Source organism: Miscanthus floridulus, chromosome 12 (assembly GCF_019320115.1).
Source record: "Miscanthus floridulus cultivar M001 chromosome 12, ASM1932011v1, whole genome shotgun sequence".
NCBI classification, from domain to species: domain Eukaryota; kingdom Viridiplantae; phylum Streptophyta; class Magnoliopsida; order Poales; family Poaceae; genus Miscanthus; species Miscanthus floridulus.
The window spans coordinates 29127723-29199656 of NC_089591.1; the positions used below are offsets into that span (position 1 = coordinate 29127723).

Here is a 71934-nt window from a genome sequence, read left to right on the forward strand (position 1 = left end):
GAGAGCAATCTGGATGTACTTTGTTGGCACGGAGTGGAGGTACTTGGAGACCGCCTCCTCTTCGTCGATGGTGATGCCATGACTCTTCAGCTTGCTGATGAGCGTCTGTAGACGGAGGGAGAAATCCTCCACCGTTTCACCATCCTTGAACTTGAGGTTGGCGTACTCCTGCTTCAGAAGCTGGGCCGTCGTCTTCTTTACGAGGTCGGAACCGGCGCGTATCGTCGCAATAGCCTCCCACGCCTCTTTAGCAGAGCTCTTCGCCCCAATGGCTCCCTGTACTCTATCGGTACAGCAGCGAGGATAGCCTGCAACACTGATATGTCATCTTCCTCATTGTCAGTGCCCTTGTCAATAGCATTTTAGAGCCGTCAAGCTCTGAGCTTGACCTTTATGGTTACCGACCACTCTCCATAGTTGGTGCGAGTCAGCGTCGGCCAACTGGTGTCGCTGACCTCCCGCACCGTGCGAACAACGACCTTCGGTCGTGGCTGGGCAGCCATAGCAGTGCCACTGCTGTCGTCCATTTCTAAATCGTTCATCATCGCCAGCGGTTAGTCCGGCGACGGCGATTGTATTGCTCCGATACCACTTGTTAGTCCACAGGATCACCGGTTCAGGTGAGTCGGCCACTCACCAATCTTGCTGACCACGGCCGAGCACGACCGAGGCTGTCCTACCACACACACTATGGCTCGAGGTAGAAGAAGAGGGAGAACAGAGCATACACACACAGTATAAGACACTAGCGTTGACCGGAGCCCTGTATAGAAGATATCAAATCTGAACTCTCTTTGTTGAGTTGCAGTGGTAAGCTATTTATACAACTCTATCCATCTAGCCCTAGTACAGCTACCCTGCTGTAACAGTGACTAGATAACACATCAGGACTGATTTCTGCGCCTGTCCCTACATGTGGCTACAGTCCGGCAGGTGAGCCGCTAGACGCCTACCTCTACAGCGGCTACAGTACCACAGCAGGGGCCTTTTCGACGTCATCTTCCCTTGCTGTGTGTTCACACAAGGAAACAATAGATTATCTAACGCGCGCATATATATATACATATATATATATATATATATATATATATATATATATATATATATATATATATATATATATATATAGAACTACTATCCTGTAGCTGGCTGCAGAATAACTTATTCTGTAGCCACTTTGAGTTACGATAATTACTATGTTAATTTATGAGATTATAGTAACTCCTTACTAAGTGGTTTAATATAACGTTATTGTAAATATCCTCATGTGTTATAGTAAGTCAACTATCGTAAATATGTATTGGCATTATCGTAAATCGTAAATTAGTATATAAAATTATAGTAAATAGAGGTGGCTACATAATAACTTATATTTATATATATATATATATATATATATATATATATATATATATATATATATATATATATATATATATATAGGGAGAGGCTATTCAGTAGCCGGCTACAAAATAAGTTATTCTGTAGCCACCTCCATTTACTATAATTTTATATACTAATTTACCATAATGTCAATACATATTTACGATAGTTGGGTTACTATAACACATGGGGATATTTACCATAACGTTATATTAAACCACTTAGTATGGAGTTACTATAATCTCGTAAAATAACATAGTAATTATCGTAACTCAAAGTGGCTATAGAATAAGTTATTCTGTAGCCAGCTATAGGATAGTAGTTCTATATATATATATATATATATATATATATATATATATATATATATATATATATATATATAACACTCTCTCTCTCTACCGGTCATAACTAATCGAAGAACCATGGTCATCATTTGGTCTCATCAGTAACTCGCACCTGGGAAGAAACCAATCGAATCTTATTTGACCTCTACACGACTTGCAACCAAAATCCTAGTCAGGCTATAAAGCTGGATTTCAAGCAACGACCAAAGCAACACACTGCAGCGAAAGCCTGTCGAAATCTGTCAAAGTTGTTGTAAGTCCGAAGCAACAAGCATGGAGGCCCTCAACTTGAACGACCACAACAATCACAAAACCTGAAAAATCTACCACTGCAACACCCAATCAAATCATACCATCTGCTGTTATTTACCAAACCTGAAATTGCTCAACTACTGATGAACTGAGTATACTGAACATCACATCATCTCAGCAACGCAGAATTAACTTTGGAGTTTGGCCAAATAATTTCCGTCCATCAAAACTGAATAACACTGGTGACCGAATTCGAATCCAAAAAATTCATTAGTTTGACATTCAGAAGAAGTTCAGGATCACTATTCACCTTCAGCTGAGCTACAGCCATGTACACATTCTGTCAGAGTCAAGAAACAGCTACTTCCAGTCACTCACAATCCTATTGGTTCTCTTCTATCTAGAGTTACTACACCATTGAGGCAATGGTCAATCCCTCCTGTACCTGTATGTCCTGGGGAAGGAGCACCTCTTCTGCAGCCATGAGACGATGGTCTTGACATCTTCCTTGTTCTGCTTTCTCAATGCACGCTGATCTGCAGACCCCTCGGAGGACGTAGAAGACTTGTCAGCGTCTGATGATGTAGAAGACCTCTCACCCCAAGCTGTCTTCGAGGCCGTCATGGAAGAACCGACGTCGTGCTTGTCTTCTCGTTTCATTAAAACGAAGGTTCTCCAAAGGAACTCACTCATCTTCTGGCACATCTCGTCGTCCTTGATTGACACGAGCTTGAAGAAGGCCTCCGTCAAGGTGTCAGAAGAGTCTGCAATCCGCAGCAGGATGTCCTGGGCCTCCTCCGCTAGCCCGTCGTTCCGCAGCACGGATATGGTAGCGTCCACCACTCCCTCCTTCTGGAACTTGGTCTGGTTCTCCCGGGCCTCGCAGAGTCTCGCAATCACCCTCGCCGCCGTCTTCTTGGCGCCTTTGTCTCCGACGTAGAGCAGCTCGACCAGTGGGGCGAAGCCTCCGAGCTCGCCGATCTTGATCTTGTTGTAGTGGTCGTCGGCCAGCAGACCGAGGATGTGAGCACACCTAGCTCGCATCGGCACTGGCCCCAGCAATGTCCTTGCGATCAGCACAGGCACGGCGTACTGGTCGTCTCCGAACACCGCTTTGTTGGGCCCGTAGGAAGCCGCCTTCTCCAAGATTCTGATGATGATGTCGTCCAGTTCAGGGTCATCAGGGTCCAGGCAGGTCTCCGGCAGGACGCTGAGGAGCTTCGCGATCGTCCCGGGGCGGCAGCCGATCAGGTGTACGACTGCGCGCACGTTGGCGACGAGGATCTCGTGGAGGAGGAAAAGCGAGTTCCGGACTTCTTTGGAGCTTCTTGGGGAGTGAGGCATTAGGGTGGCTTGCCCGATCAGGACTTCCAAATCGTGGGAAATGTCAGGTGGATCGGTGGCTGTCATCACGCCTGCAATCTTATTTGCTGCACGCCAATGCTCGATGCAGAGCTTGATGAGCACGTTGGGGATGCACATGATGTACGCGAGAACCTCGCCGGTGACGGGACAGACGCGTCGGTTCTCCTTCTGCCATTCCTCCAGAGCTAAACGATGAACTGTCTGCAGCCACGGAACAGTCGCTATCAGAATCTAGCACGAAAGTACGAAACCAATGCAAGAAGAGCGACACAAAGTAATGCAGGTCTGGAAGTTACTGTTCAGTAAGTGAAATTGAACAAATAAGAGTAACAGTGATCAGCATTTTTCATAATCTAAAAATAAATGGTCGCAAGTTCAAAGAAAAAAGTTCTGCCATCGGACACAAAGAATCAAGCATATATAAGTTCTTTCAACACAGCAGATCTTCCAAGACTTCAGTACTGCCATCAGAGTTATTACCCTTTCTCTAACTAATTAACACATAACCTAAATGTCGTTGTTCTGTGGATCAACTAGAGTAGATCTAGGCCGGTGAACTCATAGAACCATGAAACATATGCACATTTAGACCTAGAACACTACACCGAGAGGGAGATAAGGGAGAGAGGGGCTGGTGATGAACCTGAGCCTCCAGATGATGTCGCGGTCGTGCCGGCCATCGCGGGTTCGGTGATGAAGGCAGCACACGGGCAGCGACGGGTGAAGTAGAGGTTGCACGGACGTCGATGCAGTGCAGTCGGGTGTAGCAGTGACGACGGCGAGGATCAGCGGAGCTTCCCGTCGCTGGCTGCGCGCCCTCGTAGATCGGTCTAGGGTTTTGTCGGTGGGTTTGCGGCTCACGGCGAACCTCGTACTTTGAGCCGCCAGCCCCCACCTCTTTATATAGCGCAGTGCGACGGGGGCCCACCAACCATGTAGGGTTGGGCGCCCCCGATCAAGGCGCGAGACCAAGGCCCAATAGGCCGTTGGGCCTATTGGTCAGGAGATCAATCTAACATTCTCCCCCTTGATCTCACTATTACTTTTATCTTTAAACTTTAAACTTCAATCCTTTAAACCTTACTCATTTCTTCACAGATGATGCATAGAGCATGTTTCATCGTCTCGGTCAATCGTCGATAGATTTGACAGCTACAATGCACGTCTCTGATCTGAAACAGTTACTTTAACTTTTGGGCCCTTTATAGTCCAAGAATCATAGGCTTTCCCTTAAACCCATGCCGGCTACATGTTCTCTGAACACGTTGGGTGGTAAGCCTTTTGTAAGCGGATCCGCGAGCATCTTTTCGGTACTTATATGCTCAAGACTTATCATTTGATCCCGGACTTTATCCTTCACAACATAATACTTTATGTCAATGTGTTTGGCAGCACCACTTGACCTATTGTTGTGAGCATACTGTACTGCTGGATTATTATCGCAGTATAACCTCAGTGGTCTATTGATGTCGTCAACCACCTTCAAACCGGGTATGAACTTCTTTAGCCAGTTCACCTGCCCCGTTGCCTCATAACATGCGACAAACTCGGCATACATTGTGGACGATGTAGTGACGGTTTGTTTTGAACTTTTCCATGAAATAGCTCCCCCTGCGAGAGTAAACACATATCCAGACGTGGATTTTCTATTATCTCCCGCATAAACAGAATCTGAATATCCCACTATATGGAGTGAATCAGATCTTCTATACGTCATCATGAGGCCTTTCGTTCCTTGCAAATAACGCAAGACTTTCTTTACCAATTTCCAGTGTTCTATTCTAGGATTGCTCTGGAATCTGCCAAGTAACCCGGTAACAAATGCCAAGTCAGGGCGCGTACATACTTGAGCATATTGCAAGCTTCCGACAACTGAAGCATATGGAACCACTTTCATTTGATCGATCTCATATTGGTTCCTAGGGCATTGAAAATCTCCATATCTGTCGCCCTTGACTATAGGAGCAGGTGAGGGACTACATTTGTGCATACTGAATTTCTTTAAGACTTTTTCTATGTATGCCTTTTGTGACAGTCCTAATACCCCTTTACTTCTATCTCGGTGAATCTCGATCCCTAGAACGAACGAAGCTTCACCAAGATCTTTCATATCAAACTTTGAGGACAAAAACTTCTTTGTTTCCAGTAGTAGATTGACATCACTACTAGCAAGTAAGATATCATCCACATACAGGACAAGGAAGATAAACTTCCCATTCTTAAACTTTGCGTAGACACAATTGTCCTCAACATTATCTTTAAACCCAAAATTCTTTATTGTCTGATCAAACTTCAAGTACCACTGTCTTAAAGCTTGTTTTAATCCATAAATAGATTTCTTTAGGTGGCATCCCAAACGTTCTTTTCCTTCCATGACAAAACCTTTCGGTTGTGCCATGTAAACATTTTCATCTAAGTCTCCGTTGAGAAATGCCGTTTTTACATCCATCTGATGTAATTCCAAATCGTAATGTGCCACTAATGCCATTATGATTCTGAAGGAATCTTTACATGAGACTGGAGAAAAGGTCTCATTGTAATCAATCCCTTCTCTTTGTGTAAAGCCTTTTGCCACAAGTCGGGCTTTATATCTTTCTATATTCCCTTGAGAGTCAAGTTTTGTTTTGTAGACCCATTTACAGCCTACTGTTTTGGCTCCTTTAGGAATTATCTCCAAATCCCAAACTTTATTCGCATTCATTGATCTCATCTCATCTTCCATGGCCTCAAGCCACTTTGATGAATGATCACTTTTCATGGCTTCTTCAAATGAGGTGGGATCATCCTCCATTTGAAATTCTTCAGTGTTGTACACCTCATAATCAGCAGGAATAGCTGATTTTCTAACTCTTTGAGACCTTCTAGGGGCCTCCTCAATTGGCACATTTTCTGTTTGAGGCTGTTGTTGCTCCCCCTCATGTGTGACAATAGGTTCTATAGGATCCTGAGGCACAGGTTCCTCATCATCATTCATTGTTGCCACAGGCGGGATAACAACAGGTGCTGGCACCACAGTGTCTTGTCCTGTTGGTGCAGCAACAGCAGGTAGTGAGAAAAATGGCTCATGAATGATCGGAGTGGGTGCAAACACCCGCTTCTCTTCAAGGTCAATTTCTCGAGCTACCATGCTCCCCTTTATCATTTCATCCTCTAGGAAGACAGCGTGTCTCGTTTCCACAAACTTTGTATGTCTGTTAGGACAGTAGAAACGAAAACCTTTTGACTTTTCTAGGTAGCCAATGAAATGGCAACTCACTGTTTTGGGATCTAGCTTCCCAATGTTTGGGTTAAAAACTTTAGCCTCAGCAGGGCTCCCCCACACACGCAAGTGGTTAAGCGAGGGTACTCTTCCTGTCCACAACTCATACGGTGTTTTGGGCACCGACTTACTTGGTACTCTATTGAGAATATGAATGGCGGTTTTTAACGCCTCCATCCACAGACTCGTAGGTAAAGTGGAGTAACTTATCATACTACGCACCATATCCATCAGGGTACGGTTACACCTTTCAGCTACTCCATTCTGCTGAGGTTCGCCCGGTGTTGAATACTGGGCGACTATACCATTCTCCTGTAAGAACCTTGCAAAAGGTCCAGGAACTTGTCCATATGGGGTATGCCGACCGTAGTACTCTCCTCCACGGTCAGACCTGACTATCTTAATCTTTAAATCATGCTGATTTTCAACTTCTGCTTTAAATATTTTAAATTTATCCAACGCTTCTGTTCTCTCTTTAATTGGATAAATGTAGCCAAACCGAGAGTAATCGTCTGTGAATGTTATGAATGAATCATAACCATCCACACTTTTCACAGGAAAAGGACCACATATGTCTGTGTGAATAATCTGTAGGATTCATGTGCTTCGTTTGACATCTTTCTTAATTTTCTTTACATACTTTCCTTTTATGCAATCTCTACATTGTTCTAACTCTGAGAGCTCTAATGGAGGAAGAATATCATTCTTAACTAGTCTTTCTATTCTCCCCCTCGAAATATGGCCTAAACGACAGTGCCATAATTTCGACAACGCATCTTGAGCTCTCTTTCGTTTTCTGTTTCCATTGTTCGATGAGGATACATTTTCATTCACATCACATACGGAATTAACATTTTCACGAAGTGATAACAAATAAAGCTCGTCTTGTCGGAAGGCAAGACCAATACATTTATTATTAAACATTATCTGACATTTGCCATTTCCAAAATGGCAATCATAACCATCATGGTCCAACTTTGAAACACTAATCAAATTTCTTTGCAAAGAAGGTACACAAAGAACATCTCTAAGAATAATTATGAAGCCATCAGCAAGCTCTAGCGGAAGATCACCAACAGCTTCGACATCTGCTTGTTCTCCATTTGCTACTTTAATGAAACTTTCGCTTCTTTGCAAAGTTCTCATCGAACGGAATCCCTGTAATAAATTAGCAACATGAATAGTTGCACCTGAATCAATCCACCAAGTAGATTTTGAAAACTTTACATACAAGGATTCATTTACGAACGTAATAATGTTCTCACCTTTATTCTTCATAATCATCTTTAAGAAATCAGGACAATTCTTTTTATAATGTCCTGTCTTCTTGCAGTGGAGACACTGGTCTTTAGCCACTGGGAATTGCTGGTTCTAAGACTGTTGCATGGGACCTTTTCCAGATGATTTGGAGGAAGAACTGTTATTATAGTTCTTTTTCTTATCTTTTAGGTAGTTGACAGAACCACCTTGTGAAACTTTTATTCTTTCCTCCTCCTGCACACACATGGCAATGAGCTTTTCTAAATCCCATTTTTCAGGCTGTATGTTGTAATTAACAACAAATGTGTCAAATTCTTTGGGCAAAGAAGCAAAAATCAAATGAATAAGGAACTCATCCTTGAGTGCCAAATCCATTGGTTTGAGCTTAGATGCCAGATTGCTCATTCTCAGTATGTGCTCTCTAATGCCACTGCCGCCACCAGAGTACCTTTCTGTAACCAGCTGCTTGATCAGCTGGGTTGCATATGTCTTTGAAGAGCCAGTGAACTGACTCTTTATTCTGTCTAGGTACTCTGTGACCGTGTCACAGTTTGGAATTGAGCCCACAATAGCAGGCTCAATTGTGTTCTTTATCACTGCCAGACACTTCTTGTTGGCAGTGATCCATTTCCTATGCTCAAGGTCATAGGACATCTTTACGGGAGCAAAATCCCGCTCTCTGTTCTGCCATGCAGCATCAGTCTCATCTGTCTCCCTCACCGGTGCCACAGGTTCTTTGGGGCACGATGTGGTGACAACCCAGTCCACCTCAGCGAGGATAAAGGCCAGGTCTATCTTTTTCTTCCACTCAATATAGTTATCACATTTTAGAGTGGGGATTTCTTTGATACAACTCATCAGGTTGTATCCTCCTGAAAACATAATTCAAATAGGGTGAGAACAGAAATAACAACAATAATTGCATGCCTTTGTTTAACGTTGGTCAAAATTAAAACATACAATTATTTTCTACACTAATTCTATATCACCGTTGGGCAGAAATAGAATTAATGTATAACAAAAACATTATAATATTGCCATTAATCAACGTTGGTCAGAATAACAACAATATTATAATCTATTTAAAACATATCCATTTTCAAAATTAAATTCTCCCGTTGGTTCGAATTTAATAACGAAAATTTCAACTTTAAATACGCAGCGGAAACTTTAGCATTTAATAATCTTTTTCCTATTTTCCAGAAGCAAATTTACTATTTACTGAACAAAAAATATCGTTGGATAAGTTTTGTACAGAAAATTATCATAAAAATCAATTCAAATCGATCAAACTGTTTTCTGGAAAATAAGAAAAACAAAACTGTTACTTTACTGTTTACTTGGCCATTTCGGCCCAGCCAGCACACGCGCGGCCCACCAAAATTCGGCCCATGGCCTTTTCTCGCACGCGCGCGCCAGCCAGCACACCCGGCCCAGCGGCTTGCGGCCCAGCCGCGCGCTCCAGCGCTCCCCCGCGCCCAGGCCGCAACCTGGGCCTGGGCCAGGAATTCGGCCGCGCATCCATTCCCGCCTGGGCCTAAAGCCGGCCCGATGGATCGCCACCGTTCGTCGCGATCCGACGGTCGTCCGTCGATTTCGCAGGGATAAAACCCCGTCGGTCGGCGCCTACCCGAAAACCCCTAACCTCATTTCTTTGCCTCCCCTTCTCTCTCATTCAACCAGCGCAGCTCGGAGAAATCCGCAGCAGCGGCCGTCCACCGTGGCCGAGGGAGAAGAAGGGCGGCACCGTCCAGCGCCCTCTCGCCGGCGTGCGTGCTCGCCCGAGGCTGAGCACGTCGCCGTCGAGGGGCCGCAGGGTGGTGCCCTGTTGCCGTGACCGCTTGGCGAGGTGCCGTGCGGATCTCGGCCCTGTCCCGCGCGTCGTTCGGGAGCGACGCCGCGGTTTCCTATCCGCGCGGTGGCGATGCTGCCGGCGGTGGGTAGAAGCCCAGGTAGGCTTCCTTTTTAGGGTTAGGGTTCCTTTTTAGGGTTAGGGTTTGGTTTTCCGATTTGAAATCGGTTCCTTTTCTTTTCCCCCGCGCGCCGGCGTGCTCGACGGCGAGGTGACCGAGCCACCCTCTTCCCCTTTCTTTGATTCATTTGTTCGGATTTTTGCCCGATTTGACGATTAGGGTTAGGGTTAGGGTGGAGACGGCACTGTTTTCTTTTCCCCGAATCACCTTTGGGTTTTAGGGTTCGTTCTTTGCATGAAAATCGAGCCCTTCTTCTTTTCTCGGATCCGACGGATCGAGTTAGGGTTCAACCGAAAATCGGGTGACCCCTTTTTCTGCTTAGATCCACACTGGATCTAATCAACTTTTCTTTTTCTAATCGGTACCCGTTCTAGATCTACGTGCTAGTATGGCTCTGGTACCATTGTCGTTGTTCTGTGGATCAACTAGAGTAGATCTAGGCCGGTGAACTCATAGAACCATGAAACATATGCACATTTAGACCCAGAACACTACACCGAGAGGGAGATAAGGGAGAGAGGGGCTGGTGATGAACCTGAGCCTCCAGATGATGTCGCGGTCGTGCCGGCCATCGCGGGTTCGGTGATGAAGGCAGCACACGGGCAGCGACGGGTGAAGTAGAGGTTGCACGGACGTCGATGCAGTGCAGTCGGGCGTAGCAGTGACGACGGCGAGGATCAGCGGAGCTTCCCGTCGCTGGCTGCGCGCCCTCGTAGATCGGTCTAGGGTTTTGTCGGTGGGTTTGCGGCTCACGGCGAACCTCGTACTTTGAGCCGCCAGCCCCCACCTCTTTATATAGCGCAGTGCGACGGGGGCCCACCAACCATGTAGGGTTGGGCGCCCCCGATCAGGGCGCGAGACCAAGGCCCAATAGGCCTGGTCAGGAGATCAATCTAACACTAAACAGTTTCAGACAGCAGATTTTTCAGATTGGCACATTGCAAGAATCCAACATGTTTGCAGATTGGCACATTTCTGTCATCCGACACTAAGCAACATGTTTGCAGAAATAATTCAAGAATAACAATGAAAATATTCACTGCATCATCAGATGATCCAGAACAAGCGTACCAGGACACGTGAAATCGCATCACAGAGAGAACAGAGCCGATGAAAGATTCCTCGCACCTTTCCGGAGGCGATGACCACGGGGTTCTCCATGACCTTGATGGAGATGGGGCAGATGAAGAACTGCCGCACGCCCACCGGGCCGATCCAGCGCTTCCTGGCGTCGGCGCCGCGGTGGAGCTCGACGGCCGACGCGTTGTCCAGGGCCCGGAACGCGCACTCGAAGAGGTCGATCTGCGGTGGCGGGTTGTTCTCGTCGCAGCACAGGCCCGTGAACCACTCGAGCTCGGAGACCGCCTCCGCCGTCCGCATCCACCGCTCCAGCCCCGCGAGGTCGAGCGGCCGCCGGTTGACGACGAGTTCAGTCCTGGGCCCGGTGTTGGCGCCCATGGTGGCCTCCAGAAGCTCGGCCGCATTGCCCGCCCTCGCCTCATCGGAGCCGACGAAGGCGTCAAGAATCTCCTCCCCGTCGACGACAAGCGGACCCACGAGCTCCTGGAACGAGAAAGTGACGAAGCCCTCATCCTCCTCCACCTGCGGCTCCTCCTCGTCCGCCCCACCTCCTCTCCTCCTCCGCGACCAGAGTCGCTCGTGCCGGCGCCATCCCACGGCGCGGGAGTGGGAAGCCCCTCCCTCATCTTGGCGATGATCTCCTTGACGCCGGTGTCCTCCCCACCGTCGCCCGCAGGGAGCATCGGCGTCGGACCTTATGGGCGGTGGCGACCTCCGGGTCGTCCGCACCGAGCTGCCGATCCTCGTCGCCATCATTGTGATGCGGCGCGGCGAGGGCGACCTCGACCCTGAGAAGTCCGCCAGACCGCCGCGGCGAGGAGACGGCGACCTCGATCCTGGAGGAGGGCGCGGGAGAGGAAAGGGTCGACCGCCTGGAGGAGAACGTGGCCTCGCCGTCCGCCTGCGCAGCGTGGGCTCCTCCTCCTCGTTGATCCCCTCCTCCGACCAGTCCATGGGCGGCGCCGCTGCTTCTTGCGTTCTTGGCCTCTTCTTGGCAGGGGTTGAGGAGTTTTGGGAATTGGTTGTTACGGCTTTTGGCGGCAAGGTGGGCGGAGGCGAATTTGGTTGTTAGAGCAAGTATAATAACGAGCTGTAAGTCGACTAAATGCTGAGGTGGAGGAGAGAGGGGAGGAGAGAGAGAAGAAGCGGGCTGTAAGCTTACAGCCGGCTTGGGCACAAGAACCAAGAAAATCTGTGAGAGAGACAAGTGGGCCATATATTAATTGTAAACAGCTAACTACTGTATGAGTGGGCTGAGAGAAGGCTGCAAGGAACCTTACAGCCAACAAACCGGCTGTATTATTAGCCTCGCTCTTATGGCTTTTGCGAATTGATCCCAGTGCCAGGCGCAGTTTGGAGAGATATATGGAGGAGTGGAGGCGAATTAAGCCGTAGAGATTCGTGCTCTGCGGTCTGCGCACGGTGTAGGCGCGGTTCAGATTGGGTGATTGGTGGGGACTTGGGGTCCCGAAAGTGAAAGCCAAGGCCCGCGTGTCTGCCAATGCAGCGTCGTTTTCTTGGGTTAGGTCGTGACTAGTGGACATCTGGCAAGAAACAACTTACAATAATGATCTTATAGCCAAGTTAATGTTGATGTGGAAGAGAAATATGAGAGCTTGGCTCTTATGTCAACAAGCATAGTATGAAAGTATGTGCAGCAATGAGCTCATGCAGCAAGTGTTATGAGGAAAAATAGAAAAAAGAAACTTTTTCAAAGATAAATAGGAGACCTGCTGTATAAGTTGGCTTTTATAATTTAACTTATAGCCAAGCACTTGACTTTATTATTGACATTGCTCTTAGGGCATTCTTGGTTTCTGGTGGTTGCTCGCCTCGCCTCGCCACACAGAGAACGAGAAACTTGCTCAGTTGCCATCCAGACAAGCTAATTCGTCGGCACAGACTTCAAGGCAAGCAGACAAGCTATCCAAATACAAAGTTAGGCTCCACATCCTCGCTGGGTGAGGCAATGTAGTGGTGGGCAAAGGAAAGAAGCATCCCGTAATTCACCCTGGCGACATGGTTTGGCTTAGCTAACAGACAACTTGAAAACACATATTTTTAAAGGGAAGCGTGAAATCTACCTAATGGCCATGTTTGGGTCAGCTTCTCAACCAGTTACGGCGAAAAAAATGAGTTGAGCACCAAAAACAAACAGCTTCCCGTCCAACTTTCTTAGACTAGCGACCATGCAAAGCCTTCTTTAAATGACAACACGAAATCGCCTAGAGTTCCGAAGAGTTTCACACTAAGAGCATCTCCAAGCAACACTAACTATCAGACTACCTATCTCCAATTTGGATAGTAGAGGGCAAAAAACCCACTCCAGCAGACTATTTACTAGGCTACCCAAATTTGTTGGCCCCACAAATCCTCTCTTCCACTATCCATTCATATTGGCCCAATAGGTGACTAAGCAAAAAATTGTTCACCGCTCTTTTCCCACCCTCGTCGTGCCCTGCATGTCGGCTTCCTGCAGCCCTTCCTCACCGGTGGACGCCCCATCGTTGGCCGTCCCCCGCGGGCACTCGAGGTGGCCGAGTTTTTCTAAGGCGACAAGAGAAGGAAGAGGATGACATGTGGTGTCATTTTCTACTAGGATGAATTTGGGTGGTTTGTTTTTAGGTAATATTGCCGGAGACAACAACAAAATATGAGTAGTATCAAAATAGGTGGCTACCCAAACATAGAAGTGGGTAATCTGTTTTAGACAGTATTGCTGGAGATGCTCTAAGTCAAACTACTGAAGAGTAATCCTAATACCAGGAGTACAAAGAGTGATGATGTATGACCAGAGTGACTAATAGAGACAACAACGGTTAGTCGCAAAAAAAAAAGACAGCAACAACGGTTGTTGGGCCATAAGCTGGGTTAGGTCGTGACTAGTGGACATCCGGCAAGAAACAACTTACAATAATGATCTTATAGCCAAGTTAATGTTGATGTGGAAGAGAAATATGAGAGCTTGGCTCTTATGTCAACAAGCATAGTATGAAAGTATGTGCAGCAATGAGCTCATGCAGCAAGTGTTATGAGGAAAAATAGAAAAAAGAAACTTTTTCAAAGATAAATAGGAGACCTGCTGTATAAGTTGGCTTTTATAATTTAACTTATAGCCAAACACTTGACTTTATTATTGACATTGCTCTTAGGGCATTCTTGGTTTCTGGTGGTTGCTCGCCTCGCCTCGCCACATATAGAGAACGAGAAACTTGAAGCTAAGTTCGGCTCTCCTACACGAGCAAGGCTAAACTCGTCGACACAGACTTCAAGGCAAGCAGACAAGCTATCCAAATACAAAGTTAGGCTCCACATCCTCGCTAGGTGAGGCAATGTAGTGGTGGGCAAAGGAAAGAAGCATCCCGTAATTCACCCTGGCGACATGGTTTGGCTTAGCTAACAGACAACTTGAAAACACATATTTTTAAAGGGAAGCGTGAAATCTACCTAATGGCCATGTTTGGGTTAGCTTCTCAACCAGTTACGTCGAAAAAAATGAGTTGAGCACCAAAAACAAACAGCTTCTCGTCCAACTTTCTTAGACTAGCGACCATGCAAAGCCTTCTTTAAATGACAACACGAAATCGCTAGAGTTCCAAAGAGTTTCACACTAAGAGCATTTCCAACAACACTAACTATGAGACTACCTATCTCCAATTTGGATAGTAGAGGGCAAAAAACCCACTCCAGCAGACTATTTACTAGGCTACCCAAATTTGTTGGCCCCACAAATCCTCTCTTCCACTATCCATTCATATTGGCCCAATAGGTGACTAAGCAAAAAATTGTTCACCGCTCTTTTCCCACCCTCGTCGTGGCCTGCATGTCGGCTTCCTGCAGCCCTTCCTCACTGGTGGACGCCCCATCGTTGGCCGTCCCCCGCGGGCACTCGAGGTGGCCGAGTTTTTCTAAGGCGACAAGAGAAGGAAGAGGATGACATGTGGTGTCATTTTCTACTAGGATGAATTTGGGTGGTTTGTTTTTAGGTAATATTGCCGGAGACAACAACAAAATATGAGTAGTATCAAAATAGGTGGCTACCCAAACATAGAAGTGGGTAATCTGTTTTAGACAGTATTGCTGGAGATGCTCTAAGTCAAACTACTGAAGAGTAATCCTAATACCAGGAGTACAAAGAGTGATGATGTATGACCAGAGTGACTAATAGAGACAACAACAACGGTTAGTCGCAAAAAAAAAGACAGCAACAACGGTTCGCTTGCTCGTAAACGATCGTAAATTTCCAGCCAGGAACAGTGTTTTTCTCTCACACCAAACCAGCCAGCAGTAAATAATCCACGATACGATACGGCCTCCCGAACAGGCTGCATAAAGTGAAGTGGGACAAGAGCAAGGGAAGGTGCGGCCACGGTGGCTGGGCCAAGCAAGCCAAGATTGTTGCAGGCCATAAGCAAAAAAGATTAAAAAAGAAAGAGTTTCTATTTTTTCAAATTAAGGTTTAAACTTCAAATACTACTCAAACTTTTATAAACTATAATTTAAAAATAGACATTTAAACCAAACATTAAACGTTGCCACCTTTTCAAACATATTTTGGAAACTCTATTTTTAAATTATTATTTAAAAACTATTTTCAATCCATTTTTGAAATTCAAAACATATATTTATATAAAGCTTTTTAAAACTAAAATTTGAAACATATTTTAAGATATTTTTGCAATATAATTGAACTATTTGAAAATTTTAATCTTGTCTAGACATGTTTTAAAATATATAAGTCATAAAAAAATTTCAAACTCAAACATGAAATTAATTTTAGAAATATTTTTCTGAAATAGAATTTTGAATTTTTATTCTTGAAAACAGAACAAAATCTATTATTGTCTTCATTGAATTTTAGAAATTTATTTTCCACAATAAAAATTATGCAATGACTCATGCCTCCAAATCGAGTGCAAGGGGATCCAAATCCTCTTTGCAGAATGGAGGGTTGCTCGTTCATTCAATGATGCCGTTTTGTGAAGTCAACTTACATGGTCAACATAATTTACTGGGGACTCAACTTATACTAGAAAGAAACAGTTTTATTCGGAGTGGTGAATTCCTACAATTCAAATAGTTTTAGAGGAGTAAAAAGAACTAAAATTTTGTGAAGTCGCTCAAGGGGAGAAAGTGTCTTTTTAGTAGTGAACAGGGGCGAACATAGCGGTGGGTCGGGGGGGGGGGGGGGGGCTTAAGCCCCCCTACCTATATCGGAGCAGTGGAACCACTTGTGGAGTCCCCATAAATTTTTAGGTAAAGTTATATAGTGTAGGAGGGGCTGAGACTTAAGATCGAAGCAGCAATGTTGTTCAGCCCCCTAAAATATTTTTTGGATCCGCCGCTGGTGGTGAAACTGTATTGTTCTTTTTTTACATAGTTTTAGATTATTTTAGAGCCCGTTTGCATTCTATCAATTATAATTTATGCACAATTATAATTAAGCTAATATGATTCTATATAGAATATATTTGTATATTATTGTTAGTCATATAAGAAAGATACTTATATGTTGCATTTCTATTATAGGAAAATGAATTGAAGAGTGTGTTATAAATTGGAGAGTAGAAACATAGCGTGGTGATCTATAGGATCAATTTCTATCTCCTACCATATGAATTTAAGATAGGCTTATATGTAAACTTGAAAAAGTTGTGGAATATCAAATTCTAAACCAAATAGCATAATCCATTAAGACCCATTTGATCCTTGGAATTAAATTTATTCTAATAAATTATAATTTAGTCACATATTAATTAATCTAATATGGTTGTACATGGAATATATTTGTATACTATTGTTAAGCCATGCAAGAAAGATGTTTATATATTGCATTGCTACTATAGGGAAGCGAGTCGAAGATCATGCTATAAGCTGTATAGTAGAAATATAGCATGGTCATCTATAGAATCAATTTTCATCTCATATCCTATAATTTTAAGATATAGTTATATGTGAACTTTGAAAAGTTATGGAATCTTAAATTTTAAGCTAAATAGCCTAATTCAATAAGTGGATTCCAATTTCTCCGAAATGAAGGAATACATGGCAGTTGGCTATATATATAATCAAATAAAACTTTTGTGGCCAGATGTGAAATGAAAACCAAATACAATTTGGGTAGAGCGGTGGGGTATTGCCGTATTGCCGTATTTCGTCAGAGCCTCGTCGTCGTGGGCGTAAAAGCCGCCGCCTCCAACCCCTCGTAAAGACCACCCGTTTCCTCCGGAGTCCGTAGCCGCTTGCCCGGTTCCCAGCTTCGCGCGTGGCGCACCCCGCTCCAGCTCTCCTCCTCCTCCTTCGACGGGCACGGCCGCGAGCCGCCTTCGTCCTGGCCACAGCGGTGCGCGCTCTCCATGGCGTCCTAATTAGCCGCAACGCCGCCCCGTGCCTGCGGTATGGTTCTTGCACTCCTTTCTTTTTTCAATCTTGCCGGGCCGGCAGAGATTGGCCTTACTCATTTGTCGCTTTTTTGGATTAATTAATTAAGCATCTAATGGGACTTTCTTCATACTGTAAGCACATCTGAATTAGGAACCGCCGCTGTGTGTAAATAAATGAAACAGTAGAAGATTGATGCATTGGAATGATTTTCACTAGTCTCTAGTGCGATGTGCTTACTTTTGCAGCTCACAACCAAATCCCTGCTTAGTTTCGATTCATGCGTTTTTTAGTGGCATTGGATCTTGCGGCATTCCGTGATGTGGTCTGCTAAGCTTACTCATCAAGGGCTGATATATGGAGCAGCTCGAGATTGGTCAGAGTATCTTTCAGAAAAGATATTGTTCTGAGGCGTCAGACTCTGAATTTGTCGCTGCGTGCACTGGACTAGGATGGTTCTGATTGATTTCATTATCTTGGAGCATACTCCTAGATTGGTTTAGATTTGTTTTTTAGGATAACCTTTTCGACTTTTGACTTGTAGTGCATATCTCTTTGCTCACTAAATTGATCTACTGCATTGAAAGTGATATTTCTGTCCTAATTGAGTTCTTCTATAAGATAATTGAACTTGCCTGCCAAGCTAGCTTCTTCTTTCCTCTGCATTTCCTCAGTGCACTTGACTTCAATATTCAAATCTGGACAGACGTTAATATCCCTTAAATTCAATTTGTGACCTAAGTTTTGAGGACACTTCTTAAGTTTTACTGTCACAGTAAAAATGATGGCTGAATAATGTTTTTATAATGCTATATGTTTACACGTACCATGCAAAATAATGGCATAAAGTTTCTTCTTGATTTTGTAAAGATGGGGACACATTATGAAATTCTCTCAACTACTCCCTCCGTTCCAAATTGTAAGTTGTTCGGGTTTTTCTAGATTCATAGTTTTACTATGTATCTAGATATAGTATATATCTAGGTATATAGTAAAAATGATGTACCTAGAAAAGCCAAAATGATTTATAGTTTGGAACGGAGGGAGTATTTATTTTTATCATAATGGGAGTTTTGCTGTATCCATACTCCGTAGTAGCCCTGAGATTGAAGACATCACAGTTCTTTGCTCTGTTTGTGAAAGAGCGGTGTTTTGATAATCCTCTGCACTTAATTCATTTTGATTTTTTTAATTTACCTAATCCAATTCCTATTAAATCATTCTTCAAGGGCACTGTGTCCTTGGAAGTGCTTTTGTATATTGTATATGAAGTGGCTCATATAACATTACAGGTCAAAGACAGGAAAGAGAGAATAGGAACAAATATGAAATTTGGACATCTGCACTTGGAACCAGATTAATAAGAAGCCTACACCTGCTAATGGTTCAGATTAGTTTGAACAGTCCAAAGCTGAGGTTTTCCCATATTGATCCCAATGAATAACAACCCCCCCCCCCCCCCCCCCCCCCTCGTTTCTAACCACAAAAAGGCAATGATCTGTGATTATTCGTTACCTGGATTCCTGGAACTTGATTCTTTACACATGTGCTTGTATCTTTCAATCATCATTTAGTTAGTTGCAGAAGAAAAAATGGCTTTTGCATCCTAAATGAGCATGCATTATTTGTGCTTAGCTGTCACTTTCACATATCTCCATTGGATAGGCTGCTCTCTCACATGCTAACTTGGGTGCCAAGCTCCTTTAGTCTCCAAAGTGTTTCCCAAATTCATTTGCCTGCTATATTCTAATTTTTTTGAGCTGCATTAGTTGTCCCTATAAATTAAACTACATATTTGTTCGGCGACATTTTTTAATCTTTTTTCTTCCAATAAGTCTATCAGATGAGGTCAAACATTTGTTCTGTCCTGCTTGTTTGCCAGTGTCAAACTTGGCTGCCAAGGTACTGCCTTTGTTTTCTTCTGGTTTCCTCAGGACTTTTGGACTTTCCAGCCTTTATAAGATTGACCACATTGACTGATACATTGTTGCACATTCCTTGCTCAGTTCAGCCTTTTTAAGATTGATCTCGTCGATTTGACACATTGTTTCATACTCCTTGTTCAGAAGCAGGGTGTAAAGTTTTGTGTATGATGCCAAGCATGGATGAACCCCTTCTTGGCAATGGTGTTCTTAAGACCAGCGGGGTGAGAGAGAGCCTGGTAGTGTCCGAGGTCAGAAAACAACTGTACCTTGCTGGGCCACTCATCGCCGCATGGATCCTACAGAACATTGTCCAGATGATATCTGTCATGTTTGTCGGTCACCTTGGTGAGTTTGCCCTCTCCAGTGCCTCCATTGCCACCTCCTTTGCAGGTGTTACTGGCTTCAGCTTATTGGTATGTTAATGCAAACTCAAGACATTTCTCATATGCTAGACCTGAACGATTATATGGAGTTCAATAGCAGAGTCAACTGTTTGTTTCATCATTTCAGTCTGGCATGGCGAGCAGCTTGGACACACTGTGTGGGCAATCGTTTGGGGCAAAGCAGTACTATCTTCTTGGCATCCATAAGCAGAGGGCCATCCTTGTGCTCACTCTAGTGAGCCTTGTTGTTGCAATTATCTGGTCATACACTGGCCAGATCCTTCTACTCTTTGGTCAGGATCCAGAGATTGCAGCTGGGGCAGGGAGCTATATCCGGTGGATGATTCCCGCGCTATTTGTGTATGGTCCACTACAGTGCCATGTCCGGTTCCTGCAAACGCAGAACATCGTCCTCCCGGTGATGCTGAGCTCAGGTGCCACAGCACTGAACCATCTGCTGGTGTGCTGGCTGCTGGTGTACAAGATTGGTATGGGCAACAAGGGTGCTGCCTTGGCCAATGCCATCTCATACTTAACCAATGTCTCAATCCTGGCAATTTATGTCAGGCTTGCACCAGCCTGTAGAAACACCTGGAGAGGGTTCTCAAAGGAGGCTTTTAATGACATACCCAGCTTCTTGAGGCTTGGTGTTCCATCTGCGCTGATGGTTTGGTGAGCTTTCAAATCCCCTAGCTCACAGATGAATTTTTCGATTTGTGTCATCTCTAATTTAACTGGATCCTACATGCACACAGCTTGGAGTGGTGGTCATTTGAGCTCCTGGTACTTCTTTCTGGACTTCTCCCAAATCCAAAGCTTGAGACATCAGTTTTGTCTATTTGGTGAGTTAACTTTGTATGTGACACTTTCAATTTGATTTGCCCTTTCTTGGTTGTGACTCTTCAATTTCCTGCAGCTTAAACACAGGCTCTTTAGCGTTTATGATCCCTTTTGGGCTTAGCGCAGCCATAAGGTCAGACTGAACAGATCAGGCTCTTTAACTTTACCATGTCATGTTGATCAACTGATTCTTGTGGCACTGATATGTTTCTTTTGCCCCTATAGCACCCGTGTTTCAAATGAACTTGGTGCTGGACGACCCCATGCTGCCCATCTGGCTACCCGTGTGGTCATGGTGCTGGCTATCGTGGTTGGCATATTAATCGGACTAGCTATGATTTTGGTGCGCAATTTATGGGGATATGCATACAGTAATGAGGAGGAGGTGGTGAAATACATCTCCAAAATGATGCCAATACTAGCTGTGTCATTCTTGTTTGATTGTGTGCAGTGTGTTCTTTCAGGTAAATGGACAGCGAACCCATTTCCTAATCTTTTGCGTTGATCTGTTTTTATCTCTGTGTATATTATGAACTGCATTTATTTCTTTTGGAACATTATCACCTAGATCATGACTCACAACAGGGGATTGTTGATATTTTCCCAGGTGTTGCTAGGGGCTGTGGGTGGCAAAAGATTGGTGCTTGTGTTAATCTTGGTGCATACTACCTTATAGGAATTCCAGCTGCCTTCTGTTTCGCCTTTCTGTACCATCTAGGCGGAATGGTAATTTACTACCTGAACCACCCTTAAGAAGTTCTAGTTGAACATTTATTACTCTATCAGGTAGAAAAAAAGAACTCTCTAAACTATGGGTTTAAATGTCTAGGGACTTTGGCTGGGAATAATCTGCGCACTCGTCATACAGATGTTATTGCTCCTCACAATTACTTTGTGCAGCAACTGGGAGAAAGAAGTAAGCAAATCAACCTAAACTTATTGCGTGCAAATATATTGTTTCGCTGGCTTTTCCATTTTGTTAATGTGGCAGGCTCTGTTTTTTTGCTTCAGGCTTTGAAGGCAAAGGACAGAGTATTTAGTACATCCCTACCAGCTGACATGACGACATGATATTCTCAAGATACACAATTTTTTTTGGAAGGAAATGCCCATGAAACTTCGACAAGGAACTTATGAAGAATTTGTTGTTCAGAGTCAGGGCTTTTCTCTATGCCATCAGATGACGCTTGGGTCTAGTAAAGTTCCCGGGCAGTCTGTTTTGGACTTTTGGTCAAAACGGGGAATACAACATAACTAAATGTTTTTTTTAATTTACAAGAAATAGCAGCATTATCTCATGAAATAACAATGCCTTTCCCCCTCTTGGTTGTTGATGTAAGAAAACTGAGACACGAGCTGTTTGGTTCTACCGTTGGTAACGCAAACATAAATGATTTAAAGCTGCGGATGTTACCGGTGGGACATACGATCGAACTGATTTCATTTACATTTGCGTTGCTGTGGAACCAACCAAACAGCACGGAAATGTCAAATTTGATTATAAATAAGCTGCATTGTCTATTTTGTTAGTCGCTAAATTCTCACTCTCGGAAGTAGCAGAATTCTTACTCTTATCGAGAGATGATGACACTAGAAGTTGAGATAATTTTCTGGTTTACTTCTCAATGCCATACCAATCCGAGGGGTTGGAGATACATATTTATAGGCTGCTAGTCAGCCAAGCATATGCCAAGATGCTGGTCTAAGATGCTAGTCTAAGATGCTGTCCTAGATGCTAAGATGATGTCCTCTAGATGCTATTCTAAGATGTTGTCCTAGATACTGTCCTCTAGTCTAAGATGCTGTCCTAAAAATATAAATACCACAACAGCCCCACAAAGACCACAACACATCATTCTCTCCCTAAGTCTTGTGCGTCGTCTTGTGGGAAAGTTGAACCATCCCAGTCCTGGAGCAGAGCTCAAGGAACTTGATCCTCCCAAAGGGCTTGGTGAGCAGGTCCACAAGCTGATCCTTGGTGTTGATGTAGCTCGCCTTGATGCTCCCTTCCTCAAGATAGCCTTGGATGAAGTGGTATCTCACTCGGATATGCTTGCTGCATTCATGGAAGACAGGGTTCTTTGCCAGGGCCAGAGCGGACTTGCTGTCCACCCTGAGCTCCACCGCTCTAGTGTCTCTGCCGAGGAGATCACCAAGCAGTCGAGCGATCCAGAGCGCCTGAGTCGAAGCGGTGGAGGCCGCTATGTACTCGGCCTCGCAGCTGGACAGGGCCACCACCTGTTGCTTGACCGACTGCCAGCTAACGAGGCACTTGCCGAGGAAGAAGAGGATCCCGCTCAGTGCTCTTGCTGGTGTCGATGTCACCGGCGTGGTCGCTGTCGCTGTACCCTGATGAAGTGTGCCGCCCCAGGGCACCTAGGGTAGTAGAGGCCGTGGTCGAGAGTCTCCGCAACGTAGCAAATGATCCTCTTCACTAGCCTGCTAGTGCTCCGTTGTCGGTCGCTGCATGAACCTGACTAACATAGCCGACGGAGAATGCCAGGTCCAGCCGTGTGTGGGCGAGGTAGCGAAGGCTCTCCACAAGACGCTGGTACTAGCGTAGCTGTCCACCTCCTCCATCGTGCTGTCGCGGCTCAGCTTCAGCCTCTCCTCCATTGGAGTGAGAGCTGGGGTTAGCCCAGCTAGCTCAACGACTCGCTTGGCGTAGGCGGTCTGTCGAAGCGTGATCCCGGAGTCATCCTGGTGCACCTCGATTCCCAGGTAGAAGGAGAGAGGCCCCAGGTCACTCATCTGGAAAGTGACCTTCATCTCTTCGTTGAATGCCGCCACCTCCGCATCCTTGGTGCCGGTGATCACCAAGTCATCGACGTAGACACCCACCAACAGAGCATTACCTCCACTGCCTCGTCGGTAGATGGCCGCCTCGTGCGGGCGTTGCTTGAAGCCCATCCCCTTTAGCGTGGAATCCAACTTGGCATTCCACGCCCTCGGTGCCTGCTGCAAGCCATAGAGGGTCCTTGCGCTAGGAAGAGCACCTTGCCCTCCTTGTCGGGGATCGCAAATCCTGGCGGTTGGTGCATGTAGACCTCCTCCTTCAAGTCACCAGTTAAGGAACTGCCGACTTGACGTCCATGTGATGAACACGCCAAGCCCTCCTAGGGCAGCTAGTGCAAGGAGGAGTCGCACGGACTCCATCCGTGCCACGGGAGCAAAGGCGTCATCGAAGTCGACCCCCTCCCGCTGCATGAAACCTCATGCCACCAAGCGAGCCTTAGTGCTTGACGATGGCACCGGCTTCATCCCTCTTTAGCTTGTACACCCACTTAAGGGTGGATCGCACGGTGACCACTGAGGAAGGTCAGCAAGCTCCTAGGTGCGATTCTTCTCAACCGCATCCATCTCCAACTGTATAGTGGTGTGCCATGCCGCGTGTCTCTCGGCCTCTGCAAACGACCAAGGCTCGTCGTCGTACGCAAGGTGCAACTATGCCTCTAGGTCATGAGGCACCGGTTCCAGCACCGGCTGGTCGCCGAGAAGGTTCTCCATCGTACGATACCACAACGGCTCGCCGTCGTGGTACGTGTCGATGCGCTCCTCGTCGTGAGAGAGCGGAGTAGCAAGCTCAACCGGGCCATGCTCGACACGAGCTGGTGGTGGAGTAGACGTGCCCGGAGTGGTGCCTGTCGGTGCTGGAGTGCATGGCGTTGTCGGCTGTGGTGGAGCCGGCGAAGAACTCATCGCAGCCGAGGTCCCGGCTAGAGAGCGTGGTGCTGTCGGAGTAGCAGGCGCCGGGGTCGGTGGAGGCTCGGGGACTGGGGTAGACACGCTCACCGAAGAAGAGCCGCCTACTCCCCTAGCTCCCTCGAAGTGGATATACTCGACAGTGAAGTCGTCGTACGTCGGAGCCGAGCCGTCGTCCACCGCCTTGTCCCATGCCCATCCTCGCCCTTCATCGAACACAACGTCGCACGCCGTGCGCACACGCTGTGTCTTCGGGTCGAGGATGCGGTAGGCCTTCGAGCCCTCCACGTAGCCGATGAACACTCCCGGAGTGCTCCTGTTGTCGAGCTTGCTAATGTGGCCAAGCTCCTTGGCAAACACGAGGCAGCCAAAGACCCGCAAGTGGGAGACCATCGGCTTGCGCCCATGCCAAACCTCGTACGGCGTCCTGCCGTCGAGCACCTTGGTAGGCGAGCGATTGAGAATGTAGATGGTCGTCACCACCGCCTCTCCCTAGAAGACAGCTGGCATCCCCCTCTACTTGAGGAGGGCATGAGCCTTCGCCACAACCGTCTGGTTGCGCCGCTTGACGATGCCGTTCTGCTGTGGGCTGCATGGCGCGGAGTAGTGGCGCTGAATGCCCTCGTCAGCGCAGTATGACGCGAATTCAGCTACCGTGAATTCGCCACCGTTGTCGGTGCACAGCACGCGTAGCTTGCGGTCACACTCCGCCTCTGCAGCAGCCTGCGCGCACCTGATGGCGTCCGCAGCCTCTCCCTTGCTACCGAGGACCATCACCCACATGTAGCGGGAGAGGTCGTCGACGAGCAGTGGGAAGTAGCGTCGTCCTCCCGGTGTGGCCGATGTCACCGAGCCACACAAGTCCCCATGCACAAGCTCGAGCCTCTCCTTGGCTCGAAAGCTAGCCTGCTATGGAAAGGGGAGTTGCCTCTGCTTTGTCAACACGCAGACATCATAGAGCTGCTCCACATGGTCGAGGCACGGTAGGCCTCGCACCATCTCTGTGGCATTGAGCCGCTTCAGGGCCTCAAAGTGAAGATGCCCGAAACGCTCGTGCCACTACCACGCCTCGTCGTCCCGACAAGCAGCGAGACAGAGGGGTTGTGCCACTTGCACGTTAAGGACGTAGAGTCGATTTGCGCTTCTGGATACCTTGGCAAGAAGGCGACGATGATGATCCCAAATCCTCAATACTCCATCCTCAACCACCACGCGCGAACCATTCTCATCCAGCTGTCCCAAGCTGATGATGGAGTTTCTCAACGCGAGGATATAGTAGACTTCGGTGAGCTAGCCTGTGCTCACCTAGACATGGTGGTGAAGATGACGGAGCCGACGCCCTTGATCTCCACGCCAGAGGCATCCCTAAACTTGACGGAGCCTCAGACGCTAGAGTCAAGCTCGGATGAAGAACTCCCGTCGACCGGTTAGGGTGGCGCCTGGTGTTGAGGCACCACCCGTCAGTCTTGTCAGTTGCTGGAGCTATCGCCGAGGAGGGCGTGTGCTTTTGGCTCGTCGAGGTGGAGGAGAGCCGCTGCGGCCGGTGTCCGCTGGAGGTAGCTTAATGCTTGCATGTGCCATGAACAGAGCCGGCTCCTCCTCCTCCGCCTGTGCGACGTGGGCCTGAATACTGTCGTGGCTGTCGACAGTCCTTGACCCAATGGCCGAGCTGGCCGCAGTTGCGGTAGGCGTCGTCTCGTGCCGGCTTGTGCCTGCCGGCAGCGTCGCCCTAGGCGCCTCCGTGGGCATCACCCTCGGCACGTCCTCGTGCCCTAGCCTAGGCATCTCTGCGCGCCTTGCATGGCTTGCCATGCTTGCGGCCGCCTATCGCGAAAGAAGGCTCCCCCTTCTTCTGATCACTTTGGCTGGCAAGCCACTGCTCCCGAGTGAGAAGGAGCTTCCCGCCAGTGGTGATGGGCCCCGAGAGAGACTGTGGCTCATCGCTGTCGACGACCTTGAGGCGACCTATCGCCTCCTCGATCGACATCATGGAGAGATCCAGCAGGGACTCGATCGAGCGAGCCATCTGCTTGTACTTCTTGGGGACACAGCGAAAGAGCTTTTTGACAGCTCTCTCCTTACCGTAGGTGTCATCGCCGAACTGCACCATCTTCTATAATAGAGTGTTGAGGCGGAGAGCAAAGTCATCAACGTCCTCACCTGGCTTGAAGGCCAGGTTCTCCCACTCCTTGCGAAGTGCCTGCAGTGTGGACTTGCGGGCGCGGTCGCTGCCGATGTGTGCCGCAGCGATGACGTCCTAAGCCTCCTTAGCAGTCCGCTTGTTGGTAAGCGAGAACTGTATCTCAGGCGGGACTGCAGCGATGAGGGCATCCAGCGCCCGTCGATCTAGGTCATAGTCGACGTATCGGACTGCCTCCCACATGTGCCGCACCTGGAGCTTTACTCTCATCACCGTAACCCACTCGACGTAGTTGGTCTTGGTGAGGGTAGGCCACCCACCGCCAGGGACCGACGTCCCTGACAACAGCCTGAAGCCCGTGGTAACCACTAGTACCGAATCCGAGGAGAGAGAGCCACGCTGCCTGTGAAGGCCACACTCTCCATCGACCCATCGGTACCGATCTGAGGAGAGAGAGCCACGCTGCCTAGTGAAGGCCGCGCTCTCCATCGACCCGTCCACCACCAGTTGCCATGCGCGCTTCCTCCAGGAGCGCCACCGGCGTGTCCGCGCTTGTCTGGGCTTGCCGCCACGCTCGTGGGCATGCGCGGCTGCCCCAGAAGCGCCACCGCCGTGCGCGCCTCCTCCAGGAGCGCCGCCAGCGCATCCGCGCCTGTCTAGGCTGCCGCCACGCTCGTGGGCATGCGCGTCTACCCACTGCGCCACCCGCGCTCACGCTACCTCCCTCTCTAGCAGCTCGAGGTCCGCGTCGGTGGTGTCATCAGCGGAAATGGAGCCGTCGATGCTGCCGCGTAGAGCCTTGACCTCTGCCGCCGCCGCACGCGCTGCATTCGCCGCCGCCGCACGCGCTGCATTCGCCGCCGCCGCTGCTTTTGCCTCCGCTCTGGCTGCTGCCAGCTCCGCCGCTGCCAGCCTTGACGCCCTTGCTGCCGCAGCAGTGGTCTTTGCCGCCGCTCGCTCGCGTTCCTCTACCGCGGCAAGTTTGGCCTCTTGCCGACGCCGCGTGCTCGAGGCGACCGAGCGCTGAGACTGCCCTACGGACATGACACGCTACCGGGGGGCTGCTACGTGGGGAGAGGGTTGCTTCAGATGAGCTGCTGCGTAGGGGAGGAGTGAGCAGGAGCGCCCGGAAGCTGCTGCTCGTAGCTGGGGCTATTGTGTGGCTGGGAGAAGAGATGAGCAGGAGATGCTTAGGCTACAGGATAGTACGGCTCTAATACCACTTGTTAGTCGCTGAATTCTCACTCTTTGAAGTAGCAGAATTCTTACTCTTATCGAGAGAGGATGACACTAGGAGTTGGGACAATTTTCTGATTTACTTCTTAATACCATACCAACCCGAGGGGTTGAGGATACATATTTATAGGCTGCTAGCCAGCCAAGCATATGCCAAGATGCTAGTCTAAGATGCTGTCCTAGATGCTAAGATGCTATCCTCTAGATGCTATTCTAAGATGCTTGTCCTAGATGCTGTCCTCTAGTCTAAGATGTTGTCCTATGCTGTCCTAAAAACACAAAGACCACAACTAGCCCCATAAAGACCACAAAAGCCCCACAAAGACCACAACAGCCAAACTTATCCATCATATTTGAGTTGATCATGGAATAATTGAATTACAGTGAGGTATTCGCGGATTCGCCCACTATCTTTTTTTATGTAGCAAGAGAGATTAAAACTTTTCCTTTTTCATCCTTGTTATTTACATCATGTGTTTGCCAATGTGCACACAACACAAAGCTCAAACCAGCTTGTATTAGCGTCCTTGTAGCCAATGATTTGGCATCAGTTTCTGAGTAATGGAGATCACTTCCATGGTTCAAAAAAAAGCTCAAACCAGAGTGTGTCCTTAATCCTTATATAGGGGTAAAAATGTCAACTCCAGTGGACCTCTCTCATCTGGATCCTACCATTCTTTTGAGGGTCAAAACTGCAAAAATCAGTCTCCAACCATCCCCACCGCCACCGGATGAGAGCCCTCATCCACCACCGCGCACCCTGTCGAGAGAGATGGAGTGTACCTGCCGGACCCATCGCACCGTCGCGTGGCAACGGTGGATCCTATGCAGCTACGAGTCGCATCGGCCGGAGCAGCACCTGTAGCACACACGCTGGCCGGCAGGAGCAGCAAGCACCGTCGCCTGGTAAAACCGAGTCGCCATCTTGCAGGGCTGAGCCAGTCGCTCCGTGGCTAAGCAGCAAGCGCCGCACACGCTGTAGCGGAACCTTGCTGCCTGTGCTTGGCCATCTCCTATCCACGAGCGAGAGAGAGAGAGAGAGAGAGAGAGAGAGAGAGAGAGAGCAGGGAAGTAGATAGATAGAGCGATAAGGGAGAAAGGGAAGACAGGTGAACATACAAGGAAAAGAGAGTGAGAGATCAGAGAAGAAGATTCTTTTGGTGGGGACTATGCTTTCTGTAATGATGTTTTTTTGTGAGGCTTCCTGTAATTGAACATCTCGTGTTAATTTTGAGGCAACGTAGCATTAATGAGTTGAATTGAAAACTGGTTAATTTGTTAGTTATAAGATATATGAATTAAACAGAGGTGGGTGAAACGTGAAAATAGGGAGGCAAATATACAGGCTTGTTCAGGCTGGCCTGAAAAATAAGCCAACCGGCTAGATCGTTGTGAACAGTGCTCCGCATGAGTCGGCTGGCCAGCACTAGCCCAGCCAGCTCAGCCAGCCAAACAGGCGCATAAGAGATCGTTTGGAGTTCACAGCTAAATAGGGGGTGAAGTCTAGGCGCTACTTTAAAGGATAAGGGATCATAATTTAGGAGTTCGGTTGGAAATGCTTACATGCACAGTCAATGCACTCGTGAAAACTGTGAAAGTCAAATTTTGCCCAGAATTATTTTAGTTATGAACTTATGACGAAGCTATCAGACTTACCTCAATTGAGATTTTATTTACAATGTCCACGGTTCACCTTTGACATCAAACCACGGATCAAACTCTGCGAGAGAACTTTTTTTAATAAGGCCAGAGAACGTTTTGGATACAATAGTGAAGGGCCTTTTTTTGTTTTGACTTTTTCGGTGGTAACACATTCACAACCATTGCGTATGTTTGCCCAAGTGTGGTATGCAGACGGCTGCAGAAGCACAAAAGATGATCTTTTGAGGTGAATAGCGCAAGGAATCGACGGAGGACTTTCTAGTTCCCAGACCTGTTGGATATACAGAACGTCTAGTGGTGTCCAGTATTCTAGTTCTGCAAATATACTTCTATGAGCACGTTCGGCTGATCCAGTTTCAGCTTGTTTCAGTGTTTCAGTTTATTCTCTCTGACAGAATACTATTGAATCAACCGAAATCAGCTGAAACTGTATCAGCCGAACAGGGTGATAGATGTTCTGTACTCTAGTTCTTTCGAAGAAACTATAGATGTCTGTGCAGACATGACAATCCAGTTAAATGACAAATTCTGCAAATACACTAACTTAATGGGAATAAACAATTATTCATCATTTATAAATATATAAAAGTAGGTCTATCTATCAGCCTGTTCGTTTCGGCTGAATTGACTTATAAGCCATGGGTTGAAAGTACTGCTGACTGGTTTGGTGTAAGAGAAAAACACTATTGGCCGGCTAATAAACCAAAGCTAGATAAAAGCAGTTACATGCTGCCGAACAGGCTGAGCACAAGCACACATGACTGAAGATGTATCTAAATTGCGTGACTAATTAGCAATTTGTTTCAGACATCCTCACATTCATGGCATAAACATAGACACAAAAGGACATGCTATTTACGTCATTGGCATTCCGTCGAACACCTCCTATGCGCTTTGGATATTGACGTCAAGTCCAGCGTTGAAGGTGATCATGGTGGGTGCTGCCGGTGCAGTGAACGCTACCGGAGATGGCCCAGATGCCCGCCTCAAGGCCACCTTCCGTAGCTTCTCCTGCACAGCGCGGCAATCAACAGGACGGGGCATGGTGTTGTGAACAGACAGACAGCATCACTAGTGAAACAGTTTTCTTTGGCTTCAGTTCCATAGAAAGCTAAAATTATTTTCAAAAAATATTTGGAAAAAGTCTACTTAACTCCCCCCTTCATACATGGTCTACTTCCACCCCCCAACTATGAAATCGTCTGTTTTACTTCCTGAATTTTCCAAAACAATCTATTTTACCCTCGGACGGATTTTGACAGCAGGTTTTGCTACAGTAACAACAGGTTTGCTACAGTACAGTGGGTTTAAATTTTTTTATTTTTGGTAAATCTTTGAAAAATAACAGTAAATCATAGAAAAATCATAAAATAAAAAATCTAATTTTGTTGGACTCCACATGAGTAGATCTACATAGTGAATATATAATACGGTATGCTTTAGTACAAAATTTTTATTGTAGCCTTAGATTAATTGGAAAATCTAATTTTGTCTGTAATTAATTGAAATAATTCATAGCTGCAGCTTCTATGGTCCAATTGTGGTAAAATTTTTATGGTACGCTAATTATTGTATGCTTAAACTATAGTAAAAATTTCGTACTCATTGGACTATGTATAACTTAGTTATAGATAAATTCTAATTAATTACAGACAAAATTGGATTTTCCAATTAATTTAAAGCTACAAAAAAAAATTTATACTAAAGCATACCGTATTATATATTCACTGTGTAGATCTACTCATCTGGAGTCCAATAAAATTAGTTTTTTCATTTTATGATTTTTCTATGATTTTTCAAAAAATCACCAAAAATAAATAAAAAAAAGAAATTAAAAAACACCGGCACTGTAGCAACACACTGTTGTTGTAGCAGACCCGCTGCTACTGTAGCAACCCGCCGTTGAAAACCGCCCATGGGGTAAAATAGACGGTTTTAGAAAATTCAGGGGGGGTAAAACAGACAATTTCATAGTGGGGGTGAAGTAGACCAAGTATGAAAGATGAGGGAGGGGTGAAGTAGACTTTTTCTAAAAATATTTGGTAAAAACGGCTTTTCAAAGAAGATAGCATAGACAAACAAATAAAGACCCTGTTCGGTTTACCCCATAATCGACTTCTTTGACTTCTTTTTTCAGCCGAAACAGTGTTTCTCTCACAATAATTCAACCGGAACCATATTTTTCAGTTAGTTTTAACCAAGTTTCAGACCAGCGAACAGAGCCAAAGACTCTATTCACGCCAAAAGAAAAGAAGTATTAAGGAGCTGCGACTCAGGCCCCGTTTAGTTGCCAAAAAATTTTGCATAGTAACTGTCACATCAAATCTTACGGCACATACATGGAGTACTAAATATAGACGAAAAAAAAAACTAATTACACAATTGGTCAAGAAATCACGAGACGAAACTTTTAAACCTAATTAGTCCATAATTAGACACTAATTACCAAATACAAACGAAATGCTACAGTGAGCCAAAATCCAAAATTTTTTGGATCTAAACGCACCCTCATTTTATTTGAGGGGAGATGGATTTTGAACTGCTGGAGTTCATATACCTTCCCCAATATAGCAATTTTATGGGGATGGGAGAGATTATTAGGAACTTCTGCAGATGCTCTGACCATTTCATCATTTAGAACAAAACTATTTTACATATTGGCTTCTGCAGATGCTTCCAAGACTTCTGCAGATGCTTCGTCCAACTTAGTGTTCAATGCACGTAACAAGTGAACAAACTCCATCCCTATTCATTCCACAAATCGTATTGATCAAGAGGAAACTGAAAATGGAAAGCACATTTCAACGAGCAAAAAGTATGCATTTTTCATCATGCAGTTGATCAGCTACATTGTACTTAGATTACGAGAGATGTGCGATACATCAAATTCAAGGAATTTCTGGGCAAATCATGACAGGATAAAGCATGTTCTTTCACTAATCTAGGCCTTGATAGTGTACTTCCTCATGGGGAAATACTTCTCACGCTTCTTTTCCCTCTCGGTCTTCAAGGAGAGCTGAACAGCACCAACACCAAAAGTCAATAAACAAGAAGATCCAAGATCGGTGTATAGCTTGATAAATTACTTCAGCTACTAGTGCACATTACACTAGTGCAGATAGCACACAACATTCTATTCACTAATCAATTACACCATCAGTCCAAAAACAAACATGTCACTCTAGGACCATCCAACAAACATGTCATTATAGCTACTACCACTGAAGAGCAACAGCTAGACAACTAGCAAATGAAATGTAAACCCTACAGAATATGAAAACTAGCACCAAGGTGATTGGACTAGAAATTGCTAATAGCAATTAGCACCCCATGACATGCAAATCAGTCAATCTGAGACTGACAATGGCAGCTTGAACAGGGCCAATGGCAGCTTGCAACGATGCACTTAGGCAAATGCAATAAAAAAATGTGCTCCCACTAGCATTTATTAGCAAAGGAACATATTTATGGAATTGGAATACAAAATATACAATTACATCAACTAACAAGCACCCAAGCTTTGCACAAACCCCTAACCCATTGGGTCATTTTATTCTACAATAAACCTATCTTTAGTCAAACCAAGTAAATATGAAAGCTATACACAATTAGCACTGCACCAAGTTGATACCAAATACAGAATCACTATCCAAACTAAAACTTCATGGTGTTCATTCACAAGTAAAAATAGTAAATGGCAGAGGCAACCAATGAAACTATAATCACTACTACTACTATCTAATACTGCTTCAACAATCGACATGAAATTACCACTGCGACTACGCGTGAATGTATATGTCATACAAATCGTCTGAACCATTTTTAATTAACAGAAGCACCTTGGCACTCAACAAGATCAATTCGACAACTCAAAGTAATCACAAGAGTTACAGTACAAAACGAATCTTAAACCCTAAATATCAGCTAGCCTCACAGCATTGGTAGAACAATCAAATAGGCGCTTTCAGCAAGGAAAGAGAACGCATCAATTGCGGACGCATTAAAGTAGACGCAAGGAACGTGAGTATATACCTGGTGCTTGGTGAGGCGCCTGCGAATAGCGCGGGTCTTCTTGGGGCGGAGGTCGAGCGGGAGCAGCTTCTTCTTCTTGTACGCCTCACGCAGCGCAGACTTCTGCTTCTGTGAGATGACGGTGAGCACGCGCGCGATGGAGGTGCGCACAACCTTGCTGCAAGAGAGGAAACCACAGATCCACGATTCGAATCAGCTCGAAGCAAAGCCAGTATGACAAAAGAGGAAGAAGGGCGAGAGAGCCGTCAGGCACACACATCTTGGAGAGCTTGTTGGGAGCCCCGCCGGTGACCTTGGCGACGCGTAGGAGGGAGAGCTCCGACTTAAGCTCCTTGAGCTGCGCCTGCAGATCCGTCTTGCTCTTTCCCCGCAGCTCGTGCACCTTGATCCGGGCTGCGATCCGAAAACAGAAAGGTCAGATCCAGAGGGAACACGCGAGGAGAAACGACGGTGACCAGAGAGTTGAGGTGCTTGCCCATCGCGAGTGACGACCGGGCTTCCTCCGGCGGCGGCTGCGGCGAGTGAGGATATGAAAAATGGAGGGACGAAGCAGAGGGGGGAGGCGGCGGCGTGTGGGTTATATATGTGCCTCCAAAAACCCCGTGGGAGAACCAGGAAACCCTAGACCTGTTGTGGGGCTCGAGCCGGGCCGAATGGGCCTTACACAAGGCCTCCCTATCCGTGTTACAAGTGGTTGTTTGGTTCTCTAGTCGCTTCTAAAAATTCATATTACATCAAATATTTAGATACTAATAAGAAGTATTAAATATAGATTAATTATAAAATCAATTACATAGATGGAGGCTAATTTGCGAGACGGTTTCTTAAGCCTAATTAATCTGTCACCAGCACATGTTTACTGTAGCATCACGTTGTCAAATCATGGACTAATTAGGCTTAAAAGATTCATCTTGCAAATTAGTCACAAGTTGTGCAATTAGTTTCGTAATTAGTCTATATTTAATACTACATGTATATGTCTAAATATTCGATGTGACAGAAATTTTAGAAGGTACCGCAGTAACCAAACTAGGCCTTATCCTTTTATATCTATCTATACTATAAAAGAGGGTTTGAAAAATACATGTTGCCTGGAAATTCCTACCCACCCTATGTTTTAACCCTTAGATGTGATTTGAGATCTAGATCCAAGGGATAATAAATGTTATTACCTCCTAACAAGTGGGCCACATCTTACAAAACGTAGATTCTTACGTTCCTGCCATACAATTCCGTCGCCGCTCGCTGTCTTTTTTCACCGAAACAAAAGTCTACCCGCCCACACCTCCGACATCAGGCACACGGGCAGACGGAGGCCCACGTCTCCCATATAGTCCGATCTCCTGATCAATGCCTTGTCCTAACGTGATCAATCACCTTGTCCTAACATGGTCATCTGCCGCAAGCGTCACGGTCATCAGGTTCCCGCGGCATAGAGTCAGCGCGTTCTTCCGAGCTTCCGCATACAGCACGCTCCGTGAACGCGTGTCCACTAGCAGCTTCATCTGCGGGTCCCCAGCGACTGGTGCCGCCTTCTGTAGCTGCCGACCTGCCAGACACCTACAACTCTTTGCCGGAGACATTAGAAGATTGATTACTGCAGGTATAATTTTTTTTTGTGTTGATATGATCTAATCTAATAAATAAAGATTGATTACGATCTTAAAAAGAGAGGATTAATATAATATGTGTTGCATGTTTATAAAATTATTATGACTTCTCTTGGAACTACAGATTTGTAGAAAGAAATCTACTCTTTCTGACCTCTCTTTCAACTATAGATTTCTAAAAAGTAATCTACTCTTATCCGACTTGCAAGTTGCACTCTTTGAACTACATATTTCTAAAAAGTATATACTCTTATCCGATTTGCAAGTTGCAACTAAACTTCAATTGGATGTACCTCTCTTTTAACTGCCTGTTTCTAAAAAGTAATCTATTTTCCATCTAACTAAACCTCAATTCCTTAAATTTTTGTTCGCTTGGCTCTATAATATATTTCCAGTTTATGCATTTATCTTTAATTTTTTGTTTCACCATTGCTTTAAAGTTCATTGATTGCAGTGCTCCATATTAACAATATAAACAAGACAACCTAAACTTTGTTATGGCTTCGACCACAAGACAAGATGGTAATCTGACCACAACATCAGATGGCAATATTCAAGGTGTTATGTTATTTGTTTTTTTTATAAATAAGTCTATTGGGAATATTTATTTCAAAATCAATTAACCTTTTTGAATATTTGTTAGAGGATGAAGGCTCTTTTCGCTTGTCTTATAATTCATACTTTTCAGCTTGTTTTTCAGCCGGAACAGTGTTTTTCTCTCACAATAAATCAACCGGAACAATGTTTCGGCTTGTTTTTTTCAGCGAAACGAACAGGGCCGAAGTCGGCTTGGAGAATATAAATTCAATAGGATGTAAAAGGAAACGTGAAGCGCAAGCTACTGATGTAATGAATTGTGATAAAGATGTTGAAAGACGGGCTAGAAATCGAGAATATCAGCGCGACTATCGTGCACGGTTACGGGTTAAGGCTGATGGTAATAAAAAAAACCTGATCCTAGGTTTGATTTTAAATTATGTTACTACAATACTATTATATGTTATAAATGTGTAACAGAATATATTGATAATAGTGCTAGGTTTGATTTTAAATTATATTACTACAATACTATTATATGTTATAAATGTGTAACAGAATATATTATAATGTGAAATAGAACATTCTTGTGTGTTGTCTAATAATAAAGAGGTAGAAAGATGGGCTAGAAATCGGGAATATCAACGTAACTATCGTGCAAAGTTAAGGGCTAAGGCCAGTGCTAACAAAGAACATCATCCTAATCCAAACATGATGATAGCAAACAACACATGTTTGATATCAAATTTGAAATATTACTGCAGTACTATTATATGTTATAGATGTGAAGCAGAACACACTAAAATGTGAAACGGAACATACTAGTGTGCAGTGTAATAATAAAGATGCAGAAAAAGGGATAAATTTTGGGTCCAATAATAAGAAATGAAGAGGCAATGTAACGGTTTCTGGTGTTGATAAGGAGCAATATCTATCCAGAAAGCGCAAGTACCAACGTTGGTACCGTTCTAAAAAAACTGGCTACAAGTCGTATGTTATTTTCCATCAAATCAATAAGCTATCTAGTGTGTTGGCTCACTTAACATTATTTTTTGTAATATTTTAAAATTTTCGGTACAAGTTGACAATTCAAGTGAAGATTTTGATTCTAGTATTTGGAACCAGAAGATACAATGCATAGAATAGAAGTAAAAAAATTACTCTTTAAAACATTGTTCAACATGAAAAAACATTAAATTGCATTATTAATATATATTGAAAGTAAATAACTTCTTGCAACAGAAAATGATTTAGATCAAGAAAAATCTGAAGAAGATCTACCAAACATTTATGAGGATGATGAAGCAAGAGTATTTGACGACAAAGGTATTCACCTTCACTTATGCACTCTTAATTTCCCTAAAAGATGAATTTGCAGGACAAATGAATAAAGATTTAACATATATGCAGATTTCAATTATGAATATTATCAAGAACCTATGTCAATGCCAAATTGCTCAGATCCTTTTGACTTTGTGTACGCGAATCTTCCTGAGAGGCTGAGACCCATCATGTATTGAAAAAGTGCAAAACTGTTTTTATTGTCGCACAATGAGGTTTGAAGGTGAAGGTCCTGCATTTTGTTGTCGGAACGACTGGGTTAATATATTTATACCAGAGGTGCCAGATGAACTTCGTCGATTGTTCACAAGTATTTTAGGATGAAAAGTATTTTAGAAGAAACATTCGTTACTTCAATTCACACTTTTCTTTCACCGGTATAGGGGTTTCCATTGATCGTAGTTTGGCAACACGAAAGGGTACTGGTATTTATACATTTAAAGCTCATGGCCAAATATATCACAAGTTGGATCAACTTGTGCCTGGTGTTCGGGGACCACACCACATGTAGTTGTACTTTTATGACACAGATGAGACTATGCATCATAGGATCAAAAGGTCTCCACACCTTGATGCTCATGTGATCCACACTATATTGGACATCATGCAAGAGAATCCATATGTTTCAAGTATTTAAGAATGTTGGCACTCTTACCAACTTGGATTGCTACACTATTGCGCTGAATACAAGTATTTTTGTTGACCAAGAGAAGATATAATGCGCCTGCAAGGGAACAAGTTGTTGCTATATGGTTTGATGGAAATGACCCACAACAAAGGTTTGACCGTAGCATAATTATTTATGGTAAAGAAAATCAACCTCATTATATAAGGTCGTACTATGGATGCTATGATCCATTAGCATATCCTCTGTTCAACCCTAATGGTGAAACTGGTTGGGAGGATAAGAAGATATTATATCAAGACTCACCTCCATCAAAACCAAAAGAAGAAATATACTAAACGTGTACTAAAAGGTGATTTTTTATCTGCATAAACAAGTTTTTTCACTCAAAAATTCAGTTAACAACCAATTTTAAATTTTAATACTTTTCTATAGGCCCAACGCTTATTGAACTCAATGATGTCTCAGAAATGAATATTCATGAAGGTCAAGGTTTTTTTCTTTGCAACATTATTTTCTATTTTAAATATTATTAGTTGTTCTCAAATTGATTATGTTAGTTTTAATAGAAAATGTTCAAAGGGACGACAATGTTAATGACAATGAAGGTGTAACTGATAGACAAGGTAAAATATATTTTAGCCAATCAATAAATTCAAAATAGAATGAATTCAATAAATTCAATATAGAATGATATTTAATCTATTTGTTGTTATGAATAGAAATTACAGAGTCACGGCGATACATTAGTGCTAGGGAATATCTATGTTTTAGGCTACAGATTCGTGAAGGAGAATTTAATATCATGTTTCATGGCAGAAGGCTTTTCTAGCAATGGGTCGTTGATATGTATGTGAAAGTGGAGTCAATGCGTTTAGACTGGTACTCAAAACCAGGCGCATCAAGATCTAATCCGTGCTGATCTATACCAGGTTAGATGTTTTTGAGTAAAAAGGGATCGGAGACAAGAATGTTTGTTTTTTCTATTTTCAATAGAAAGGAACTACTAATATTTTTTTAATTCATATTCATTAGGGTCTTCTAGACACTCTCGCCGCTAGAGAAGCCCTGTGCGTCACATGCTGGTCTTAGAATTGTACTATCGAAAGATTTCCTAGGAAGCGACCGTGATGTACATTCAAGATTTATGGATGCCATGGCTTTGGTTACTTGATATGGAAAACTAGATTTTTTTTGTGACAATGACATGCAATCCATATTGGGATGAATGTCGGTGCAGGACCCACAGGATACCCCGCAAAGAAGGGAGAAGAACTAGTCTAACTTAGGATTCTTCCCCTATAATTTTAGTAGTAGTATTATTCTGTAATCCTACTAGGAACTCTTATTGTAAATCGACTAGGACTCTGGCCTCCTAACTATATAAAGGAGGGCAATGGCTCCTTGGATCGGGAGTTCAGAGAACAATTGTACAACACAACACTTTACAATCAATCCAACGCAAAGGCTAACGCCGACTGGACGTAGGGCTATTACTCGATCAGAGATTGAGGGTCTGAACTAGGATAAATCGACTGTCTCTTACGTTTAGCATCGAGTTCTGCATACGCTGAAGCCCGAACATACTGCCTCGGGGACCCCCATGGTAGGCTATCGGTGGTCAAACATCGACAGCTAGCACGCCAGGTAGGGGATTTCGGTGACTTTGCATCTGAGAGCTCGATGGACCTTGCCAACATGATCTTCTCGAAGGGATCAACCTTCATCTTTGGTTCATGGATTTGCGAGGCAGGTGACGATGGCAAGCTCCAAGGACATCTCCTCGAAGATTTAGATCATCATCGTGACTTTTCCATTTCGGCGACAACGACAGATTAGCTTGCCGGAAGATTCACGTAGCTCATAATGTCCAATCCAACTCGGATTTCGTGACTTCACGCATCCGATTCAAACTCAAGTTCTGTTTCCGAGACGAAGTCTTATCTGAGTTCTTTTGGAAAACCGAGTTCTTTTCTGATAAAGCTCCAAAACATGACATCAACCTATCAAGAATACTACTCGGAGTACACTCAGAGTACTTCAAAAAAGTCGGGTCCTCTTCCGTTTGGACTCCACAACATGGCAACATCTTATCAGACATGGCCCGAAGGATCCACCTATCCCGTGCTTAGAATGCCGCTGAAGGGAGCCCAGGAAGGTCTCGTTTTAACTATAACATCTCAAGACTGCATCGTCCTTTTGCCAGGTTCTGTTCCTGAGGATGACGACACCCAACTAGTCGATGATACAACAACAACAACTCTACCCTACCAAGAAGGAGACTCGATCTATGACCTTGAAACCTCTACTGAAGTTATCAACAGCTCTAGTAGTACGGAAATCAACGACGATGATAGAACAACTCACGCTAGAGAAGTATTCATGATTCACCATCCTCGATCACCATTGATTCCCCCAGAAGCACCCGACGTTAGGTCTTCAGATGAATCTGAATCCAACATATCACCATTTATCTAGGGGCACGATGGTGAGACTGAGAGTCAGAGGCAAGCGGGAGAAAGAAAGAACAAATTGAAACAAGGACGTCAACGCTGTGCTAAGCAGCGAAAGGACACTTAGATCAAATATGAGTCAGATCTAGTTGAGTACAACAGAAGAAAATCAGAGCGAGAGGTCAAAGAAGGACGAGCAGCAAATACACCCTACGATAAGATCTGAGAAGCACTAGAAGAACTCAGGGCGACTTCACATCCCAATGAAAAACAAGAACAACTTTGGGACTTCCTCCGGTCAACAGTCCTAAGGACGCACGACGGAAGGGCCCGCTCAAGACTATCAGACAGGTCAACATCTCATGAACAGGAAGATCAAAATCAAAGAAAGTCCGCCTTCGAGAGACTTGGACCAAGCGGAAGTCACAACAGAGAAAGTAGAAGAAATCATAATAAAAAAGACTAGGTCGTACAAATAAGGAAAGCCAGAAGCAAAGCACCCACAAGGACAGCTACGCAAAACTACTCTCACCGAGACAACAGTTGGCAAGAAGGGGGCGCTGAATCAGAATACACAGAAGCCAGAACGCACGATAGATTCCCCTATTTTACAAACAGACTAGCTTCAATACGACTACCTCACAAGTTCAAACCAGTCCAACCACTCCAAGTACGATGGCAAGACTGAACCAAAGCAATGGCTCAGGATTTACTCGCAATCGATTGAATTGGCCAGAGGAGACGATGACATCAAGACCTTGTTCTTTCCCATGGCCCTAAAAACCATGCCCCTTCAGTGGTTTGACAAATTAAATCCAGAATCAATCAGAAATTAGGAAGACTTGCAAAGAGCTTTTTTGTGAAAATTTCATGGGAATTATTACACATCCAATCATCCCACGTAGAGTTAAAAGGACTCAAGCAGAAAGGAGGGGAAAGTCTAAGAAATTACTATCGACGATTTGGCGAACTACGAGCTCAAGTACATGACATCACCTAACTGAGAAGTAATCGAAGCTTTCTCAGCACGGAATCATGGCTAGGTGGCAATTTCAAGACTTCTGCAAAGAAAACCCAAGAAACAATGAAGAATTCATACGAACAGTGGAAAAGATGATTACTGTAGAGGAAAAAACAAGAGAAAGATTCCTGGATAAAAACAATAAAGACTACCCGGACAGGCAAATTTCTCGAAACAGCAGACATCAGGAGAGAAAGCGTGGTCCAGACAACACAGTAGCAATGGCTAACAAATCAAAGAAGTTTTCAAAACCCAGAAGATATGATGACATTGAGAACATACGTTGCCCCTTGCACTCCAGTGGAAAACACACCATCGGAAATTGCTACACCTTCAACGAAAGATACACAAGAAAAGATAGTAAGGGGAACAATAAAGAAGACAATCAGAAAAAAAGAAGACAACCATGAAAACAAAGGATTCAAAAAATCTAGGGGGACAGTGGTAGTAATCTTTGCCAGAGTTCCAGATTCCAGAAGCAAACATCAAGAAAAGCTAGCGTTACGAACCATCATGGCGGCAGAACCTGCTACACCAAGATATCTCAATTGGTCAGAGTACCCAATCCAATTTTCAAGAGAAGACCAATGGACCAGCATAGGAAACGTAGGCTATTACCCACTAGTTCTAGATCCAACCATTGCCGGTATGACTGTTACAAAAGTACTAATCGACGGAGGAGCCGAACTAAACATCATTTTTTTAGAAACTCTAAGGAAGATGGGACTACAACTCGCTAGGATGATCACACCAATGAGCACGCCTTTTTATGGCATAGTACCCGGCAAGGCAGCAATGCCACTTGGACAAATCACCCTACCGGTTACTTTTGGGACTCCCTCGAACTACTATACAGAATTCATCAAATTTGAAGTCACGGACTTCGATTCATCATATCACGCAATCCTCGGGCGCCCAGCACTAGCAAAATTCATGGCAATACTGCATTATCTGTACATGTTGCTTAAGATACCAGGGCCTAACTGGTGTTCTCTCTCTTTAGAGTGATCTAAAGCGCGCATTTGACTGTGATGTTCAGGCAATCCAAATTACAGCAAAAGCACAAGCCAACGATGGAAGAAAAGAAATAACCACTGTTGCAGCAGAAATGAGCCTAGAAGAGCTCGAGATACCGGCTAAAAGACCAAGCATCCTAGCACCACCAAAAGAAGCTGACGTCAAGCAAATCGACCTAGGCACCGGTGATCCCTCAAAAATGGCAACCATCAGTGCCCACCTATCGGCAAAATAGGAACTCGCGCTCACCAACTTTCTTTAGGACAATAAGGATATCTTCGCTTGAAAGCCGGCCGATATGCCAGGGGTCCTAAGAGAGTTGGCTGAGCACAGAATTGATATCAATGAAGGCTCCAAGCCAGTGAAGCAACGACTATGATGATTCTCTCCCGACAAGAAGGCAACAATTAAGAAGGAAATTACAAAACTAATGGTAGCCGAATTCATTAGAGAAATCCTCTATCTAGATTGGCTAGCAAACCCTAGTTCTAGTACAAAAAAAGAATACGGACAAGTGGCGCATGTGTGTCGACTACACAGATCTCAACAAACACTGTCCGAAAGATCCATTTGGGCTACCACGCATTGATCAGATAGTTGATTCAACAGCAGAATCTGCCCTATTATCCTCCTTGATTGCTATTCAAGATATCACCAAATTGCATTAAAGGAACAAGACCAGAGCAAGACATCTTTCATCACTCCATTCGGTGCCTACTGCTACAAAACCATGTCATTTGGACTAAAAAATGCTAGTGCAACTTACCAAAGAGCTATCCAAACATGCCTTGGTAATTAGATCGATGAAAACATAGAAGCACACATAGATGACGTTGTGGTGAAGACAAAGAACCCGGATACACTAATCGAAGACTTAAAGGAAACTTTCGAAAACCTAAAAAGATGGAGGTGGAAACTAAATCCAAGCAAGTGTGTATTCGAAGTTCCTTCAGGACAACTACTCAGATTCTTGGTCAGTCATCGTGGAATCGAAGCAAGCGCAAAGCAGATTTGAGCCATAATAGAGATGGGCCCTCCTCGAAGTGTCAAATATGTGCAGAAACTAACAGGCTGCATGGTGTAACAACCCAAAAATCCACACACCAAAAATCACAACTACAAATTTTTGTTGTTACCCTATGCAATGTTGAGTGACATCTGTAGGAGCCAACCCTAGGTATTGCATTAGATGTAACCCAACTAGACAATTTCATGAGCATGGCATGTCATTTGTTAATTATGTTTATTTAAATCCTAACAAATAAAATGTAGCATACATTGTTAACTCAAATGGTGATTTGGATTTCCATTTGCTTTATGTAATGCTTAACAACTCTTTTAAGGTAATAAACCATAAAGTAATTATAAATCAAACCAAAGAATAAATGCTTAAAGAGAAAACTAGTTCTATTTTTTGTATAACAAAACTACACCTATTTTTGTTATACAAAATAGCTAAATAAAGTTCCTAATATATATAAAAGAGTGTTGTGGGCCTCATATCTAAAAAAAACTCCAATGAATAAGGTACACCAATTTTGAATTCAAATTCTAAATCAAATTTGAATTCAAACAAAGGAGAAGAAAAATAAAATAGAAAAAGGAAAGAAAAGAGGAAAGCCTTGCAGCGGCTCGGCCTACTTGGCCTGCAAGCCAGCCCTGCTTCGCGCATAGGCCGGCCCAACTCGCGCGACCGAGCGACCGGCCTAGCAAGCCAGCCTAGCGCACTGCTCACGCCCACACGCCTTTCTGCTTCGCCTGCTGTCGCTGCCAACCTGACCCCACGTGTCAGCCACTCCCGGCCACAATATCTTCTTCCTCCCCATACCGACACCTCCTCCAACCAAGTCCCGACCAAAACGACAAGCGCGGGCCTAGGGTCACGCAAATCACCTGGCCCTGTCCCCTTGGTGCCACGCCCACGCAACCCTTGCGCCAACCACCCGCACCCGCGATACTGTCCGCGCATCGTCAGCCATCCGCCCCATCCGCCATGGGTGGAGCTCGGACCTCGGGGCTATAAAGCGACGCTAGAGCGCCCTAGAGAATTCCTTAGCCCACGACGTCGTCGCTCGGTGGCCCAACTGCCCGCACCACACCGAGAGAAGAGGGCCGAGAAGGAAATTTGGAAGAGGGGAGGCGAGTAGAGAGCTCGAAGACGACGATCACTGGAGCCCTGGCACCGCCCTGAGCACCTACCCTGACGACGCGCCTCGCCACCGCACCACCACCGAACGCCACCAGCACAACTCGGTGAGTCCTTTGCTGAGACCTCCTCCTAGCCCTTGGATGCCATAGCAGAGCATGCTCACGACGCCGCCGTCATGGCGCAGCCACCACTTACGCACTTGGCCACCTCGCCGGACTAGGAAGTAGCCGTAGCACCACCATGACGCCTGGAGGATAGTCGCGTAGACCCAGACACCGATAGCCGGCCGTAGCACCTTGGCCACGAGCACCGAACCTCGGCTAGAGCTTCATCGTGCACCACCACCGCGCGCGGACTCCACCGCGCCCTATGGTCATCGTCGACTCTATATCCTGTCTCCCGCTAACTGTCTGAAAGAGAATGGGGCACCAGGACCCCTGGAACAGCCCCGAGATGCCCCGCCGGCGACCCCCGCCACGCCGAGCCACCGACAACCGTGGCTAAAGCCCTAGGATGCCTTGGCCGCCACATTGACTCGCCCCGTTGACTTGATGTTGACTTTGACTAGACCCACAAGTTAGTGACCCAAGAGCATCTAGCCCCACCTGTCGAAAACGATGACGTTGATGACGTCATGCTGACGTCAGCAGGACCCCACCTGTCAGCTCGGAATCGAGCTGATGATGTCATGCTGATGTCATGCTGGCATCAGCATGTCACGTGGACCAGTCACAGCGTGACACGTGTCAGCACGATATTAATCCAGCCTTTTCTCATTTTCAAAAATGGTTAAAACTTCGGAAATTCATAACTAATTCATACGACCTTTGAAAAATACGAAACTAGGACCAAAATTCATCTAAAATCAAGCTTTACGCAATGAACCCATGTTTGAGTGCATTTGGCTCTTTTGAATTTTCATTGCTTCTTTGTGCTACTCTATAGATGTCGCTAACGTGACTATAATTCGATCGTATGCAGACTCGGAGGAGAACTAGACGGACGAGGATCGTGAGTACCATGAGGAGTACGGAGATGACTTCACTGAAGGTGCCACATCCCACCCAATCTTGTAGCACCTATTATGCATGGCTAATGTAGAACTGCTATTGCTTTACTTTACTATTATAATCATACTATGATAGGACTTGCATGGTAGTATGCTTACTTGATGGCCTTTACCTTGACGCAACCTTCCCCTGCATACCCTGCTATTAGGCTAGACACATGCTTACTGCTATATTCCACTGCTTATACTTCTACTACGCTTATACTACATTAATGCGTGGTGGAAACTGGTGTTATCTGGATTATGGGGAGAGTGCTGCGTGTGTGACTTGGGTGTATGTGGAGGGTGAGGGTTGTGTCGACCAAGTTGGAGTATACGATGAGCCTAGGGCAAGTCTTGCCATGGGGTGCTACCTAGGCACCCCTAGAAATGGATACCTGTGGTGGGTAAATGGTACATATGGTGGTCCTAGGTGTGAACCTATGATGGGAGGAGCCCAGGATGGAGGTGCTATGGTGGCACGGTAAATGAAAACCCTAATGAAGACATTCTAGCTTGATCATCCCTAAGGACTTACTAGTACTTCAGATTCACCGGGACGCCTTACGTACCACTCGTCCTATATGGTGCGGGATAGCTAGACTACTTGGTAGGATATTGCCACTACTGCTAGGTTGATAGCGGACAGTGTAAGGAGGTACGGGGCGCGGAGGATTCCCCCACACCCTTCTAAGACTTCATGGAGACCTTGTAGACCCAGCTCATGACTCACATTTTAGCCACCCCAGACTAAACTTGGGGTGTACCAGGGCTGAATGGTAGAGTGGCATTATCCTAGGCTAGCAAGCGGCCGGAATCAGCCTAGTTGACGACGGTCAGCGAAGAAGGTAGATCTTGTGGTTATGTAAAACCTCTATAGAGTGTATGGTTGATCGATCGATACATGAGTCGACTTGTCGGCTATGGACCTTTCCTGGGTTTCGCTTAAACTAGATAGTGAGATGAGTCCTTCTCTTCTTCCCCCATGAGAGAGAGAGTGTCGGTCGTAGCCAGGGGCTACGGACCTTGAGACAGTGCCGAGAGGGAGTTGGCCTGTCGACTGAGCGATGGTGTGGTAGTGATGTGGTGATGATGGGGTGATGGTGGTATATCGATCCCAGGATCAAAACCTAGCTCTAGAAAGGGAACGGGGTGGAATGTGTGTGGGAATGGTGTTAAAACTTGACTATACTATTATATACTTGATATGCTAAAACATAGGAAACCCTATGATGTAGACTAGGCCCTGATCTTCTGAAAGGTATGATAGCGTCGATTGATGGAGACTCGACATTCATGATCTAGGCTTTGAACCAAGACTGATTCGGACCCCGCAACCATTACACCGCTGCTCCGTTGGTTATCAACCACACGAATGCGATTGACCTCGCCGAGAAGGCTTTCCTGCAAGCGAATCGAGAACACAAGCAAGAACGGGATGAACGCAATCTAAAATTGCAAATAAATATGAGGCTTATGAAAATAAGATGGAGTTCAAGTCTTTATTCGAAAGGACTAATCGCCACAGGCGAACAAGATCAAGAACTGGGGCCCTGGTTCACAGCAAGCGGCCTTGGCGGCGATAGTTGCAGCAAAACGATGTCTGTTTCATGAGGAAATCAAGAACTAAACAAAACCCCAAACCCTAAGGAGAGCGACGGCTGGTATTTATAGAGTCTTGGGCATCACCCCCTAGGAGCGCCCCCCTAATGGGCCCAAACATGATACACGGTCCAATGGACCAAAAGACGGTGTCGCAGCACCTGGTAGATTCTGGACGCTTAATTGTTTCGACTGATTTCCTGTTGATTCTAAAGGTCTTTTGATGTGAAACCACTTGGATTGGCTTCCTTATCAAATTAGCTTTCCAACCATATGTGGATCGTTGAAAATGGAGTCCTAGATGCATCCTGAGTGACTAGTTTAAGGCAGGCTGGTCCTGGAGGCCAAGGCTGACTCGAACTTGAGTTGCTTTGGGCCTCCACCTCGGGGACTCGAACCGAATTAGCCTCGGGCCTCCTTGTTGACTTGGACACCCTTGCTGATCTCCTTGGTCTCCATATGGTTCTCCAAGCATGGTCATATGTATGGAGGTTATGTCCTCATCATCCTCCCTTTCTTGACGAAAAGCCGTCCTCAGCGTCGATTTTGTTTGAAGTCGACCCTGCACAACATGAGGACAATCGAGGTTTCCAAAATAATGAAAATGGACAATGTTGTGAGAAAGAATATGACCACATGTCCAGGTTTGTATCATGTTTTGTCCTACAGACATGTAGTCTGCTCGATTGAAATACACACGATCTTTGCCAATACTATCCTGCAAAAAATTAGTACCAACACGAAACATATGCTCCCTTTCTTTGGATTCCACTTGTGTTCGAAAAGCAAAACTAGAGGAATATGGCATAACTGACAGTGTTGATTTTACTATCCTCTAGTTGATCATTACTTTGCACAACAAAAGGAAAATTTGGATTTGTACAAATATAAACTCGTTGTATCAAATATTGCCCTTGGTTGTTATATTTACCAAAAACATGATATGTATGTCTAGAGAACCTATGGTAAATCAGCATATGCATAAAGTTTCTCCTCTAAAGAACTAAGATTACACGGAACATCAAATTCAATATAACCCAAAGTATTTAAAGAAGACAACAATTTTGGCTTATCAACTTCACTAGCATTATGAATAACAAGTCTATTTTCAGCACAAATGCTTGATTTCAGCACACATATAGCATGATCATTCTTCAATGATTGCATGGGTATAACATAAATATCATCATGCAAGTCATCTTCATCACAAAAAACATCAAACAAATCATCTTGTGACAAAGGTAAATCCAGCGAAGGCTCCACTAAAATTTGCTCTATCATAGCATGATTGGTGGAAAAATTCAGCACATCAAGAGAACTCTCACCTTCCGTGAGTTTAGCATCGTGGGATTTTACCTTTGCTCTCATGTTCAGCAGGAGTAATAGTTAATGGTTCTGAATTGTCACATGAGACTATGAGCATCTCATTTTCTATCACGTCATCCTCGCTCTTTTGTACATTGTCCTGCAAAAGGTTAGGCATAGCAGGAGGAATAATAAGAGATTGATCTAGTTGATGCACCTCATCATTTGAATTAATTACAAGAGATGGATTAACAAAATTTTCTCTCATAAGATCTTTCATATCATTCTAAGTTTGAGGTTTATCAGAAGGATCTAAAGACTCCCACCAAGATAAAGCAGAATGTCATAAAACACTAGATGCATTTTTTACCTTCCTCCTTGGACACATAAAGCGAGTAGCAAATATGTTATCTATGGTAATTTCCCACTCCATGTACTCATCAGCACCTATACCATCATAAGTCGGTGGATATGAACAACCTATCATTGTTAGAAGATAGCAAAAGACAACATAAAAGTATTATCCCTACCAACTACTTAGGTTGTGGACAAGGAAAAATAAGGCACTCAACTCTCAAGTATCTTACCACTGGTCTTACAAGTGTTCTTACCAAAGCAACAGGCGGTGCAATCGGTCGATGACTAGTGATACCGTTGTAGCTTGAGTGTAACAGTTGTAAGGCGAACCTGTACTTGGTTAGAAGAAAGTGGAGCTTAGACAGGACACAATATAGTAGCAAGGAATAGCAAAATTCATAACTAAATAGCAAAGCTGAATAAGTATCCCAAGTACTTATCTTAGTTGCTGGCCTACTCATGTTCCAAGTACCAGATGTATCAAGTGATATGAACAACAAGAATATGATTAGGAACAAGGATAGAAATCAGCACATGCAAACACAGCTCAAATGGCGCTCTCTATGTGCTCCTTTAGATATTGTTCCACTTTTGTCCCTCTCTTTTTTCTCTATTTTTGGGCTGTCGTTGTTTTTTTGGAATTCTTTGACTTTTTCTTTTTATTTTTTTGATATTTTTTCTTCACTTAGGAGCACAAAAGAAATAACCATAGAAAATATGAGCTTAAACAAGTGAAAGACGTGGCCTATGGAATTTCTAGAAGACATGCTCGAAAATCGACAAAGGACCTTGTGACCACGAAAAGAGGATCTTGTGACCACTTTTTGACCAAAATAAAAATCTTCGACCCTGATAATACAGGGGATGGACGGATCCAAAAATTTTTCTGATCGATTTTGATATATGGAACGTTCGAAATCCGAGTTCGTATGCTAAAACTAGACCAGTTTTAAGAACGGACTCCGAATTAGAGGACAAAACAGGAATAATATGTGCAAAATTAGGTCACGACAGCAAGGATTTGATGGAAATAGTGAAGACAAGTGTAACAAATAAGATGACATGGACTAGGGTTTGATGAATACAAAGGAAACTCAACAAGACTTGGAGATGTTCACGGATTAATGATGAAAAACAAAGGAGAAAACACAAACTGGACTCAAAAACGATCTAAAACCAGCAACAAGAACTTGACCTAGGGCACAAACTCAACAACATGAAACAAAGACGAAATTGCATGGCACAATGAGGCTATAGAATAGGGAATATGTGACGATGTATATTTTTTTTGCTTTTTGTGGACTATAGGTAATGCAAAAGCAGTAATAATCTAAAGGGGGAAAACAAAGGTATACCTAACGGGCAATAAGGGCTCTGATACCACTTGATGTAGACTAGGCCCGATCTTACGAAAGGTATGATAGCATCAATTGATAGAGACTCAACATTCATGATCTAGGCTTTGAACCAAGACTGATTTAGACCCCTGCAACCATTACACCACTGCTCCGTTGGTTATCAACCACGCGAACGCGATTGACCTCACCGAGAAGGCTTTCCTGTAAGCGAATCGAGAACACAAGCAAGAACGGGATGAACGCAATCTGAAATTGCAAATAAATATGAGGCTTATGAAAATAAGATGGAGTTCAAGTCTTTATTCGAAAGGACTAATCGCCATAGGTGAACAAGATCAAGAACTGGGGCCCTGGTTCACAGCAAGCGGCCTTGGCGGCGACAGTTGTAGCAAAACGATTCTGTTTCATGAGGAAATCAAGAACTAAATAAAACCCCAAACCCTAAGGAGAGCGACGGCTGATATTTATAGAGTCTTGGACGTCACCCCCCTGGACGTGCCCCCTAATGGGCCCAAACATGATACACGGTCCAACGGACCAAAAGACGGTGTCGCAGCACCCTGGTAGATTCTGGACACTGACTTGTTTCGACGATTCCCGTTGATTCCGAAGGTATTTTGATGTGAAACCACTTGGTTTGGCTTTCTTATCAAATTAGCTTTTTAACCATATGTGGATTGTTGAAAACAGAGTCCGGATGCATCCTCGGTGACCAGTTTAAGGCAGACTGGTCCTGGAGGCCGAGACAGACTCGAACTTGAGTTGCTTTGGGCCTCCACCTCGGGGACTCGAACCAAATTAGCCTCGGGCCTCCTTGTTGACTTGGACACCCTTGCTAATCTCCTTGGTCTCCATATGGTTCTCCAAGCATGGTCATATGTATGGAGGTCATGTCCTCATCAGCCCTAGCCTTATAGGTTCCTTTTGATTATATCCCACTTGCATCCAACTTCCACAAAGCAATGCTCATAGGGTGGGAGTGGCCAGTACAAATCATACTGATAAATTTTGGCACATTGGTTCTGCTAAGGAGTATAGCTCTGAGGAGTTTGATGGTTGAGGGGTTCGTTCCTACGCTTGAGTTTGGTGATCTTATCTTCAAGCTGTTCTGAATGAATGCTACTTTTGATTCCGCCAATACGGCGATGTAATAAATTATGTAATTCCACACTATTTGTACTCTGATATTATCATTGTATGGATATGGTATTCGACTGGAAATCTGAGTAATATGATCTACAACGGTCTTATTATACTTTGACTCTGTGGATTTCCCTTCGTGGAAATCAGGTCGTTTCAGTTGGTATCAGAGCTATACTTGACCATAGGATAAAACCCTTAGAAATGGATGATAGAATAGGACATGAACATCCCTTCTTTCGGTTATATACCGATCCTGCATTTACTTTTATGCACGGCTTATCTATTATTGACCTGCTAACACCTGTTCCTTAAAACATGTAGATGGCAACGAACGTCGACTGGCCGCCTCTAGGACCGCTACCTCTGGATCACTCCAAGCTTACCTTCGACCTACATGAGCTCGAGGGTTTTGCATAGACCCTCTGCCAAGTTCTCGTCACTTTAGGAGTCCCTAACGAGCTTGTCAAGGTCACCTACATTGGGAAGCCAGCTCAGGAAGGAGGAATCGAAGGACCGATTGTCACCTCAGTCGAGTTCCCAGCTAGCACTACCTTACCTTCTGTCCCAGCTTTCACTGAGTTGACTATAGAGGACACAGTCGAGGAAGGACTGCAAGCTATCTCACACAAGGCACTTCGCAGAGTGATGAGGGACCACTACGAGCACCTAAAGATGATAGAGTTCCATTTACTTCCCTAGGCCCTCGACCTTAGCCTTACCCCTAGTGAGCAGAGTTTCGCAGCCAGCAGAGTTATCTTTGCCGAGGAGGACAGATGCCTTCACATCTCGGCTATCCACCTACTAGAGCAGGATAGGTATGTGACCCTAGCTAGAGTAGAGGAGACATTAGGACTAGGCCCTTCTGTGAGAGTACCTAGGAGCGAGACTCGTAGGGAGCATAGGAGTGAGCTAGTCTGCTTGCGACAGTTGCCAAGCTACAGGACGAGCTCAACCGTCATGAAGAAGTCCACAGAACTGAGGTCGTAGACTTACAGGACAAAGCCACTGACCTAGGCAATAGGAACTGCTACCTCGACAGCAAGGTCTTGGAGTTGCAGAGAGAGTTGGATGACAAAAAGGTCGAGTTCAACCATAGAGGGGACAGAGAAAGGTCCAAGGGGATTGATATGCTGAAAATCCAATCTCGGAACAAGACCATGACTCAGGATCTAGAGGAGTTCAGGAAGAAGGCCATTCACAACTAGGGTCACCTGATCGAGGCACTCAGGTAGAACGAGTACCTATAGGACAAGTGTGAGAGGACATGGCAGGCTTGGCAGAAGTCTGACAAGAAGCGCCTCAGGGAGATGAAGGGTATGTGGGATCAGCTACCCAAGGAGATTCACAGCAAGATGAAGCCTAGGATAGAGGAGTTTGAGTTAGCCCCAACTCGCCTCAACCTAGACGCCTGCCCTACCCTACCTAGAGCCAAGCCTACTAAGGAGCTCACCGTGGCCTTGAAGTACATGTCCCGACTTCACAAGTCTAACGAAGAGATCGAGATCGAGAACAGTCATATTCTAGCTGCGGTGTACGAGCTAGAGTAGATGACCCTATGTGGTCATAAGTCATGTCAGTGGCTTCCATAGGTTGTACCCCATGATGTACCCCTTATGAGATGTAATATGAGACACTATGCGTAGTACGATTCTCGCAAGTCTCCAAGTGTAGCTACCGGAGATGATGATATGTAATAAAACCCATGTAATGAATATTTTGGATCTTATTGCATTTTATGGACCTTATTGCTTCTTTGTAATGAGTGTTGGATAGAATTAATGTTTTTCTTTAAATTGTCAAAATCATGTAATCATACTAAATTATAAGCACTTATGGCACAAACACTAAAATTCCTATGATCTGTGTTGCAGATGCCGAACCGCCGATCTGATTGCCTAATGAACCATGGACGTGCGCCCACCCCCAAACTAGTCAAACCAAATGGGGGGCGTGGTGGCAACAACCGTGGCCGTGGCCATGGCCGTGGACGTGGAGGGATACCCTTCAACCTGGAGAATACCCCGCCGCCTAAGGAGAACATTCTGCCACCACCACCACCGAACCTGGTAGAGGTGATGGCACAACAGACTCAACTTCTTGCAGCTCTTGTTAATGGAGCAAACCGTCGCTAGGGAGGTCAGCAGAATGACTTCCAAAGGAAGCTGGAAGGATTTCTAAAGCTAAGGCCACCTACCTATGATGGCACCGACCCTGACCCGCTTGTAGCCGATGACTGGCTCAAGGAGATGGAGAAGAAGCTTGACCTCACTACTTTCACCGACGATGAGTGTGTTGGAGCTGCCACACACTAGCTCATAGGTGCAGCAAGCACTTGGTGGGATAGTTTCAGTGATTCCCATGAGGACCCTGCCAACATCTCGTGGGATGAGTTCGCTGAAGCATTCACTAAGTATCACATTCCCAAGGGTATCATGGAGGCCAAAGCTGAGGAGTTCCGCAACATCAAGATGGGAAAGGACAGGTTGACTGAGTACACTACTCATTTCACCAACCTTCTATGCTATGCACCTTCCTATGTTGTGAACTTTGAGAAGGAGAAGCTGTACTATTACCGCAAGGGACTTAACCCGCACATCAAGCTGAAGTTTGGCAGTATTAAGAGTAGCACGCTGCGTGCGCTGGTGGATCACTGCATCCAGATTGAGAAGGACCGTACTAAAGCTAGAGAGGAGTATAGGGAGAGGAAGTGTAAGCCTAAGGAGTCCTTCCATGGATGTGATCGCAAGAGGTTCCGTAGAAATGCACCATCTAGAGAACGCCCTCGCCATAATAGGGATGACAACCCTAGATCGAGTAGGGGTAGTGGAGGCTACACCGCCAAATACTCCCGCCCTGCTTAGGATCATTACACCCAAAACCGTTATGCTCAGGACCGCAACACTTAGGACCATTTTAACCATTCCCGCTCTGTGAATGAACGCCTAGCACAGAACCGCTCCGCACCAAGCACTGGAAACTGGAAGGCACCTGTGCTAACCCCTATTGGCGGTACGCCTTTCACCTGCTTCGCTTGTGGCCAACCAGGTCACAAAGCCACTGAGTTCCCATAGAACTCAGCTGCTCAAAAGTCTTAGTTCAAGGAATCTACTACCCATGGGCGTCTCAACCATCTGGACATCGAGGAAGCACAGGCTGCCCCTGACATTGTGTATGGTATGTTTTTAGTTAATGGCAATACTACATCAGTTCTATTTAACTCTAGAGCAACTTGTTCTTACATATCATCCAAGTTTGCACAAGAGCCTGATCTGCCTGTAACCCCACGTGGAAAGCCTATCATCACCAGTTCACCATTAGGAGACCTAAAGTACACCCACATCTGTAAGGGAGTGAGTGATGAGGACATGGCACCTTCGGATACGAACAATGATTATAAGGTGCGCTCGTTCCTACATTTGCATAGTGGCTTTGGTTATAATTTACTTGGTTCCACATGTACATGTCACTATTTGATTGTAGGTTCACATGTGTTTCATAATGGAAGTTCATCAAAGTTGAACTTTTGGTTCGTCGGCAGCCCGATAGTGCCTCATTGGGAAGGCCATAACTCATCCATCCGAAGTGCGATTGAGGTCAATGAGCACTTGATGGAAAGCTTGTTTGATAAGCTTTCAAATAGATCTGGTTCCATCTCAATATCATATCAGCAAGGCATCCAAATCACCAATATATTCTATCGCTATTTCTGGCGGGAGCTACACTGTCGTCATAGGCTTGTTAGACATCCTTGGGACCTAGGCCCAAGTTGGAGCATGCCCCAAGAAGATGGAGAACACCTAAGAGATGGCCTTGGACGTCCTCCTCCTTGGCCACCACCTTAGGAGGCCAGCAAGGACGTCCAAACCAAGCCAGAGGCCTAGTCCAATCCGAGTTCGAGTCTGCCTCAGCCGTTAGGACCAGTCTGCAATAAAATAGACGCCTAGGATGCATCCGAACTCCGTTTTTATGATCCACCTATGGATGGAAAGATAATTTCATAAGGAAACCAATGTAAGTGGTCCCACATCAAAATTCCATCAGAATCAATGGGAATCGTCGAAACAAGTTGATGTTCAGAATCTATCATGGTGCTGCGTCGTCGTCTTTTGGGCCGTTGGGCCTTGTAACGTGTTGGGATACCTTTAGGACGTGAAGAGGGATCCTTGGATGTCCCTTAGGCTATATAATTAGTAGCCACCACCTATATTAGGTTTTAGGTTTTGCTTAGATTAATCTGTCAAGAACAGTTTCGCCGTTCATCGGTTTGTGAGACCCCAACTTCGTGAGTTTAATCATTCATCTGCAATTTGGTTGCGTTCTTTCTTGTTCTTTCTTGTGTTCTTCGATTCACAGCATGGATTAGCCTTCTTGGCGAGGTCAACTGGATTGTGACATGGTTGATAACCAGAGGAGATGTGGTGCTAAGGTTGCAGGGTTCGGGTCTTTGTGATCTGAAACTGGATCGGTGTGTCGCTCTCCGAACAAATCGTTGTTTATCTTGAACCTGACGGAAGATCGGGATCCCTCGTCCACAATAAGTGGTAATCAGAGCTTCAGGTATACCGTCAAGTTCGCATCTTACTCTTAGTTTGAGTGTTTTTGCTTTTATCCCATAGTCCAATGCCATATTTGTTTCCTATCCTATAACCATCCACGCCATAGCCTTTGCATGATTCAGTTTTAGAGTCCGCTTTGTTGAGTTTATGTCCTAGGTCAAAGTCTTGTTGCTGGTTTAGATTGTGTTCTTTTCTAGTTTGTATTGATACCTCCACCCACCGCTATTCCGTATCACCATCGGTTTGCATCTTGTGTCCACTAAATCCCTGATTCGAGCAGCTTCCTTAAAACAGTCATAACTTTTGCATCCGAACTCGAAACGGGAAAAATTTTATATCTACAGAGAATGCCTGAAAATTTTAGATCTATTTCATCACAGCATAGCTAGGTTCGCAAAAATTAGATTTGCAAAATTCAATTAGGAAAATTGAGTTTCTGAGCCCACAAGTTTTGGTATACTTTTTAGAGCACAGTCCTAATTTTCTATAGGCCACATCTTTTATTCAATTGAGCTCAATTTTTTTGTGGTTTATTCTTGTGTGCTCCTTGCTGAGAAAAAAAAATATCAAAAGAGCAAAAGCAAGAAAAAAAAGATTGGACAAAAAAAATAAAAGAAAAAAAATAGTAAAAGAGATAGAAGATATCGAAAAGGAGCACATAAGGAGCACTCAATAGCTCTATTATTTGTGGTACCTTTTGCCTTGTTCATATCCGTTGCTACCTTTAATACTTGTTTCCTTTCATCATTATTTCCTCTCTTGTTTATCACAACCGGTGATAGGAACACGTATAGGCCAGCAACTAGGACAAGTGCTCTGGACATTTATTCAATATTGCTGTCTGTCACTGACTTGTGTGCCACATATATATATTTGTTTTTTTCGTGCCTCCCAAGCTCCACATATATACTTCAGATCAGTACAGAAAAAAGGTCCTTGTAATCTCGGTACCACTACCTCATAGGTATCATGAACCAGCCGCCGGTTGTACCGCCTACTGCTTGCATTGGTAAGAACTTTGTAAGAGCTTGGTAAGACGCTTCCACTTGGTGTCAAAAGTGACACCACTGCAACCATGTAGTCATTTGATAGGGATAATATTTTTGTATTGTCTTTTGCTGTCTTCTAACAATGACAGGTTGTTCGTATCCACCGACTTATGATGGTATAGGTACTGATAAGTACATGGAGTGGGAAATTGCCATCGACAACATATTTGCTACTCGCTTTATGTGTCCAAGGAGGAAGGTAAAAAATGCAGCTAGTGTTTTGCGACATTCTGCTTTATCTTGGTGGGAGTCTTTATATCCTTCTGATAAACCTCAAACTTGGAATGATATGAAACTTCTTATGCGAGAAACCTTTGTTAATCCACCTCCTGTTTTGACTTCGTATGCTGAGGTGCACCATTTAGGGGAAGAGTCTGTTATTATTCCTCTTGCTATGACTAACATTCTGCAGAATAATGTACATAAGCGAGAGGATGACGTGGAAGAAAATGAGGAGCTCACAACCTCATATGCAAATTCAGAACCATCACTTCACCATGCACCTATTACTCCTACTGAGAACACAGGTAATGCCCATGATAATTTGCTTGATGTTCCTTGTGACAAAGATGAATTGGTTGAAGATGCTTCAATTTTACATGTTTTGGAACTAGTGACTTGTGCTAAAAATAAACATGTTATTCATATTGCTAATAAAATTGATGAGTTCAAACTTTTGTCTTCTTTACATACTTTGGGTTACATTGAATTTGATATTTTGTGTAACCTAGATTGTTTGGAAGAGAGCATTTTTAAATATGCTGATTTGCCTTGGTTTTCCAAACACACATATCATGTTATTGACAGATATAACAACAAGGGACAATATATGATACATCGAGTACACATTCATAATAATATGAATTCTCCTTTTGTTGTACAAGAATATGATCAACTAGAGGGCACCAATAGCGATAATGTTGTCATGTCAAAATCCCCAAGTTTTGTAATGAGGCAACAGGTTAAATTTCAAGAAGGGGAGCAATGTTGGCTACTACCGACAACTTGTCCACCAGCTAAGCTCAAACCGAGGACGGTTTGTTGTCAAGAAGGGGAGGATGATGAGGATATGGCACCTTCGGATACGAACAATGATTATAAGGTGCGCTCGTTCCTACATTTGTATAGTGGCTTTGGTTATAATTCAGTTGGTTCCACATGTACATGTCACTATTTGATTGTAGGTTCAAATGTGTTTCATAATGGAAGTTCATCAAAGTTGAACTTTCGGTTCGTCGGCAGCCCGACAGTGCCTCATTGGGAAGGCCATAACTCATCCATCCGGAGTGCGATCGAGGTCAATGAGCACTTGATGGAAAGCTTGTTTGATAAGCTTTCAAATAGATTTGGTTCCATCTCAATATCATATCGGCAAGGCCTCCAAATCACTAATATATTCTGTTGCTATTTCTGGCAGGAGCTACACAGTCGTCATGGACTTGTTAGACATCCTTGGGACCCAGGCCCAAGTTGGAGCACGCCCCAAGAAGATGGAGAATGCCTAAGAGATGGCCTTGGACGTCCTCCTCCTTGGCCACCACCTTAGGAGGCCAGCAAGGACGTCCAAGCCAAGCCAGAGGCCCAGTCCAATCCGAGTTTGAGTCTGCCTCGGCCGTCAGGACCAGTCTGCAATAAAACGGACGCCCAGGACGCATCCGAACTCTGTTTTTTATGATCCACCTATGGATGGAAATATAATTTCATAAGGAAACCAATGAAAGTGGTCCCACATCAAAATTCCATCAGAATCAATGGGAATCGTTGAAACAAGTTGACATCTAGAATCTATCATGGCGCTGCATCGTCGTCTTTTGGGCCGTTGGGCCTTGTAACATGTTGGGACACCTTTAGGACGTGAAGAGGGATCCTTGGATGTCCCTTAGGCTATATAATCAGTAGCCACCACCTACATTAGGTTTTGGGTTTTGCTTAGATTAATCTATCAAGAACAGTTTTGCCATTCATCGGTTTGTGAGACCCCAACTTCGTGAGTTTAATCATTCATCTGCAATTTGGTTGCGTTCTTTCTTGTTCTTGCTTGTGTTCTTCGATTCGCAGCAGGGATTAGTCTTCTTGACGAGGTCAACCGGATTGTGACACGGTTGATAACCAGAGGAGACGTGGTGCTAAGGTTGTAGGGTTCGGGTCTTTGTGATCTGAAACCGGATCGGTGTGTCGCTCTCCAAACAAATTGTTGTTTATCTTGAACCTGACGAAAGATTGGGATCCCCATCTACATTAGTGAGTCTTACGATTGAGGGTCTTACCTTTAAAGCCGACCTAACCCTGTTACCTTCCACTAGCCTAGACGTCATCTTAGGTATGAATTGGCTGACCATTCACCGAGGTATCATATCATGTTCACCTAGATACGTCCAAGTGACCCACCCATCAGGCCAGGTTATTAGGTGTGAACCTCAGTCTAGAAAGTCCACTTCTATCCTATGTGCCCTTAAAGCTAGTTTAGAATCACAAAAAGAGGAGAAGACAGTTCATGATGTGCCTATGGTAAGAGACTATCCCGATGTATTCCTTAAAGAATTACCGGGTATGTCACCAGACTGTGATGTAGAGTTCATCATTGTTCTTTTACCGGGAATAGGACCCATTGCCAAGAGACCCTATCGCATGTCAGTTGATGAACTGGCTGAGCTCAAGAAATAGCTTGATGAGCTCATCTCGAAGGGGTATATCAGACCCAGTGCTTCACCCTAGGGATCCCCTGTCCTGTTTGTTAAGAAGAAGGATGGCTCGATGAGAATGTGCATTGATTACTGGAACTTGAACGCAGTCACCATCAAGAACAAGTACCCTCTGCCAAGAATCGATGATCTGCTTGATCAGCTTTGAGGTGCCAAGTATTTCTCCAAGATTGATCTCAGATTTGGCTATCATCAGATGAAGATTCGAGAGAGTGACATCCCGAAGATAGCTTTCGTGACTAGGTATGGGCAGTATGAGTTCACTGTGGTGTCCTTTGGACTCATGAATGCTCCCGCATACTTCATGAACATGATGAATAACGTTTTCATGGATGAACTGGATAAATTCGTGGTAGTATTCATTAAAGACATCCTTGTCTATTCACCCACCGCTGAAGAACATGAACATCATCTGAGAACGGTGCTAGAGAAACTAGCACAACATCAGCTCTACGCAAAGTTCAGCAAATGCGAATTTTGGCTATAGGAAGTTGCCTTTTTAGGCCATGTACTATCAGCTAAAGGTGTCACAGTTGACCCAGCCAAGATTGAAGCTGTGAAAGAGTGGGATCAACCCCGTAATGTGATAGAAGTCAGTAGTTTCTTGGGATTGGCTGGATATTATCACCGATTTATTGAGAACTTCTCCAAGATAGCCCGTCCAATGACCAACCTTCTGAAGAAGACTAAGGAGTTTGAATGGACGCCCGAGTGAGAACAAAGCTTCTAGAAATTGAAATAAAGCTTACCACCACTCCTGTGCTAGCATTGCCTGATATTAGCAAGGATTTCATGGTCTATTGTGATGCATCCCGTCAAGGACTTGGTTGTGTATTGATGCAAGGTGGAAGAGTGATTGCATATGCTTCCCGATAGCTGAAAGAACATGAGAACCATTATCCAACCCATGATCTTGAGTTAGCTAGCAGTTGTGCATGCCTTGAAGATCTGGAGACACTACTTGATAGGCAACAAGTGTGATATCTATACGGATCACAAGAGCTTGAAGTACTTTTTCACTCAGGAAGATCTAAATATGAGGCAACACCGATGGCTAGAGTTGATCAAGGACTATGACCTAGAAATTCACTATCATCCAGGGAAAAGCTAATGTAGTCAGCAGATGCTCTCAGTCGCAAGAGTTACTGTCACACTTTGATCACTGAATTAGTACCACCTGAGCTCAAGGAAGAGATTGAAGATTTCCAACTTGAGATACTACTGCATGGCTTGTTGAATGAGCTCCGCATATAGTATGATCTCACAGATCGCATACGTCAAGCTCAGAAAAGTTGTGAAGAGATCAAATATCTCCAGTAGTCTGACTGAAACTAGGCTACAAGATCAACCACCAAGAAGATGAACAAGGAACCATCTGGTTCAAGAACAAAATCTGTGTTCCATCTGACCCAGTACTACGAGAGGAAATTCTGTCAGAAGCTCACAATTCGAAGTACTGTTATTCACCCTAGAGGTTCAAAGATGTATCAAGACTTGAAGAAACACTTTTGGTGGAAAGGCATGAAGACCGACATTGCGGGACATGTGGCACAATGTGACACCTATAATAGAGTCAAGGCTAAACATCAAAGGCCTGCAGGATTGTTAAAGCCTCTTGACGTTCCCTTGTGGAAGTGGGAGAGCATATCCATGGATTTCATAGTTGGATTGCCCCGTTCATAGAAAGGCAATGATTCCATCTGGGTGATTGTTGATCGTTTGACCAAGATTGCTCACTTTGTACCAGTTAAGACCAAGACCAATGCTGAAAAATTAGCAGATCTATATGTTGAGCATATTCTCAGACTACATGGAGCTCCCTTTAGTATTGTATCTAATCATGGTCCTCAGTTTGTGTCCTGATTCTAGGAAGCCCTGCACAAGTCCATTAGGCACCAAACTTGATTTCAGTACCTGCTTATCACCCACTAGACAGATGGACAGATGAAACGAGTAAATCAGATCTTAGAAGACATGCTTCGCGCTAGTGTACTAGAATTATGGCTCTGATTGGGAGAAATGCCTACTCTATGCAGAGTTCTCTTACAACAACAACTACCAAGCCAGTATTAGGATGTCGCCATTTGAAGCTCTGTATGGTAGACCTTGTAAGACACCTTTGATGTGGTCTCAACCGGGGAAGAGATCATTCTTTGATTCCGCTAAGATCCAAGATGCAGAAGGAGTTGCTCAAGTGAAGGAGAATTTGAGGATTGCTCAAAGTCGATACAAGAGCTATGCTGACAAAAGAAGAAGAGAACTTGAGTTAATGTGGGAGACTTCAGTCTATCTCAAGGTATCCCCTGCTACGTGGAACTAGTCAAGATTCCATGTGAAAGGAAAGCTAGCCCCTAGATTTGTTGGGCCATACAAGATTCGCAAAAGGATTGGAAAGCTCACTTACAAACTTGAGCTACCTGAGGAATTGGCGGGTGTACATCTCGTATTCCTATGTCTCATAGCTACGCAAGTGTTTGAGAGTGCCCTGATGAAGTGGTTCCAACTGATACACTTGACATTCAAGACACTCTCGAGTATAAAGAACATCCTATCAGAATTCTAGGGTAGAGATACCAAAGAGACCCAAAGCAAAACTATTCCTATGTGCAAGATCAAATGGAGCAATCACACTGAGAGAGAAGCAACATGGGAGAAAGAGTCTGACCTCCGGCTACGATACCCTTACCTCTTCGAAGAGTACGTTACGCTTTAATCTTGGGGACGAGATTCTGTTAAGGGGGTAGGACTATAACAACCCAAAAATCCACACACCAAAAATCACAACTACAAAATTTTTGTTGTTACCCTATGCAATGTTGAGTGACATCTATAGGAGCCAACCCTAGGTGTTGCATTAGATGTAACCCAACTAGACAATTTCATGAGCATGGCATGCCATTTGTTAATTATGTTTATTTAAATCCTAACAAATAAAATGTAGCATACATTGTTAACTCAAATGGTGATTTGGATTTCCATTTGCTTTATGTAATGCTTAACAACTCTTTTAAAGTAATAAACCATAAAGTAATTATAAATCAAACCAAAGAATAAATGCTTAAAGAGAAAACTAGTTCTATTTTTTGTATAACAAAACTACACCTATTTTTGTTATACAAAATAGCTAAATAAAGTTCCTAATATATATAAAAGAGTGTTGTGAGCCTCATATCTAAAAAAACTCCAATGAATAAGGTACACCAATTTTGAATTCAAATTCCAAATCAAATTTGAATTCAAACAAAGGAGAAGAAAAATAAAATAGAAAAAGGAAAGAAAAGAGGAAAGCCTGCAGCGACTCAGCCTGCTTGGCCCGCAAGCTAGCCCTGCTTCATGCGCAGGCCGGCCCAACTCGTGCGACCAAGCGACCGGCCCAGCAAGCCAGCCCATTGCGCTGCTCACGCCCGCACGCCTTTCTGCTTTGCCTGCTATCGCTACCAACCTGACCCCACGCGTCAGCCACTCCCGACCATAGTATCTTCTTCCTCCCCACGCCAGCACCTCCTCCGACCGAGTCCTGACCAAAACGATAGGTGTAGGCCCAGGGTCACATGAATCACCTGGCCCTGTCCCCTTGGTGCCATGCCCACGCAACCCTTGTGCCAACCACCCATGCCCGCGATACCGTCCGATGCCACCGGCGCATCGTCAGCCGTCCGCCCCGTCCACCTTGGGTGGAGCTCGGACCTCGGGGCTATAAAGCGACGCTAGAGTGCCCCTAGAGAATTCCTTAGCCCATGACGCCACCGCTCGGTGGCCCAACTGCCTGCACCGCACTGAGAGAAGAGGGCCAAGAAGGAAATTCGAAAGAGGGGAGGCGAGCAGAGAGCTTGGAGACGACGATCACCGGAGCCCTAGTGCCGCCCTGAGCACCTATCCCGACGACGCGCCTCGCCACCGCACCACCACCGAACGCCGCCAGCACCACTCGGTGAGTCCTTTGCTGAGACCTCCTCCTAGCCCTTGGACGCCATAGTAGAGCACGTGCACGCCGCGCTCATGATGCCGCCATCATGGCGCGGCCACCACTTGCGCACCCGACTGCCGCACCGGACTAGGAAGTAGCCGTAGCACCACCGTGACGCCCGGAGGATAGTCGCGTAGACCTAGACACCGATAGCCAACCATAGCACCTTGGCCATGAGCACCGGACCTCGGCCGAAGCTCTGTCATGCACCACCACCACGCACGGACTCCACCGCACCATATGGTCGTCGTCGACGCTATATCCTATCTCCCGCTAACCGTCTAAAAGAGAACGGGGCACCAGGACCCCTAGAACAGCCCTAAGATGCCCCACCGGCGACCCCCACCACGCCGAGCCACCGACCAATGTGGCCAAAGCCCTAGGATGCCCTGGCCGCCACCTTGACCCAACCACCGTACTCGCCGAGGCCTGGCGAAGCTTTTCCCCACCTCAATTGAATGCCAGCGCCGTTGTGGGAGCTCGCCGGTGAGCACACCACCGGTGGAAACACACCGGGGAAGGAAGCAGAAGATTCCCCTCACCGGCCATACACACCTACACTCAGTGCATGTAGACTAAGCCAAGGAGAAGAAGGATAGACTCGGTCCACCGAAGACCCAGCCTACGGTCCATGGATCGTGAACACAAGTTCACCGTGAGCCACGTGGTGTGGGCCGAACTATGGACGAAGCCTAGTGGAGGCCTTTGGCTACGATGTGGTAGCGCCACAGCATGCCACATGGTGGGCCAAAGCCCAGCCCGTATCTAGGCCCAACCGACCTAGTTTAGACCCGGTCTATGTTGAACGTTGACCGATTGACTGGACCCACACGTCAGCGACACAATAGCTCTAGCCCCACACGTAAGTGACTATGACCCATTGACCGTTGACTCACCTGTTGACTTGATGTTGACTTTGACTGGACCCACAAGTCAGTGACCCAAGAGCCTCTGGCCCCACCTGTCGAAAACGATGACGTTGATGATGTCATGTTGACGTCAGCAGGACCCCACCTGTCAGCTCGAAATTGAGATGATGATGTCATGCTGACATCACGCTGGCATTAGCATGTCACGTGGACCAGTCATAGCGTGACACGTGTCAGCACGATATTAATCCAGCCTTTTCTCATTTTCAAGAATGGTTAAAACTTTGGAAATTCATAACTAATTCATTTCTCATTTTCAAGAATGGTTAAAACTTCGGAAATTCATAACTAATTCATATGACCTCAGAAAAATACGAAACTAGGACCAAAATTCATCTAAAATCAAGCTTTGCGCAATGAACCCATGTTGAGTGCATTTGGCTCTTTTGAATTTTCATTGCTTCTTTGTGCTACTCTATAGGCGTCGCTAACATGACTATAATTCGAACGTATGCAGACTCGGAGGAGAGCTAGGCGAATGAGGATTGTGAGTACCATGAGGAGTACGGAGACAACTTCACTAAAGGTGCCACATCCCACCCAATCTCGTAGCACCTATTACGCATGGCTAATATAGAACTGCTATTGCTTTACTTTACTTTACTGTTATAATCATACTATGATAGGACTTGCATGGTAGTATGCTTACTTGATGGTCTTTACCTTGATGCAACCTTTCCCCTACATACCCTGCTATTAGGCTAGACACACGCTTACTGCTATATTCCACTACTTATACTTCTACTACTGCTTATACTACATTAATGCGTGGTGGAAACTAGGTGTTATCTGGATTAATGGGGAAGAGTGCTGCATGTGTGACTTGGGTGTGTGGAGGGTGAGGGTTGTGTCGACCAAGTTGGAGTATACGATGAGCCTGGGGCAAGTCTTGCCATGGGGTGCTACCCTGGCACCCCTAGAAATGGATACATGTGGTGGGTAAATGGTATATAAGGTGGTCCAGGGTGTGAACCTATGATGGGAGGAGCCTGGGATGGAGGTACTGTGGTGGCACGGTAAATGGAAACCCTGATGAAGACATTCTGGCTTGGTCATCCCTAAGGACTTACTAGTACTCAGATTCATCGGGACGCCTTACATACCACTCACGCTATATGGTGCGGGATGGCTGGACTACTTGGTAGGATATTGCCACTACTGCTAGGTTGATAGCAGACAGTGTATGGAGGTATGGGGTGCGGAGGATTCCCCCACACCCTTCCGAGACTTCATGGAGACCTTGTGGACCCAGCTCATGACTCATAGTTTCAGCCACCCCAGACTAAACTTGGGGTGTACCAGGGCTAAATGGTAGAGTGGCATTATCCTAGGCTAGCAAGTGGCCGAAATTAGCCCAGTTGACGATGGTCAGCGAAGAAGGCAGATCTTGTGGTTATGTAAAACCTCTGCAGAGTGTATGGTTGATCGATCAATACATGAGCCGACTTGTCGGCTATGGACCTTTCCTGGGTTTTGCTTAAACTAGATAGTGAGATGAGTCCTTCTCTTCTTCCCCCATGAGAGAGCATGTCGGTCATAGCCAGGTGCTACGGGCCTTGAGACAGTGCCAAGAGGGAGTTGGCCTATTGACTAAGCGATGGTATGGTAGTGATGTGGTGATAATGTGGTGATGGTGGTATATCGATCCCAGGATCGAAACCTGGCTCTAGAAAGGGAATGGGGTGGAATGTGCATGGGAATGGTGTTAAAACTTGACTATACTATTATATACTTAATATGCTAAAACATAGGAAACCCTAGCCTTATAGATTCCTTTTGATTATATCCCACTTGCATCCAACTTCCACAAAGCAATGCTCATAGGGGTGGGAGTGGCCAGTACAAATCGTACTGATAAATTTTGGCACACTAGGTTCTACTGAGGAGTATAGCTTCTGAGGAGTTTGACGATTGAGGGGTTCATTCCTATGCTCGAGTTTGGCGATCTTATCTTCAAGCTGTTCTGAATGAATGCTACTTTTGATTCCGCCAATGCGGTGATGTAATAAATTATGTAATTCCTGCACTATTTGTACTCTGATATTATCGTTGTACTGGATGTGGTATTCGACTGGAAATCTAGGGTAATATGATCTACAATGGTCTTATTACACTTCGACTCTAGTGGATTTCCCTTCATGGAAATCAGGTCGTTTCACATGGCAGGCCCTCAATCATTTCATATCAAGACTGGGCGAAAAAGGGTTATCTTTCTTTAAATTGCTGAAGAAGATAGACAAGTTTGAGTGGACAGAAGAAGCCAATGAAGCTTTCAAGAAGCTCAAGGCATACCTCACCTCCTCACTAGTTCTCACACCTCCGAAGAAATACGAAGACATGATGCTATACATTGCGGCAACTTCTACGATGATCAGAACTACTGATTGTCAGTAGAAAGAGAAGAAGAAGGGCATGTCTATAAAGTACAATGTCCCGTATACTACATCAGTGAAGTACTATCAGAATAAAAAATCTGGTATCCACATGTGCAAAAACTACTCTACAGCCCTCCTAATCACTTCACGTAAGCTTTGCCACTATTTTGAAAGCCACAAGGTTATCGTGGTGATAGATTTCCCACTCAGGAGACATCCTACACAATAGAGATGCAACGGGGCGCATATCTAAGTGGGCAGTTGAGCTTGGTGCTCTCAATATCGATTTCACCGAACGGAAGGCAATTAAATCTCAAGCCCTAGCTGATTTTGTTGCCGAATGGATAGAAATTCAACAACCCGTGTTAAGCACCATCCTTGATCATTGGAAGATGTACTTTGATGGATCACTCAAGCTAGGCGGAGCCGGTGTAGGCGTCCTCCTAATTTCTCCAGATGGAAAACAACTCAAGTACATCCTTTAGATATTATGGCAAGCTACAAACAATGAAGCAGAATATGAAGCACTCATCCACGGACTACTAGTGGCAATTACCCTCGGAATCAAGCGTTTACTCATTTATGGCGATTCAGCAGTGGTAATCAATCAAGTCAACAAAGATTGGGACTGCACCAAAGAAAACATGGGCGCTTACTGTACTGAAATACGAAAGCTCGAAAAACATTTTCAAGGATTAGAAATTCTACACGTTCTACGTGATTCTAATATTGCGGTAGACATCCTTGCCAAGCTTGGATCAGACAGGGCGAAGGTCCCACTCGGTGTATTCATAGAGGAGTTATCAACCCCCTCTATCAAACAACCCGATGAGATAACCCCTCAAATCTCAGCCAAAGGCACCTAGATCTTGGTAATCACCACTTCATGGACCTAGGTTTTTATTGATTACATCAAAGAGAATAAGTTGCCAGCAAAAAAACAGGAAGCCACCCGAGTTGTTCGCAGAAATAAGAATTACGTCCTAGTAGGAGACAAGCTCTACAGAAGAGCCGCATCATTAGGAGGACTCCTAAAATGCGTCTCATTTGAAGAAGGCAAACAAATCCTAGATGAAATACACTCAGATTGCTATGGAAATCATGCCGCTTCAAGAACACTAGTCGGCAAAGCATTCCGCACCGGTTTCTACTAGCCAACTGCTTTGAAAGACATAGAAGAACTCGTCAGAAGATGCAAAAGTTGTCAGATGTTCGCAAGACAGGCTCATGTGCCAGCCCACAACCTCATCTGCATACCACCTGCTTGGCCCTTCTCCTGCTAGGGGCTAGATCAAGTAGGACCTCTCAAGAAAGCAAAAGGCGGCTTTGAGTACATCTTCGTGGCAATTGACAAGTTCACCAAATGGATTGAATTCAAACCACTAGCAAAATACAAGCGCAGCCTAAAGTAGTCGAGTTCATCCAAGACATTATGCAGCTGCTTCGGCATGCCCAATCGAATCATCACGGATTTGGGTTCTCCCTTCACAGGCCATAGAATTCCAAAGTTGGGCACAGGACTATGGTTTCAGAATAGATTACGCATCAGTCACACATCTAGAGGCCAACGGATAGGTCGAAAGGGTAAACAGGACTCATACTAGCTGGATTAAAACCAAGATTGTATGAAGAACTAGTAGACTATGGATCAAAATGGATTGAAGAATTATCCAAGGTTGTATGGGGGCTATGGACTTCAAATAAGCAAGAGCCACTAGATACTCACCTTTCTTCCTGGTGTACGGATCAAAAGCCTGTACTACCCGCAGACTTGATCTAGACGTCACCAAGGATAGAGCAATACGATGAAGGAGAAGCAGAACACACCTGAAGATTAGAACTCAACAGTACTAGAAGAAGTCAGAGTAAACTGCTGCCCTACAATCAGCAAGATACCTCCAAGGACTAAGACGCCTAAGCATACCTGGCCGAGAGCAAAATAGCTGAAAACATGCTTGAGCCCGCCAATGAGGGTAGCTAATAAGCTAACACCCGAAACAAAAAGCAAAATTGACTGAAAAGACGCCTGAGCATACCGACCGAGAGCAAAATAGCTGAAAACATGCTTGAGCCCGCCGATGAGGGTAGCTAATAAGCTGACACCCGAACAAAAAGCAAAATGGCTGAAAAGACGCCTTGAGCATACCGGCCGAGAGCAAAATAGCTGAAAACATGCTTGAGCCCACCGATGAGGGTAGCTAATAAGCTAACAGCCCGAACAAAAAGCAAAATGGCTGAAAAAACTGCCTGAGCATACCGGCCGAGAGCAAAATAGCTGAAAAACATGCTTGAGCCCGCCGATGAGGATAGCTAATAAGCTAACACCCGAAACAAAAAGCAAAATGGCTGAAAAGACGCTTGAGCATACTGACTGAGAGCAAAATAGCTGAAAACATGCTTGAGCCCGCCGATGAGGGTAGCTAATAAGCTAACACCCGAACCAAAAAAAAAGAAAAATGACTAAAAATAAGCCTGAACATAAATCAGAGCAATTCCAAGACAAGACCCTCCTAGCTCCTTGTTCCAAATAGCAAGAGGCTCGAGGGCTACACTCAGAAAATCCCAAGAAGCGCTACATGGTTTCGCTCAAGAAAGCACTCGAACAACATTTTTTCCTACCCAACAAGACTTCAAGAAAATAAGACAAGGCTTCCAGAGCTCTACCATGAAGCGCTCGGGGGCTCGCCGGTCCTAGGATACTTTCGCAACCAGAGATAGGACCAGATACTGACCACACTACGAGCTAAGCCAAGAAGAAGCTAGAGATATCCTAAGTCTTTTTAGTACTAAACGCAAAGTTTGTCGACACAATAGGCTATACCGAGTTGTTTACAAGTCATAGACGAAAGCCAGACAAGCACTCGACAAGTCAAGGAAGTCTATCAAGACATCAATCTACATAAACCGAGTTGTTTCACATGGCACTAGACGAAAGCCAGACAAGTACTCGGCAAATCAAGAAAATTTATCAAATACAACAATCTACATACAGCGAGTAGTTTATACAACATAGATAAGAATCAGAACAGATAGCTACCCAGAGAAAATTCTGATCAATTAGACAACACATTTAAAGAGTAAGCAAGGATTAGACATCCAGACAAAGAAGACATCGACAAAGATAGAGGATCTTCATTCAAGAAAGAGTATAAGTATTCTGTTACAAAAGCCGGAGTATAGAGGTCGATTACATTCAAGCATTATCATTAGGAGTAGAAACATCAATATTGAGATTATCTACAATCTTCCTAGGCTAAGTCATCGACCTCAGGCTCTAACCTCTCAATGGCATCAAGGTACTCTTGGCTCTCAGCTTCATCGGCCACCTTGGACAAAGGAAAGTCCAGAGAGAGAGCCCAGACCTAGGCAAGGATGTTCCTGGTACACAGATGGGCACACCTCTTCATAAACCCCTAGAAACGAGTTGGCACTTGGGGAATAAATCGAGCCCAAGATTGACCGTCATCCGCTGGAGTCCGGAGAAGGCTGGCAACTAACCGAAAAGACTTCCATAAAGAATTCCAGTTGTCAGTAGCCATTGCCAACCTACCAGTCAAGTCTTGAATAGTCTTTTGGGCCTACATAAGATCCCTGTCAGCTCCACGCCTAATCAACTTAGCAAGCACGAGTTCTTCTTCAGCTCGAGTAATTACCTCCTCAGCTTTGTTGTTGTTAGTGCGGATGAGTGTCTTCATCTCTTCGATACCCTCCGAGGGCTTCTGCTTTTCAACTCGAAGAGCTAGGTGAAGCAACAAAAACAAGTTAGTAAAAAAGGAAGTCAAAATAAAAAGGAAACAAGTGGAACCCGTAATACCTTTGCACTCATTCTTCATGGACTCCACCACAACATCCTTCTACTTCTCCGCCTCTACCACCCGGGCACGAAGAGCCTTCTCCTCCTTTTGGTGTGTTTGGCGCTCAGTCTCCAACTTGGCCTGGAGGAGGTCAAGATCGGCTTTCAGGGCGCTCACCTCGGAAGACAACTTTTTCTCGTTTTTAGACGAGAAAAAGAAGCCAGTATGATCATGAGAGAAGGACTGAGCAAAAAGAGACAAAGGAAAACAAAACATAAGGACAGAAGAAAAATGAACATCCAAAGAAGGAACGATAGAAAAACTTACCTAGAGCTTTTCCCCAAAAGAAGTCACAAGGGTTGATAAGCTTCCCCAAGCGGCAGTTAACTCCGATAGTCGATGAGTGGCATCAAACTGCTGCACCACGTCATCAGCAAAAGGTGGACCACCAGAGGCAAGAGAAGGAGAAGGAGAAGCCGACCGAGGCAAAGAAGGCACGACTAGAGCAATCTCCTAGGAAGCCAAGGCCAATCCCTCAGATGAACCCTGCCGCCATAGCCATGGTCACTTCAGGAGCTGGCAAATCACCAGCTGCGGACTCTATCCCCCTCACAGCCACCTCGGTGCCCTGAGCCCTTGAGACTCAGCACATAAGGGCGCACTAGAGGTTTGACAAGAAGTCGACTAGAGGCCCGGGGAAGATGAAGGCCTGAAAGATGACAAGGAAACCCATAAAAAAAACAAGAATAAGAAAAAAGAAGAATAGAAGCAGAGAAATAAAACCTAGAATTCACTCACTAAGCTATCTTCTTCCTCATTAAACCAAAAGAAGACCTCACTGGGGGAACCAAGGCAGCAAAAATGTCCCTTGCCACTCGGCGATAGGAGCGGCATAACAGGAACCGGAGCCCGGAAGAACTCAGTACTGGAGCTACGGAAGACCTCGATACCAGAGCTATGGAAGAACCCTGGTGCAGGAGCTTCAGAAGAACTGGTACCCGACGACCGCTTACTATAAAGAGATCCAGACCAATGTCAAAACAAAAAGAAGGTTTCAAGTATGGGAAAATAAGAAAACAACTCACCGCCGCATGATAAGGGGTACATCATCATCCTATTCTTACTCAGTCTCGACCAAGGCTACCATAACACCAGCTGAAAAAGGACAAAACTACTCGGTTAAAGACAGAAACAAGCAACAGAAGGATAGAGCGTATTAATGTGCTCACCTAAGAGCATGCTAGCTATAACTTGAGTACCTAGAGAAGTACTCGATTGGTGAGCTTTCTTAGCAATGGGCACACCAGAAGAAGAACCAGCCACTTGCCCTCTCTTGCCAATGCTACGAGCAGCTTGGGGAACTAAACGAGGAAGATACTCTTCATATACGTCAGAAAATTCAGAGGAAACACCAGGGAGCATTACGATGGTTTGCGACTTACTAGTTAAAGAAGCCCCAGCAAGACTACTCCCAGCCCCCACTATGGCAGGGAGGTCGTGAAGGGGAATTGGGTCAACGAAGTTATGCCCCAATGCCTACGAAAAGGATAAGACAAGGAAGATTAAGCGAAATAGATAAAGCAAAAAGAAATACAAAAAGTACCCACACAAAGAGAAAACAACTTATAGTTGGAGGCGGGTTCTTTGCACAGTACTCGGAGATGGTAAGCGGGACAATGCTTGCTCCCTTTAGCATCTTCTAAAGGCGCTCGAGTATCTCTTCATCGGTCAACTCAAGGGCAGGGACCATGCGTGAAGGATCCTCAGCCCCAAAGT

General features: G+C 45.0%; 4 protein-coding genes across 5 annotated transcripts; 1 reads left to right on the top strand and 3 right to left on the bottom strand.

Annotated features, from left to right (window-relative positions):
- Window positions 1-2411: 2411 nt before the first annotated feature.
- On the bottom strand, window positions 2412-11873 carry LOC136495648 (U-box domain-containing protein 9-like). The gene is made up of 2 exons (XM_066491526.1): window positions 10968-11873; window positions 2412-3548 (listed from the first exon to the last, which is right to left on the bottom strand). Exons 1-2 carry the CDS (start codon window positions 11871-11873, stop codon window positions 2412-2414), a joined length of 2043 nt encoding a protein of 680 aa, XP_066347623.1.
- A 5237-nt stretch (window positions 11874-17110) lies between these two features.
- On the top strand, window positions 17111-21965 carry LOC136496370 (protein DETOXIFICATION 16-like). 2 transcript variants are annotated; one of them, XM_066492031.1, is made up of 9 exons: window positions 17111-17315; window positions 19373-19638; window positions 19736-20280; window positions 20364-20450; window positions 20525-20581; window positions 20674-20912; window positions 21056-21174; window positions 21278-21364; window positions 21460-21965. In XM_066492031.1, the coding sequence occupies exons 2-9, from the start codon at window positions 19390-19392 to the stop codon at window positions 21517-21519; spliced, it is 1443 nt and encodes a 480-aa protein (XP_066348128.1). In that variant the 5' UTR covers window positions 17111-17315; window positions 19373-19389; the 3' UTR covers window positions 21520-21965. The 2 variants fall into 2 exon arrangements, with proteins under 2 accessions (XP_066348128.1, XP_066348127.1); XM_066492030.1 differs by having other exon boundaries at window positions 17112-17315; window positions 19367-19638; window positions 21460-21964.
- A 5036-nt stretch (window positions 21966-27001) lies between these two features.
- Window positions 27002-27334, bottom strand: LOC136495649 (uncharacterized). The gene has a single exon (XM_066491527.1). The coding sequence runs from the start codon at window positions 27332-27334 to the stop codon at window positions 27002-27004; it is 333 nt and encodes a 110-aa protein (XP_066347624.1).
- A 4653-nt stretch (window positions 27335-31987) lies between these two features.
- LOC136497643 (large ribosomal subunit protein uL29w-like) lies at window positions 31988-33830 on the bottom strand. The gene is made up of 4 exons (XM_066493485.1): window positions 33696-33830; window positions 33478-33613; window positions 33221-33377; window positions 31988-32204 (listed from the first exon to the last, which is right to left on the bottom strand). The coding sequence occupies exons 1-4, from the start codon at window positions 33697-33699 to the stop codon at window positions 32130-32132; spliced, it is 372 nt and encodes a 123-aa protein (XP_066349582.1). The 5' UTR covers window positions 33700-33830; the 3' UTR covers window positions 31988-32129.
- Between the last annotated feature and the right edge of the window lie 38104 nt (window positions 33831-71934).

Coding starts and splice junctions, on each gene's coding strand:
- LOC136495648 (XM_066491526.1), bottom strand. CDS start 11,873: ATGGACTGGTCGGAGGAGGGGATCAACGAGGAGGAGGAGCCCACGCTG. Junction 3,549..10,967: donor TGGTCATCGCCTCCGGAAAG/GTGCGAGGAATC, acceptor CCGTGGCTGCAG/ACAGTTCATCGTTTAGCTCT.
- LOC136496370 (XM_066492031.1), top strand. CDS start 19,390: ATGATGCCAAGCATGGATGAACCCCTTCTTGGCAATGGTGTTCTTAAG. Junction 20,281..20,363: donor CCATCTGCGCTGATGGTTTG/GTGAGCTTTCAA, acceptor ACATGCACACAG/CTTGGAGTGGTGGTCATTTG. Junction 20,913..21,055: donor TGTGCAGTGTGTTCTTTCAG/GTAAATGGACAG, acceptor ATATTTTCCCAG/GTGTTGCTAGGGGCTGTGGG.
- LOC136495649 (XM_066491527.1), bottom strand. CDS start 27,334: ATGTCCGTAGGGCAGTCTCAGCGCTCGGTCGCCTCGAGCACGCGGCGT.
- LOC136497643 (XM_066493485.1), bottom strand. Junction 33,378..33,477: donor CCCAACAAGCTCTCCAAGAT/GTGTGTGCCTGA, acceptor CCTCTCTTGCAG/CAAGGTTGTGCGCACCTCCA. Junction 32,205..33,220: donor GGCGCCTCACCAAGCACCAG/GTATATACTCAC, acceptor GGTGCTGTTCAG/CTCTCCTTGAAGACCGAGAG.